Source organism: Salvia miltiorrhiza, chromosome 4 (assembly GCF_028751815.1).
Source record: "Salvia miltiorrhiza cultivar Shanhuang (shh) chromosome 4, IMPLAD_Smil_shh, whole genome shotgun sequence".
Lineage (NCBI taxonomy): Eukaryota > Viridiplantae > Streptophyta > Magnoliopsida > Lamiales > Lamiaceae > Salvia > Salvia miltiorrhiza.
The window spans coordinates 19,549,550-19,620,682 of record NC_080390.1 but is presented as its reverse complement, the minus strand read 5'-3'; the positions used below and the strand labels follow the sequence as shown (position 1 = coordinate 19,620,682).

The following is a 71,133-nucleotide window of genomic DNA, read 5'->3' as shown; positions in this document are numbered from 1 at the left end:
TAATCCCGAGCAACCCTGTCCGGGTTCGTCTGCTGCTAGCACTCCACCTCTTCGACTCCTCGACGAAGGTGATGCGAGTTCCGCTGAGGGTATTCGTAAGCGTCGCAAGACTCGACAGGTAGTCTCGTCCAAGAAGAGAATGGTCCCTGCTCCTGGTGCCGGGGATAAGGATTCTTTTGAAGCTTTACTCGATGATGCGCCTCATCAAGCTGCGCAGGCAAGGGAGGGATCTGACTCCGTTGTGGAGATTCCAGGCCCTCGTGCTTTGAAGGATTTGACCGGTCAGGAGTGCCGGTCCCAAATGGAATCGCAGATCGCCTCTGTCGACCTGCGCAGGTACGATGCTATGGACATGGGGGACCTAGCTTTCAACATGTGCCTGGGTGTGGAGCAGGTAAGTTACGTGTGTTCTTGTTTTTATGATAATTTTTTATGTGCGGATTTTTGGTTTTATGCCATGAACTGTAATTGTGTCTGTGCAGTTGCGAGTAAAATGTTTGTCAGCCTCCCGCCATATGACCCGGGCTGCTTCTGGTCTTCGTGAGAAGGAGGAAGAACTCATGGCCTCTTTGGCTGATAACTCTGAGCTACAAGAGCAGCTGCGTCAAGCCCAAGCTGAGCTAGCAAAGGTGAAGGTGGAGAAGGAGTCCATCGAGACTGAGTTTGCTCGTGTAACCAGGGAGAAGGCGAAAGAGCTTGAGGCTGTCAAGCATGAGATGTCGGAGGAATGCCGGGTGAAGTTGAATCAAGTGAAGGCGCAGGTTGCCGATCAGGAGAATCAAGCTTTCATGCGAGGGATAAAAGAGTACCGCCAACAGTTCTTCCTCACTGCGCGTGGTCAATTATTCCTGCGCTACATGTTAGAGGATTCTCTTCAAGCCTTCCGTCGTTCCCCTGACATGCTCCGCTTGATGGGGCCCGCTATGCAGTTCTTGGTGAAGGAAGGCAGTCGACTCGCCCTCGATCCGGTGGAAGTGACGCCTGAACAACGCAGCAAATTTGACTTTGAGGCTGTGCTGAATCAAGTGGATGATGACAGTTTAAATGGGCTGTTAGGCGTCGATCCTTCCTCTCCTTCGACTCCTGGTTGGTGGCTTCCAGTTTTGGATAAAGCCCTTCGGCTCTTTGCTAAAGGTGAAACGAAGGACACCTTACCTGCGGCGCCGGTGATTCGATCTCCCTATCTGGATGAGCTGCGCAGTCGTATGCATTCCTCTCGCGGTAATTATCCCGGGGGGGACCCTGGTCTACCCTCCTCCAACTTCCTCCCAATCCGTGCCTATCTCTCCAGGCCGAAAGGGGTCCGCCCCAGAAGTGGCGCAGGCAGGGGCGAAAGTAGTGGTATCAGGGGCTGCGCAGGAAGAGGTTGTGTTTCAGCTGCCAGTGGTGTCGGATCCGGTGATCGAAGAGGTTGCGCAGCCTGCTTTTGTTGAGGAGCCCATTGTCGAAGAGTTCATCGTGGATCATCCTTCATCCCCCCAACACCTTGACTAGACGAATCCCTCTTATGTCTCTTTTGTTTGTACAAGATTGTCTTTTTTTTTTCATGGAGACTATTCCTGTTGTAAAATTTCCTTTGGACCTATTTTATATAATCGTGTGATTTGATCCTCTTGAATGTTCTAGATGGTGTTATTTTATTTTTATTGTTATCGTGTAATATTCCCATATTTTATGTTTGTCTACATGACCTCCTACTTCTTTGTGAAAGGTTCGTTGTTAAAATCTGACTGATTATGAATATGATCGGAATTTCGTTGAGTGTTCATGTGTTGGGAAGGGTGTATGTAAGCAACCATGAAGAATTTAGCTCTCTATATTTCTGTCATTTGTGCAGCCATTGTGTAGCCCCCTTTTAAGCATCCGTTGTCCCGTTTTCTACGCAGTCATATCTGCGCATCCACTATCCCCTTGGTCTACGCAGTCATATCTGCGCGTCCACTATCCCCTTGGTCTGCGCAGTCATATTTGCGCATCCACTATCCCCTTGTTCTGCGTAGTCATTTCTGCACTTATGCAATCCATTATCTTTTTTTTTTCCTTGAATAGTTTCCCTTGAATAGTTTCCCTCAAGATGGTACATTTCCGCAGCGCGGCCCTTAAGATGGTACATCCCCGCAGCGCAGCCCTTAAGATGGTACATTTCCGCAGCGCGGCCCTTAAGATGGTACATTTCCGCAGCGCGGCCCTTAAGATGGTACATTTCCGCAGCGCGGCCCTTAATGAAATATAGATGCAGTGTGAGTGTATGTCCAGATGTCATGCAAGTAAGAATATGTTTCCCTAAACCATGAAATCCATTTTATTAAGATATCCATGGCCCAAACCTCATTAAAACCCAGTGGGAAAAAGAGTGTTTGGTCTACATGATAGTGACTGACCTAGCACTTACACGTAAAATTTCTTGAGGTTACTTATGTTCCATGGCCTGATGAGAGGCCGCCCTTCTTGGTCTGCTAGGTGATAAGCTCCTCCTCCCAAGACTTCCGTGATGACAAAAGGACCTTCCCAGTTAGCTTCAAATTTCCCTACGGGCTTCAAGGCGTCTGCCCGTTTGAGTACCAAGTCTCCCTTCCCAAGTCTGCGCAGCTTTACTTTCTTGTCGTAACCAGCCTTAATAATGCTCTTGTATTTTGCCGCTCTCACTTGTGCTTCCTCTCTATGTAACTCAATCAAATCCAAGTCCAGTCGGTGCAATTCCTCATTCTGTGCAGTGTCATAGGTAGTAACCCGATGAGATTCCAGCCTTACCTCAGCAGGTACCACAGCGTTCGACCCGTATACCAAAGTAAAAGGAGCCTCTCCGGTTGCGGTTTTCGGGCTGGTTCTAAGTGCCCATAACACTGTGTCTAGCTCCTCAACCCATCGTCCCCTACTTCGTTCAAGTCTCTTCTTGATCCCTTCACATATGGTGCGGTTTGCCAGCTCTACCTGTCCGTTGGCTTGAGGGTGGGCTACTGACACAAATTTCTGTGTGATGTCCATCCGAGAACAAAAATCTTCGATCTTCTTGCTCGTGAACTGGGTTCCGTTGTCCGAAACCAAAATCCTTGGCACCCCATATCGACAACAGATGTTCTTCCATATGAACTTTTCCACTGTGTTATCATCGATTTTGGTGACAGCTTCCGCCTCGATCCACTTAGAGAAGTAGTCTACGGCAACTATGAGGAAGCACTTGCCTCCCGGAGCAGTTGGTAATTTACCCACAATGTCGATTCCCCATTTATCGAAAGGATGCGCAGCGTGCATGATCCCCATTCCCTCCCCAGGTATGTTGATTTTGGGAGCGTGTTTCTGACAAGCCTCACATTTTTGCACGAAGGCCTTCGATTCTTTGCTGATTCCGGGCCAGTAGAATCCTGCTCTGATTATCTTCCTTGTCAAATCCCTGTATCCACCGTGATTACCGCAGCACCCTTGGTGGATCTCCTTTAAAGCAAACTGTGCTTCTTCTGGGGCCAAGCATTTCAAGAATGGATATGTGAAGGACCTCTTGTAGAGCTGATCGCCGATGAGGCAGTAATTCTCGTATTTGGCATACCTTGAGGTATCTTCTTTCATTCGTTGACCATTTTTCAGATAGTATATGATGGGCGTTCTCCAGTCATCCTTGGTTTCAATGTTATATACCTGCGCCACCACTTCCCTTTTAGGTTCGAACACCAAGGTAATGTCCTCGCTCCAAGTTTGTTCGACTGCGCTGGCTACCCTGGCTAGGAGGTCTGCTCGTTGGTTTTCTTCCCTCGGCACTTGTTGTATTTCGAATTTCTCAAACTTCTTCCCAATCTCCTGGACTTTATCGAAGTAATGTTTCATTCTTTCTTCCTTTACCCCGCAACCTCCTGTTAACTGTTGTGCCACCAATTGAGAGTCGGTTTTAATCAACGCATTATCGGCTCTGAGTTCTCTGAGTATGTGGGCTGCCCTTAACACTACTTCATATTCGGCTTCGTTGTTGGATAACTTATCTTCAAACTTGATAGCGAATTGATAGACTTCCCCTTCGGGCGAGGTGATGTAGATTCCCACCCCGCATCCTTCTTTAGTGACCGACCCATCAACCTGTGCTGCCCACGGTCCCCTCATAGGCCACCTTGTTGCTTCTTGAATGAAATCTGCTAATGCTTGGGCTCTAATGGTAGTGCGCGGCTCAAACTCGACCTCGTATTCTCCCAGCTCTATGGCCCATTTCACCATCTTCCCTGCTAGATCCGGTCGCCCTAGGATTTGTCTGAATAGGTATTATTGTTCTCACAATGACCTTGTGTGATAAGAAGTATGGCCTCAACTTTCTGGCCGTGATCATGATTGTGTACGCGGTCTTTTCAACCTCAGTATAGCGTAGCTCTGCACCCTGGATGACCTTGCTTACAAAGTATATCGGTTTTTGTTGCCGGTTCTCCTCTCGGACCAGCACTGAGCTCAGAGATTCAATTCCCACAGAGATGTATAGGTACAATGGTTCTCCTGAAGAAGGCTTTGTTAGTATTGGTAGTTTGGTTAGGTAGGCCTTTAGATCTTCAAAAGCTCTCTGGCACTCGCTACTCCATTCAAATCGACTTCCTTTCCGTAGGACTTTGAAAAACGGGAGACTCCGCTCAGCTGAGCGTGAGATGAATCGACTTAGTGCGGTAATCCGACCATTGAGTGTTTGAATTTCTTTGACATTCCTGGGTGGTGTCATGTTCAGGATGGCTTTGACTTTGTCAACATTAACTTCAATTCCCTCTGGTGTTACCCTGTAACCCAAGAACTTTCCTGATTGCACTCCAAAGGTGCATTTGGCGGGGTTGAGCATTAGTCTGTTCTTGCGGACTACCGAGAAGGTTTCCTCCAGATCAGCCACGTGGGAACTGGCTTTGATGCTGCGCACCAGCATATCGTCAACATACACCGATATATTTCTCCTTAGCTGTGTCCTGAAAATTTTGTCCATCATACGCTGGTATGTGGCCCCTGCATTCTTGAGGCCGAAGGGCATGCTTTCCCATCCGAACACCCCTGTGCACACTGCGAAGGCAGTTTTGGCGACATCCCCCAGGTGCATCTTCACTTGATGGTATCCTTGGTAGGCGTCCATCATGGACAGGAGTTCACACCCCGAAGTAGCGTCCACTAGCTGATCTATCCGAGGGAGTGGGTAACAATCCTTAGGACAAGCTGCGTTAAGATCTCTATATAGTCCACACACATTCTCCATACTTTGGCTTTCTTCTCTACCATGACTGCATTAGATATCCACTCGGGATATTGGACTTCTGTAATGTGTCCTGCTTCTAGGAGGGCCTGGACCTGTTCCCGAATTGCGGCGTCCTTCTCCGCGCCGAAGTGTCTTGTTTTCTGTTTGACGGGTTTGACCATCGGGTCCACATTAAGACGATGTTCAGCTAGGTCTCTGTCTATCCCTTTGAGGTCGGAAGTATTGAATGCAAATATATCCGCATTCCTGCGCAGGCATGCAGTGACTTCCCTTTGGAGGACGGGTGTCATTCCTGCTCCAATCTTGGTGGTGTATCCCTCCTTGTCAGGAAAAAGTTCGATGAGCAGGCACGCGTCACTCGTGGATACAAGGGGTTGTTTATCAATTCCGTCTCTAAGTTCCATGATTTCTCTGCGTTCAGGGTTTGATGCGGTGACTATCCCCACCTTCTCATTTCCTTGATCATTGGGTTCCCCCGGAATTTTTGTTTGCTTTCGTTTCTGCTTTCGAGTGTTGGGGTCGTCTCCCATATTATCTTTTTGTTGCTGGGTTAAAGTTTGTACATGACATTGCTTCGATGTAGCTTGATCCCCCCACACTTCCCCAATCCTTCCACCGTCTATCGGAAACTTCATTTTGAGGTAGAATGTGGAAACTACTGCGTTGAAGGTGTTTAGAGCGGGCCGCCCCAAGATGATGTTGTACGTGGGTTTCAGAGCGTCTATGATCAAGAATCTGATTGTTCTGGTTTTATAACTCTGTGATCGTCCCAAGGTGACTGGCAGTTCTACCATTCCGATTGGTACTACTGATTCTCCTGAGAATCCATAGAGTGGTGCATTCGTTGGTTTAACGTTGACATCCGAGCCAAGGGCCTTCCAGCAGTTCCAGTACACAATATTCACCGCGCTGCCCGAGTCCACGAAAACTCGGTGGACCAGGCATCCAGCCACGTCTGTTGAGAAGACTAAGGCGTCATCGTGGGGGTACATTAACGATCTGGCATCTTCCTGGCCAAAGGATATGGTGGGTTCGCTGGCTGCGCTGGTAATAGCCATGACCTTAGAGTTAAAGTGTCCTGTTCTTACAGCCCTGACAAGTTGTTTCTTCGCTCTGTTTGATGTGGGCGTACCATTTTCTCCTACGATCATATGAATCTCCCTCTGGAAAGGTGGCCGCTCTGGTATCTCATTCCTTAGTTCTCCTTCACGTCCGTCGTTCGCGCCATCTCTCATCTCCCTCCCCTCGCGCCTGTGATTATCATGATTACGGTTGTGCAGTTCTCTGTTCGCTTTCTTCGGAGGTCCAGCAACGAACCTGTCCAACCAACCTTGTCTCACCAATATCTCCAGCTGGTTCATCAAGTGTCCACAATTCGCGGTCGTGTGTCCATAAGCGTTATGGTACTCGCATAACAAATCATTTTTCCCTGGTTTGGGATTACCACGGGTGTAGTTCCACGGGGCTCGGAACCAAGTTTCATCTTTAACAAGATGGAAAATTTCGTCAGCAGGCCTATTCAACAGATGGCGCTCCCGTATATCACCACCACCCTTGTTGTGTCGATCAGTCTGCGCAGGTCCTGGAGAAGGGGGCCTGGTCTCTACTGCCATGGCCGGTATTCTTGGCGGTAGACCTTTGTATGGTATTCTCTGAGAGTGTTTATCACTGGGATGCATCCCGTTGTCACCTTTCTTCATGCGGAGTTTATCGGCATCGGCCCTTCGTGCAGCCTTAGCATCCTCCAATTGCAGATATCCTGGTAATATAGCCATGATGTTGTCGAATTCCTTAGGCGGTGTTATTTGTAATGCGTCGAAAAGGGGCCCTTGCTTTAATCCTCGAACGAACGCGTAACATTTGATCTGTGATTCTGCCTCTGGTGTGTCTAGCACGGCCATGTTGAACCTGGCCACGTACTCCCTTAGCGATTCCTGTGGTTCCTATTTGACATCCATCAAAGATATAGCGGTCTTTCCCATTCTCTTGGAACTAGCAAACTGTCGCATAAACATGAGGTATAAGTCCCCATAAGAGTAGATGGAGCTGCTTTTCAAGTTGTGGAACCATCTCTGGGCCATTCCTGATAAGGTGGTGGCAAAAATTCAGCATTTTATGCCTTCTCCATACTGGTGTAACGATGCCAGGCCCTCGAACCGTGCCATATGTGCCTCTGGGTCAGTCGTTCCATCATAATCGAGAGAGATTGGGCGATAATTCACTGGTAAGGGTTCCAGTAAGATCTCATCTGAGAATGGACTATTGCTTAGTCTCGGCACCTATCGGTGAGGTGCGTTCCTCCTTCTTCCCCCAGATGTGCCCATGGCCCTGCGCTTGTGTGGAATTTCCCTTCGAGGTTCTTCCTCCTGTTCCTCCGATGAATATGCTTCCTCGTCGGAGACTTCATTCCTTACGGTCTCTTGGGGATGCTCTCTCAGTTCCGTTTCTAGGCTCTTCAGCTGACTTTTAAGGAATGATACTCTCTCTTTGAGTCTGGTGTTCTCCCTTTGGGTGCCCCGACTGCGCTGTGGAGTAGTGCCACTTGTAGAGTCGCCTACATCCTCGATTTGGACACTGTTAGTGACAAACTTCCTCTTGTTCTTCCCTTGTCCTTCCCCGGTATTCCCCATTCCCTTTTGCGTGATCGGGTGTGATATGTTAGGTAATTCGCGGTCCCTGTCCTTGGGCTGGTACTGTGGTGGTTTTCTTATGTGTTACGGGCTCGACTTCTCCCAATGCTGTCGGGGTAACGAGAGGGGGCTGCACCCCTGCCAGTTGTCGGATTGTGGCATAGTTGAGCATCGCTAGCATTTGCTCAGTGATCGTGACATTGAGGAGCCCTTGTGTGGAAGTAGGCACCGTACCCCCTGGTGCTGAAGTTCCGATCAGAGACTGTGTTGTTCCCGGAGTAGTCCCAGTAGGCCCCGAGGCCGGGTTGTTGAAAGTGGTGAAACCTGGTGGTGTGAGTTCAGACAAGTTAATCCCTTGGGTCGAAGGGATCCCAGCCTTCCCGGTTCCTGACTCCCCCGCGACTGTGTCAAAATCCTTAGCCAGATTCCTGTACGGGTCATCGGATCCCATGGTTGGTACCTAAGGGAGATAGAGATGTTAGCATAAGGACATATGAATAATTATCGCTGCGCAGGCGGCCTGCGCAGCCCTATTTTCGTAACCCCTAGAATTATTGACTGCCCTGGTGGGGCCCGTAAAACCCTAGAAAAACCCTGAAAAGATTCAAAGAAGTCCACAAACTTCGGCCCATAAAGCCATTCAGGATCAAATATACGGATTCCTTAAAGAGAAAAGTTGCGTAGGAAAATCTCCCTCGTAGACGTTCATGAAGAACACCGAGTCTTCTGGGAAATAAACCCAGAAAAGGTATCGCTACATCTCATCCCCAGAGTAAAAGAAAACCCACTACGGCAATAAGGAGCTCAGTTACATAGTGACCATTACCAAAGAAAACAAGCGTTAGTAAGCGTTGATACCAACAAGAAGGTTTAGGCAGCCTTTAATCACACACCAACACTGCTTAACAGAGGTGCTAAACATGTAAACAGAGATAGAAATGAGTGAACATAGGTTTATGGACATCAATGTAAGGACAGAGTATACATGTAAGGTTTCTCCCAGATCGCACACAATGTATCAATTTCAACAAGAATTTCACGCTATCCACGACCAAGAATTTTCTCATGCAAGAAAGAAAAAATTTCGAATGAGGTTCAGATCTGTGCACATACTGGAGGATCCACAATAAAACCATGTTTACTCACCACAGATCCACGTTGAGAGCAAGCAAGAGTCAAACAGATAGAAAAATCGGAACTCTTAAACCAGCTAAAACTCACGCCCTAACTCAGATGTTCCCATATGCATACAAATGATAAGTGAACCTCTACAAACGAAAAAAACTCATCTAAGGAACGAACACCACCTCTCAAAGCTACGATTTATAACAGACACATTAAGAATCACACGAACTCAGTAGGCATCAAGAAAAATTTTCATGACTTTTCCTAAGATTTTTCATGCATAACACGCAAAGAACTCAGATCGGAATACACGTTTGAAGATTTACCCCACAACATATTCAAACACCCTGGATCTCCACTTATAACGGGCAAGAATCATGAAGAACAGAACCCCTGAACACACCCAAAAACTCACGCCTTAACTAGCAATTCCCACAGACGGCGCCAGTTGGTAATGCACTGAATCACCAACACCTAAACTAGAAAGTTGATGGGAGATCGGAACCTGAGAGAGATAGACGGACGGATGTTTCTTTCACTCTTCAATAGAATAGTTCTTTACAAATATCAGAGCATACATGTAAAACTTGGGAGAATTGCTTAATTTTATCCTGTCTCATTTTTTTGTTTATTTCTGTGCAGCTGTATATTTCTCAACCCCAACTGAACTCAGCTTCAGGAGGTACTCTTCACTCTGCGGTCGCGAGCAGCTCAACAGTATATAGTTGAAGGATAAGATACAAGATTATAGAGCTTATAGAGGTGCAGGTTTTAGAAGGCAACGGAAGCCCTAGTTTTTTTTTTTTAGTTGGGCTCAAAACATTATGTATGAATGTTTTGTGATATATATAATATATGTTATTGATGGTTTTATCATTTTGTTGTTTTAAGTTCATTTATTCATTTTTTTAGATAAATAACAGAAAAATTGAGAAAAAATATTAAAAATATGCTAAAAGCTATAGTTGGCATACATAACGGTAAAGAACTGTTATGTATTATGATAAAGATAACAGTTAAAACCGTTATGTATAATAGTATAGATAACGGATATAAAACGTTACTTATGTATAAACAACCGTTATGTATATGTGTATACATAACGGTGAAGTTTAACTTTCTTGACGGGTTGGAACCGTTATGTATAATTATTTAGATAATGGATTATCAAGCGTTATATATTTATGAAAAATCGTTATGTATAATAGAATAGATAACGCTTAAATCTCCGTTAAGTATGAACTTCACATACATTTCACCATTATACATTACGGCAGTTTTCACACATAGATAACGGATTTTATCCGTTATCTATGAGCGAATTTGGCGTAGTGTCATCAGAAACATCATCACCATCATCTAAATAAAAATCAATATCGTCAATGTTTTCATACAGATTATCATTGACAAAGCCATCTCCAACAACAGGTCCAGCCAACAAACGAGGTGAAACAGTCACAAACACTTTCGGAACCTCAGAAATATCAATAACATACTGCAAATCCAAATCATTCATAACATTCATTACAATGTTATCTCCATCAGGTGCCACAACAACAAAACTTAATAGATAACACACAGAGCTCGTATCAGCTGCAACTAGCAAATGAATATGACTAATCAAGCTCGAATACTTCAATCCATCAGGAAGAATTAAGTGAAACCTTCTTTGTCCTCCAAGATACTTGTCATTCACCAATTCACCACCATAATGTATAATAATCCCAGGTCGACTCATCTGTATAATAAAATATAATTAATAAAAAAATTGTAAATTAAAACATAAAATCCGAAAATTAGCAACTGAAACAGGGAATTCACAACCAAAGATACTAATTCACAACAGAATACATTAAACTGTTGTCAATTCACAACTGAAGACACTAATTCACAACAGATCTAAAACTATAATTCAGAACTGAAACACGAAATTCACAACTAAAATTAATATGGTTGTGAATTATAGGTTTATACCTATAATTCACAACCAGCCCTAGTTCCAGTTCATGTAAACGAATCTAAGGCACAAAGCAGTTGTGAATTTAAAAAACTAGTTGTGAATTCAACGAATTAGTTGAGAATTGAAGAACATTCATAACAACTACAGAAACCAAAGCTCTAAGCTTTAACCTAGAAATTCCACGGTGATAAAATCGACAGCAATGAACTTCACAAACACACCTTTAACCGCCGGTGAACCGCGACAAACTATCAAAAACAACAAAACAACAACAAAATTAAAGATTGAAGATTATCGAACCAAAAAAAATTGAATATTTAAAATCACGCACATCGACGACAAATTCAAGTGGCGCAGCAACGGAGATGACAATTGGAGCACCGCACGACGCCGAAAGACGATGAAGATTTGTAGTTGGAGGCTTGAAGATTTGAAGGATTGAAAGAGAAAAAAAGCAAAATTCACGCTTCAGCCTTCAAATTGCCACAATTCACTATTTATACAAGGGCATTTCCGGCATTTCATGAAAAAACTGGCTAAAGTTTTAAATTTTTATCCTATAGGCTAAATTTTAAGTTTACAATATGAAATAGGCTAGATTCATATATTGACACTTAATTAAATGTATTTTATTCCTGCTTTATATTGTGAATATTTTTAACTTTAATTTTAAATTAATTAAATTTGATAATTTTAAGTTAATTACATACTCCCTCCGTCCCATTGTATGTGACACATTTTTCTTGGACACGAAAATTAAGAAAAGTGTATTTTTGTTTGTAGGTGAAAAAGTAAAAATGTGTTTAAAGGGTAAAATCTTTATCAAAAAAAGAAAAAGTCTCACTTACAATGTGCCCTAAATAGAAAGAGTCTCAGATACAGTGGGACGAAGGGAGTATTAATTAAGTGAATTTAACTCAATTTTTATTACAATTCATTTTTTATAAATGATTCGACTAAATTCAGTGAATTGAAATAATGAAACCAATTCATTTTTAGTGCACTCATTTAATTAAGGGAAAATGTGCAGATTGGCCCCCGAAGTAGTAGCCCCTATAGCGTATAACCCCTCTTACTCACTGTGTGTGCAACTAAACCCCTGAACTCCGAGAAGAGGGTGCAAATTCCCCCCTCAGACCTAACGCCGTTAAGTGTCCGTTAACGTTTGGGTTTAATTGTACCATCTACTTCAGGGGTGGATCTGCACCTTAATTTTTTTTTTTTTTATAATTTCAGCAACCCACCTCCGGCATCAACTTAACTGCCCCCGTACTCATCGATTCTGACTTGCACCTTGTCAGCTCGCACACGCCCAATCTCTTGGTTGTCGACTGCCCACCGCTTACATGCAGCAACGCCACCAGCTTCTTCACCGCCCCGCACAACAGCATCTCCTCCAACACCTTAACCTTTTAGATTTATCTTATGATATTAATTGTGTATATATTTATCTATATAATATATATTTAAATTTTATTTATTTATTTTTGAATAATTATAAAACTCTAGATAATAATTATGATTTTATTTTTGGTTAATTTAATATTTGTAAATTTATTTTAAAAGAGAAAAAAGAATGGATCCGGGTCAGGATTGGAGACCCTGTGAATCTAATGGATCTGGACATGAATCTCATTTTTTTTGACCTAATGGATTTGGACCGGATCCTGACCTAAGTAAAAAAAATACGGATATGGATTTGGACCAAGCAGGATTTGATCCAGGTCCACATCTGGAGTTGGTGATGTTGCTGCATGTTGGCGGTAAGCAGTCGACGATCAAGAGATTGAGCGCGTGCGAGCTGACAAAGTGTAAGTTGGAGCCGATGAGTACGGGGGCGGTTAAGTTGATGCCGGAGGTGGGTTGTTGAAATTATAAAAATAAAAAATAAAAAAATTAAGGTGCAGATCCACCCCTGAAGTAGAGGGTGCAGTAAAACTCAAACATTAACGGATACTTAACGGCGTTAGGTCAGATGGGGGAATTTGCATCCTTTTCTCGGAGTTTAGGGGTTTAGTTGCACACACAGTGAGTAAAAGGGGTTATACGCTATAGGGGCTACTACTTCGAGGGCCAATCTGCACCTTTTCCCTTTAATTAATTCTCAAAAAATGCTTTGTTTAATTAAGTGAATTGCCAGCATATTCTGGAACCAAAAATTTCGTGAAATGAAAATAAGAACTTTACACTGAAAATTCATCTCTCTCACGCAACTTCTCTCCTCTCTGAAGTCTCAACGTCTTCTTCTTCTCAGTTTTTCTTCCTTTTGCTACGCCGCTGCCTCACTTCCTCGGCGAAATCGCCGCCGGCCATCACCACCAACGTCCTTCTATCTCCCTCATAAACCTATTATTCATCTCCCAAAGTTGAACCCAAAAGAAAATCCAGAAAATCTCCCTTCCCTTCTCGATTTACCACCGACCGACGGCCGGCGAAGGCCGCCACTCAGCGTCACCAGATGCCATTCCCGCTCCGACGAGCTCGAGCAGCGGTGCTTCTCTGATTTTTCTCCTGATTTTCTTTGATTTCATTTTCCTGATTTTCTCTCTCTACAATCTTTGGCGGCGCGTGAAGTGAGGAAGCGAGGGAAGAAGGAATCAAGGGAGATTCTAAGGCAGACGGGGGAGGTGGCGCCTGTGGCGGAGGTGGCGCACCTGATGGGGTTTGCAGCGGAGTATGGAGAAGGTTCCTATGGTGGGTAGAATCAGGAGAGAGAGAGAGAGAAAGGAGAAGGGTGCGCCAAGATTATGTCACAATTATTATATTGGGCGTCCGCCAAGATTATGTCACTTTCCTTTTATGGCAATGGTCCCACCATCCTCTTTAATATTTTATCCTTACTAACACTCTTTATTTACAAAAAAAACTCAAAATTCAATCTCAACCACTCATTTCATAAAGTGGTGGGCCACTACATCAAATCATCACAAATTTTATTAAATCCTGTGTCCAAACAAATTGTCATAATCTTGGCGGACGGAGGGAGTATTAAATTAATGTTAAAGTAAAAGGAAAGTTAAATTAGTTTTGGGCCGGTGGTATAGAGTTTCACAAAAACCGGTCTAATTCGCCAAACTAATTGAACCGCTTAAAGTGGAAGGGAAACACGTGTCTATTAAATCATAAGGGTGAAGCTCGTTGAGTTGTGCGCCTAAATATGGGGGACGAGATTATTAAAACCAGCTTTCCTTCCAGCCCAATTGCATATTCTCCATTCCCGATATACCCCTAAAAAAGTCCCAAAATAACCCTGACTGATTCTCGACGGCAAACGTTTCGAATATAAAGAGTCTCACACTCTGATAACTCGGAGGATTTCAGTCGCTGTCCACAGTGAGAAAATGAGGTTCACTGTGTTGGGGCGAATTGCTGTTCAAATTATGAAAAGTTACTTTCACGATCGGGATTGGAATGGTGATATGTTCAAGTTGGGAGATGTAAATGAATTTCACATGAGAGAGGTATATATTCTTATTTTCTTACTAGTTGTCCAATTATATGCTAGGAAGTTTCGATGGTGACTGGTGAGTGATCGAAAGCAGATTATTATTTTTCTTTTTCTTTTTGTGGATTAATTTCTGTGAGTGTTATGCCGTTTGTTGATTAATTTGAAAAACATGAAGTATATTGAGAATATATAAAAGGAAATAAGTGCATGTGCATGATGGTGTACGTGCATGCTGATTAGTTTGTTGCTACTTTTCTTTTTTCTTTTTCTGTTTTGCTGATGTGTCTTCACGCTTTGTGCGTGTGTGTGATTGTTACTGCAGCAACTCTATATAAGTTGCTTCTGTTTGTATTTTCTTTTCAGCACTCACAATAATAAAGTTTTCTTCTCCATCAAGTTTTCGTCTTCTCTCTGCAAATATCTTTTCTGTTAAAGTAAGTGTGTGTGTACATGAATGTATGAGAATCGCAAGTCACTTCTTCTTCCTTTCTGTTTGAAGAAATCGGGAAGTCGTTCTTGATTGCTCTTCTTTTGCTCGTTTTTTGAATTCTATATTATTATTAATCACTGGGACTGACTCTCATGATTTTCATTTCTTTTGTTCCGATTCTTTCTCTTTTCCTCTTTTCTGTAATTGGCTACTATGAAACTATTCTACTATTAATTTATCGAATATTTAGTAGAAAAATTAAATTTATATTGAAATTTGTAACCAATGTTTTTGGCCTTTTATATGATTTGTTACGGTTTCATTTTAAATTTATTATCTTGCAATTTCACATTTTACCTCTATCTGTTCAGTAATTCATAACATATGCTTTGATATACAGTTCTACGTTATACTGTTATCGGCTTCGATATTTTCTGGTATTGGATTGTTCGCAAATCCTACTGGGAAGGTCGAAAGCCTTTTCACTGCATGTGGTGCTGTTTTGAGTTTTATTATCGCCCACTGCACAAAGGCAGCGACAAAGGTATTAACATCTTTAACTATTATTCACAAAATTTTACATGCTAAACCTGCTCATTTTTTTTTTAAAAAAACAGATAGAGAGGCTTTTATTTTTTATGTTGGCTGTATTACTTGGCTGGGCTACTGCTACTCCTTGGTTAAGCCAGTTGCTTGACGTCGACATGGGGTAATTGATTTATATAGTCAAGAAATTAAATTTCAAACATAAGATAATTAGTGACTGAATACAAGTTATGACTCTGAAGTTTTGTAGCCGCCATAATCTTGGCTCATTGCGTTGGGTTTTTGGCATTTTACACTTCATCTTCGACTATGTATTACCATTTCCAATTTCTCTACATTGAAGCTCTGGCTAACTGCACTTATACGATTTTCATAACCTTGTCTGTTACCACGGCTTTCTTTGGCGGCAACTCTGATCATCTCCAGGTATTTTTTTTTTTGAGGGAATCATCTCCAGGTATTTGCTCATTATTAGTAAATTTTTAAATTTCGCTGGCATTGTGAGAGTGTAATATTAATGTGGACATAGGCGTTTCGCTATCTTATGTGGTGTATGGTGTACGTGGTGGCGTATAGCCAGGAGGTGGTGGTGAGATCTCGTAGGGAAGTGGGGGATTATTTGATGGATGCCATTTGGCTATATCCTTCTCTTCCTGCGTTTGTTGTTCAAGTAAGCATTAATTTCTTATGTTACTAATTAGTTAGAATTCGAAAAAAATAATTTGATTATGTGTTGTTGTAGCTGATGAAGGAGCTTTGGAGAATATTGAGGTGGTTGGTTGTAATTCTGTATAAAGCTCTGGAGAAAATGAGTTTCACTGTGTTGGGTCGGATTGCAGTTCAACAACTCAAAAGTTATTTTCGTGATTGGAATTGGAACTGTAAGATGTTCAGTATATATGCGGAACGTCACCTGAAAGTGGTATAATCTAGATTCTTATTTTCTTACTTTGTTGTCCAATTTATGCTAGGAAGTTTCAGAGATGGTGAGTGCTCGAAAGCAAATTGTTTGTGAATTGATTTCTGTGTGTTATGCCGTTTGTTGAGTAATTTGAAAAACATGAATAGATAGTATATGTGTATATGAATGTATGAGAACCGGAAGTCGCTTCTTCTTCCTTTCTGTTTGAAGAAATTGGAAGTCGTTCCTTGATTGCTCTTCTTTTACTCGTTTTTTGAAGTCTATATTATTATTAATCATTGATATGGGACTGACTCATGATTTTCATTTCTTTTGTTCCGTTTCTTTCTCTTTCTTATTTTAATTTGGCTACTACGAAACTATTCTACTAGTAATTTAAATTTTCTATGGGAAAAATTAAATAGATTGAAATTTGAAACCAGTGTTTGTGCCGTTTTATATTATTGTTATGGTTTCAGTTTAAACTTAGTGTCTTGCAAGTAAGTAATAGTAAACGGCATGTGATTCTTTGATTCAATTTAGATTTTAGCCTATGGTCTCACCAAATTTTCTTTGCAACCTTCTATCAGTTTAACATATGCTTTGATATACAGGTCTACTTTACAATGTTTTGTGTTTCAATGAGTTCTGCTGTCGGATCTTTATCATATCCTACTGGGAACTTTGGATGCCTTTTCACTGCATGTGGTGCTGTTCTGAGTTTTATTATCTTCTACCGCACTGTCCAATGGAGAAAGGTATCAAGTTCTTTAACTTTTATTCACAAAATTTTACATGCTAAACCTGCTGTTTTTTTTAACAGAATAAGAGGTTTTTGTTTCTGATGTTGAGTTCATTACTTGGCTGGGGTACTGCTACTCCTTGGTTAAGCTGGTTGCTTGATGTCAACACGGGGTGATTGATTTATGTAGTCATGAAATTAAATTTCAAACATAAGATAATTAGTGAGTCATAGTGACTGAATACTAGTTATGACTATGAAGTTTTGTAGCCGTCATAATCTTGGCTCTCTGTGTTGGGTTTGCGGCATTTTACACTTCATCTTCGACTATGTATTACCATTTCCAATTCGTCTACATTGAAGCTCTAGCTAACTGCACTTATATGATTTTCATAACCTTGTTTGTTACCACGGCTTTCATTGGCGGCAACTCTGATCATCTCCAGGTGTTTGCTCATTATTAAATTCTTGAATTATGCTGGCATTGTGACTGTGAGAGTCTATTATTAATGTGGACATAGGCGTTTCACTATCTTATGTGGTGTATGGTGTATGTGGTGGCGTATAGCCAGGAGATGGTGGTGAAATCTCGTAGGGGAGTGGGGGATTCTTTGATGGATGCCATTTGGCTATATCCTTCTCTTCCTCTTCCTGCGTTTGTTGTTCAAGTAAACATTAATTTCTTATGTTACTAATTAATTAGAAACCGAAAAAAATAATTTGATTATGTATTGTTGTTGTACCTGATGAAGGAGCTTTGGAGAATATTGAGGAGGTTGGTAGTAATTCTGTATAAAGCTCTGGAGAAAATGAGTCTCACGGTGTTTGGTCAGATTGCATTTCAACTCAAAAGTTATTTTCGTGATCGGAATTGGAACTGTAAGATGTTCAGCGTATATACGGAAAGTCACCTGAAAGAGGTATAATCTAGATTCTTATTTTCTTACTTTGTTGTTCAATTTATGCTAGGAAGATTCGGAGATGGTGAGTGCTCGAAAGCATATTGTTTGTGGATTGATTTCTGTGTATATGTGTATATGAATGTATGAGAACCGGAAGTCACTTCTTCTTCCTTTCTGTTCGAAGAAATTGCTCTTCTTTTACTCGTTCTTTGAAGTCTATATTATTATTAATCATTGATATGGGACTGACTCATGATTTTCATTTCTTTTGTTCCATTTCTTTCTCTTTCTTCTTTTAATTTGGCTACTACGAAACTATTCTACTAGTAATTTATCGAATATTTAGTAAATTTTCTATGGGAAAAATTAAATTGATTGAAATTTGAAACCAGTGTTTGTGCCGTTTTATATTATTGTTATGGTTTCAGTTTAAACTTAGTGTCTTGCAAGTAAGTAATAGTAAACGGCATGTGATTCTTTGATTCAATTTAGATTTTAGCCTATGGACTCACTAAATTTTCTTTGCGACCTCCTATCAGTTTAACATATGCTTTGATATACAGGTCTACTTTACAATGTTTTGTGTTTCAATGAGTTCTGCTGTTGGATCTTTATCATATCCTACTGGGAACTTTGGATGCCTTTTCACTGCATGTGGTGCTGTTCTGAGTTTTATTATCTTCTACCGCACTGTCCCATGGAGAAAGGTATCAAGTTCTTTAACTTTTATTCACAAAATTTTACATGCTAAACCTGCTGTTTTTTTTAACAGAATAAGAGGTTTTTGTTTTTGATGTTGAGTTCATTACTTGGCTGGGCTACTGCTACTCCTTGGTTAAGCTGGTTGCTTGACGTCGACACCGGGTAACTGATTTATGTAGTCAAGAAATTAAATTTCAAACATAAGATAATTAGTGAGTCATAGTGACTGAATACAAGTTATGACTATGAAGTTTTGTAGCCGCCCTAATCTTGGCTCACTGCATTGGATTTGCTTCATTTTATATTTCAACTCACTCGAGGTGGTACTATTACCAATTCATCCCCTTGGATGCTCTGGTTCGCTGCTCTTATAGGATTTTCATAACCTTGTATGTTACAAGGGCTACCTTTGGGGGCAACTCTGATCATCTCCAGGTATTTGGAAGGTTTCTGATCATTAAATTCTTAAATTTTGCCGGCATTGTGAGAGTCTAATGCAATGTGGACATAGGCGTTTCGTTATCTTATGTGGTGTATGGTGTACGTGGCGGCGTATAGCCTGGATGTGGCGATCAAACTTAATAGGGGAGATTTCAATTATATGATGCATGCCATTTGGCTGTATCCTTCCTTACCTGCATTTGTTGTTCAAGTAAGCATTAATTTCTCATGTTACTAATTCATTAGAATTCAACAAAAATAATTTGATTATGTGCTGTTGTTGTAGCTGATCAGGGAGCTCTGGAGAATATTGAGGAGGTTGGTTGAGATTGAGTATATGTTGTTATTGCTAGTGTTGTTGTCTATTATGTTCAGTAAGTGATAGCTCTGCTTAGGGATGTCAATCGGGTCAATCCATCGGTAACCCATCGGGTTTCGGGCTTGCCCTATCGATTTACGGGTTATTTAGGTGCGTGTTAATCGGGCTGATGATAAGATTTTTTCGGGTTTGAAATTTTCAACCCTAATCCTAAATGTTCGGGTTTCAAGCTAGATAGATTATCAGGTAATCGGGCTAAAAAAATCATTTTAAAAAAATTAACTAACATATTTCTCTTAATAATATTATATTTCTAATAAATAAATGCACGCATATAATAAGTAAGTATCGACTTAATTTTAAATTTTTTTACTATTATTTTGTTAGAATCTAATTAATGAGATTAATTTTAATTAATTTATAGTTTGATTAATTATGAAGCATGATTAATTTTAATTAATTAGATTACTTTGTTAGTTTATAAAGTATGAATTTGTTAGATTAATTTATTTATGTTAGATAATTTTTTTAAATTAAGAATGATTAAGTGAATTTTAAGTATGCTAGTATGTGTTTATGATGAAATGATATGTTATTATATATTGTGGCCCTACATAATAACTGGGGCAAATTGCATGAAAATACTCCCACTTTATACCAAAATCTGATTTTTTGACAATCTTTTTTTTTTGTTGCAAAAATTTCAACTACCTTTCAATTTGTTGCAATGTCCGTCCCGTTAAATTTTTCCTGCCAAATTAAATTTGAGTTGGCAGCCGGAATGCCAACGTGGCATCAGAAATGCCAAATCACACCCACCATCCCCCTTCCCACGTCCTCCCCCCCCCCTCTCTCCAGTCTCCCCCCATCCCCCTTCCTCTCTCCCCGTCGTCTCTCACCCTCTCTCTCACTTCCTCCACCGCCACCACAACTGCCAAAAATCTGGAGTCCGCCGGCGTGAGGGCCGACGTTCTCTGGGACCTCTGTCGGCTCTCACCCTCTCTCTCACTTTCTCCACCGCCACCACAATCGCCCAGATCTGCCCAGAATCTCAAGTTTCCCTAATTTCGCATACACATCCAGAACAACAGAATAAGTGACCTCATCAGACATCAAACCAGTTTTATACATCGTCTCAAACCACTCCACGGCTCTATCGAAGAAACGTGTTTCGGGCTTTCACCCAATCGAAGAAAATTAGGGTTTTTTTACCATGGGCGCAAGTTGTTGAGCAGCAATAGCGTGTTTTCTATGGTGGGCGGGTGGGGGATTTTCTCAATTGCATCTGAGAATGCGGATTCTTCGCAATCGTTCAATTTCTTGGCAAAATTCTGGAAGTCCTTGATTTGGGGATTGTGGGAGTAAGGATATGAGTGTTTCTGGCGCTGGAGGGAGAGCACAAAGGGTGGTGGTGGATAAGGGTTTCAGATGCTCGGCGAGAGATGGGCTATGCTGCTCTTCTAGAGCCAACTTCAGCGGCTTCATAGGGGTGGAGGAGGGGGAGGGTTCGCCGACCGGAGAAGACGCGGCGGCGCCGGGGTGGTGGAAGAGGGGAAAGGGTCTGCGCAGGGGGAAGAGGACAGACGTTTTTGGGGGAAAGAGAGAGAGAGCCGACGGGGAGATGGGGAAGCAGGATGGGGGAAGAGAGAGAGAGAGAGAGAGGGCGACGTGGGAGGGGAGGGTGACGTGGGAGGGGGGATGGCGGGTGTGATTTGGCATTTCTAATGCCACGTTGGCATTCCGGCTGCCAACTCAGATTTAATTTGGCCGAAAAATTTAACGGGACGAACATTGCAACAAATTGAAAGGTAGTTGAAATTTTTGCAACAAAAATTTTTTTTTGTCAAAAAACCAGATATTGGTATAAAGTGGGGTATTTTCATGCAATTTGCCCTAATAACTGATATGTAAGTCTTAGAGATATAAAGATGCAATATTTTTATTAAATACTTATTATTATAATTAAATATTTTATGTTTAAGTATTAGATTAAAAATAAAGAGAAGTGGAATGATGAGTATAACTTTTTAATATTGAATTTCTAGTATTGAATAAAAATACATTTCACAAATTTTTGAAAAAAAAATATCTTATTATACTAATTCTCATAAGTAATGAAGTTGAAAATTAAATAACCAGAAAATTTTCATATAATCAAGCGAATACATTATTTTTGGGTTAGCCCTATAGGGTTTTGGGTTAATTTCGGGCTGACCCTATTAAGTGTTGTGTTATTCAGTTACGAGTTAATGGGGTTGTAATTTTTATCAGGTTGAAAATTTTTAGTCCTAACTGATGTGATACTCATCGGTGCAGGGCTGAACTCAGCCGAGCAGGGCTGAACTTGGCCGGGCAGAGCTGAAATTGGCCGGGCTGATTGAGCTCTGTCGATAACTTCAAAGAACCAGCTATGCGGAAGATTTGAGTACGGGAATTAATATAAAGATAGAAGTGTGGATATCCCAAAACCCCTGAATCTAACCTACGAAGTTATCTAGAGAACGGATCCCTAAACCCCAACGATGTGATTGATGCAGCAACTCGGGGATGCTGAATGACACACGACGAGGGATGGTGAACTCGTCGTTACGTTGATAAATTTGAATTTGCTTGGGCAAAATTCAGGAAGAACTCGAAGTCCTTGAGAAAGAATAAACTCACAAATTTGATTGATAAAAGATAGGTTAAAAGATCTGTTTATGTTCTCACGCACAAGCCTTATATATAGGCAAACTAAACCCTAATCTAATGAAGGAAACAAACATAAAACAAGGAAACTTAAAAACAAGGAAATAAAAAGAAACTTGTTCAGCAAGTTTAAACAAAACTAGCGAGAAAGTCAGCTCCTTAATCGACAGGTCTAGAATACGCCAGCTCTGGGATGCGCCAGCTCTGGAATCGCCAACTCTGGAATCGCCAGCTCTGAAGACACCAGCTCTGGAAAATTCCAGTTCTGAAAAGGTCCAGCTCTGAAACGCCAACTCTGGAATGCCAGCTCTGAAAAATCCAGCTCTCAATACTCCAGCTCTGAAAAGTCCAGCTCTGAATCCAGCTCTGAAAACTCCAGCTTTGGATACTTGTCAGTTCTTGAGCTTAGCTCTGCCTTGGACTCGAGCCAGCTCTGCCCTGGACTTTCGTCAAACTCCAGCTCTGGAACGCCAGCTCTGCTCCGAACTTCAGCCAGCTTTGCTTTGAAAGTCTGTTCTGCTCTGCTCTGAAGACCTTCTGCTCTGCTCTGGCACAACGGATTCAACTCTAGCGAGCTTGGCTCTGGTCTGGCACGGGATTCAGCTCTGCTCTGGCGCGAGCTTGGCTCTGTTTTGGCTGCATCATTCCCCTCTTCTTGAAGAGGATTTGTCCTCAAATCCAAGTTGTCAATGCCAATGCCGGGATCAAAAATCAGATCTTCGTTTGTTGCTAGAAACGATTGATGGACCGTAGTTGTTCTCTCTTGTCTATCATTCATCTTGCCGGGATCAAAAACCAAATGCTTCGGCGCTAACTCTAGATTTTTCTTGGACCTTGAACATGACGAAGTTGTTGTTGTAAAGTCCGTTGTCCAAACAGCCATGGTTGCTTCCGCACAGCCAGGATTGCTTTAGCCATGGTTGCTTCAACCATCAGCGCTGCATCACAAAAGACTGCACTGTTATAATTGTTGATCTGCGTCAAAACCTTTGCTTCCAAAGAAGTGGGAACAGATTCCTCAAGCAGCACGTCCTCATGTGGCTCCAACTTAAGATTAGACTCATCAACTTTGACAGCAACCTCGACTTCCACGTCACCCTTCTTCTCCTGTTTCTCCACCGGCTGTTCCTGAGTGTTAACCTTCTCCACCGCCTGTTCGTCGACATCGCCTTGCTGCTCTTTTTCAACGCCCTGAACTTTTGTCAAAGCCTGTGCTGCCAAGGTAGATTTCTCACGCACTTCCTCACGTGAATCCTTCAATATCAGCAACTTAAGATTGGACTCCTCATCTTCGACAACAACTACCTCTCTATCGATTTCCACTGCTACCTTCATCTCTTTTTGCTCGACCGGCTGCTCCGTAGATGTCACCTTATCTGCCTCTTTGTGCCGTTGCTGCAATTGCACATGATCCTCATAAATTTGTTTAGGACTAAGGGAAACAAGTGCCACCTTCCTTTGCTTATACGCGAAGGAGTACTTGTTGGTGACTTCATCATGAGTAGCTCGTCTATCAACCTGCCACGGTCTACCCAACAAAATGTGGGTCGCCTGCATGGGAATAACATCGCACAAAACCTCATCTTCATACTTCCCAATGCGAAAAGGCACTTTCACTTGCGTGGTAACCTCCACGACGCCGGTCTCATTCAGCCATTGCAAACGATACGGCTTGGGGTGTTGCACCTCGGTTAGCCCCGATTTCTCCACCATGTACTTACTCGCCACATTCGTGCAACTTTCTCCATCAATGATCACACTACACAACTTGTCATGGACAAGACATCTCGTGTGAAAGAAATTCTCCCACTGCTCGCTTTCATTAGATCCGAACCCTTGATACGTACGACACTTCTTATTTCGATTGCAACCATAAAAAATTGTCGGAGTGCCCTGATGTGCTGAACTCACACCCTCTGTTCGATGCTTCTTGTCTACACTTGGCGGCGCATCCTTTTTCCTGGAATCCATAAGCTTTTCAATTGTCAACTGCAAAGCCGCCATTGTGAAGGTCGTGTTTGGATGCGAACCCTGTTCATCTTTTTTTGACATTGTGACACCCTAAAATTTCGTTTTCTTGCTCATAGGAAGGTATATGGAAACAAACGTATATGGAAAAAGATAAGGACTGAAAGCTTAGAAATTTCGACCTTTACGCAACTTAGAAAACTGATACTAGATGATGTGATCCTCGCTGGTGCAGGGCTGAACTCAGCCGAGCAGGGCTGAACTTGGCCGGGCAGAGCTGGAGTTTGACGGAAGTCCAGGGCAGAGCTGGCTCGAACTTCAGCCAGCTCTGCTTTGAAAGTATGTTCTGCTCTGCTCTGGCACAACGGATTCAGCTCTGGCGAGCTTGGCTCTGGTCTGGCGCGGGATTCAGCTCTGCTCTGGCGCGAGCTTAGCCCTGGTCTGGCGCGGGATTCAGCTCTGTTCTGGCTGCATCACTAACCCTCTTAGATTGGCGGGGACTAGCCCACCGATTTCAGGCTGGATTGACATCCCTAGCTCTGCTGTTATAAGTTGTTAATGACTTTGAAAGCTTAGTCAAAATTGTAATGTTGCTACTGATGTTGTGTTCTTGTTGAGATCATTGCAAAGAAGCTATGAAGATTCTTTTTAATAAAACTGTAATGTCATGTTATGAGTTACAATATACTATGTTTTTTAAAATAACCAACGATATATCATCTATCTATTATATAAAAAGTAACATATTGGAGAGCTCTCCACTATTTTCTATGATATATGGTACTCTCACAATTTAGTAGTTGCTTCACTCTCAATTCTACACTATATGACATTTTTACATTTATTTTCATTTATTTCATATTGAATTTATACTAAACTTCATCAATTCATAGCCTAAATAAAAGGCTCAATCTCCATAAATAAATAAGCTCATCTATCTTTCTCTTGTTGATATATTAAATATAATCATGAAAAAATCTAGAAAAAGAAATGCTAAAAATATGTATTTCAAATAAATAGTTTTTTCACATTTTTTTATAGTTGCACTAGTTAAATTTATATTAAACTTCATAATTTAATATCTAAAAAATTTATAATTAGATTTCAATATTTGGAAACTTAAATAAAAGTATAGATGTCTTTGAAATAATTAGATTTTTTAATTGAATTTGGTCATATAAAATAAATAAAATACTCCCTCCGTCCCATTAAAGTTGGTCACATTCTTTTCGGCACGGAGATTAAGAAAGAAATTGTTATGTATTAATTAAGTGTGTTTCAATAAAATTAAAGAGTTAATTAGATATGGTCCAAATTCCACTTCTCACTACACCTTCTGGCTGTCGGTAACGGCAGCGCCGCCGACGGTGATGGCGACACCGACGGTCTTCAAAAAAATAAAAAAACCCCTTGTCGCTGAGAATCGCATCGGCAACAATCAAAAACCAAAAAATCAATCCAATTTTTCTCAATCAAACCAGGAAATCAATTTTCCCCAATTTTCCTCAATCAAACCACAAAATCAATCCAATCAAAAATCAAAAGAACTAGAAAATTAAACCCCTTGTCACTGAGAATCGCATGACCGACGGCTAGCCTCACCACCGCCGGCAGAGATGAAAGATCGAGAGAGAGGGGTAAGACAGCGACTGGTTGCTGTGACAGAAGGGCGGCGCCGTGGCTGGGAAAAGGGCGCCGCCGTGGCTGGGGAAAGGTAATCAAGTGAGCCGGCGTCCCCAATCACCACTGTCCCCAAATCGCGACACCTCAGATCTGGGCGAACCACCCCCAAATCGCGCGATCCGGAACCCTAAGGTAAGCGATTCTTGCCTTGCTCACTGGAGACGAAGGCAGATTCAGACGAGGAAGTCGGCGATCAGTCGAGAGAGAAGAGAAAAGGCGTCCGACGGAAAGAGAGAGAGCAGAGGCAACATTTTCAGTGTGCGCGCGCGCAACGAGAAAGATAGAGGGAGAGAACAGAGGCGAGGGAGGTCGGGGGCGGGGCGAGGGCCAATGGCCGACGACGGTGTCGTCCGTCGGAGAAGAAGAAAGAAGGAGAGCTTAGAAAGTGGCGGCTAGGTTATGTGCAAATGATGGAAAAATATATTTAAGTAGGTTAAATTAGGGTTTTCTTAATAACTTAATTAGTGGCTTTAATTAAGTTAATTTTTTGCCATTTTTAGAAAGTGGCCAACTTTAGTGGGACAACCAAAATGGAAATGTAGCCAACTTTAATGGGACGGAGGGAGTAATACTTAAATATTTTTAAATAAATAGGTTATTCAATTTAATTTGGTCATATAAAATAAAGAAAATAATACTAAGATATATATGAAATAAATAAATTCCTCAATTTAATTTAATACAATCATATAAAATAATTTGAAATAAATCTTCATTTCCACATTAATATCATAATGATATATCTAAATAAAAGGCTTAATCTACATTCATATATTAGGTGGTGTCTCAGTCCCAGTGTGGCTGATCGTCCGATATTTCGTCCGATATTTATTGAACTTCACCATGAAAAAAAATGTAAATAAAAGGAATCAACCTGCAGGGTTTAAAGAAATAAACCTTATTGAGCTCCTTAAGGGGTTGTCATTATCCTATACCGAATACGGGTACTAATACAGATAACCAAATATCATATATTGACCGCTATCACCCAAGATACAGAGTACTCAAGTTAATATATAACTCCCACCCATAGTAAATCAAAGTGATACACGAATCAACATATATATCTGAAATCTTATTAGTATTAAGATTTTATTAAGTCACCGAGATCTTGATTCTTCACTTATGTCAGATAGAAGAACACAACTCACTGTGATCCTATCAATACGTTATGACGTACCAGTATAGACAAAATAGTCAAGACAAACTATTTCCATCTATACTGCAGCCTAGACCAACGACTCGTCCTAGAGTCATCTCGACTGTGATCTATTTATATCTCTTAAGTTTATTCCAATTATATGATTTTTAGTGATCCGTTAATCACCATATAATCTACTTATATAGAGATAAAGGACATACATATGCAATCATGAACACGATCAGATAGGAGATAAAATAGTGAACACAATAATCATTGTATACAAGCTTAAAACATTCTCGCTTTCAGTATACAAATCCAACAGAATCTAACCCACGGAATGATATAGGCGATGAAATCCCTATACCCCAACGTGATGTTGACGCAGCAACTCGGGGACTATGAATAACACCCGACGAGGATTGGTTGACTCGCCGTTACGTCGATAGATGAATTCGACTTGGAATTTCAAGAAGAATTCGAAAAGCTCTCAAGAGAGAATAAAACTCACAGTTTTTTATAAATAATAGGTGTAATTTTCGTCCACTACATAGCAGCCATATATATAGGCAAAAACTAAACCTAGTCTAATAAGGAAAAAACTTAAAACAAACCCTAGTAAGCCAAACAAGGCCCTTAAACCCTAATTTTCATGCATAACAAGCCCTATACAAAGGGAATGCGAAAACCTAACCAAACTAGGAGAATAAGCATGGAAAATAACTCCTAATATAATAAGGAAACAATTCCTTAGTCAAAACAACGTATAAAACTTAAAACTGACTCAACTAAGGCCCAATTTCAACAACCCTAATATAACCCACGAAAATAATAAAATAAAAACAAATAAAGAACTTGATTAAATTAGCCCACATATGCAACGTAACTTGAACCTCCATGGCATGCATCATTCCCCTCATCTTGAAAGGGATTTGTCCTTAAATCCATGTCGTCAATTCAAATGTCGGGATCAAAAACCATATCTTCATTTCTTGCAAGAAACGACTGTTGGACTATAGCTTTTCTCCCTTGTCCATCATTCTTCTTCTTCGGCTCTAACTCTGACTTCTCTTGAACCTTGAACATAAAGGAGATCTTGTTGAAAATAATGCCATGCTTCACTTCTCTTCCGAACAGCCTTATTGCTCCAACCATTTATATGTAGCTTGTATCGGCGCTTCATCACAAAAGACTTCACTTTCATACTTGTCGATTTGAAACGGAACCTTCACCAACTTCATCAGTTTGGTATCTCCAGTATCATTCATCCATTGCAGCTTAGGTTGCTTTAACAAGATCATCTCTAACTTATTTCCAACATCGCATCTGATTAGATTGATGTTATTTCGTTGCTCCTTTTCAACGCCCTTAGCTTGCATCAAAGCCTTTGCTTCCAAAGTAGTTGGAGTAGATTCCTCAAGCACTTCCTCACATGAATCCTTCAATTCTAGCAACTTAGGATTAGACTTATCATCCTTGACATCAACCTCTCTATAAACTTCCACCAACTCCTTTAGATTCAAACATGCCTCGTCTTTGATATCCACCACGACTTCCACTTCAACCTTCATCTCCTTTGGATTCAAACGGTGGCTTGTCTGGTTGATAGGGACAGTGTATTCTAGTTGTTGCATTGGCAATGACTGATTTTCATAGATCCAATTATCCCACTCCCCTCCAAGATACGATTTATAATGGTGTTTCTTTTGGATTGATGGAATAGTTTGCAACTTGATATCCTCACGATCCCTTGCTCCACCTCGCCTTTTCTTGCTGCCATAAAATTGTCGATGAGCATTCTCGAAGTCTTTCTCGCAAGATTTTCTTTTTTTATAAAACCCCTTCGAGGACACCTAATTAATTGAAGAAAATTCTGAGCCGGTCTCTGTTGAGATTGCTCAATTCAATATAACCTCTCATGGAAAGGCTTAAACTCATTCTTTACAATTCTCCGCATCTCTTCCACCATATACATCAAATCGGCTCCAGTCATATTCAAGTCAGATTGAATCTAAACAGAGCTAAAAACCAATCTAATGAAAAGAAAATAGTTTTTTTTTAGTAAAACGATCTGATTATAGACAGATCTGATCTGATGTGAACAAAAAAAAAAACAAATTAAAATAGAAAGAACCTGGTCGAAAAGACTGGCTCTGAATACCAAATGATACGATCCTTGCCAGACCGTTCAAACGAACACGCAAGCGGAAGACATGAAACGAACGATAGATGGAACAGATAATGGAAATTCCAAAACATCTGAATCTAACCCACGGAATGATATAGGCGATGGAATCCATATACCCCAACGTGATGTTGATGCAGCAACTCGGGGACGGTGAATGACACCCGATGAGGGTTGGTTGACTCGCCGTTACGTCGATAGATGAATTCGACATGAAATTTCAAGAAGAATTCGAAAAGCTCTCAAGAGAGAATAAAACTCACAGTTTTTGATAAATAATAGGTGCAGTTTTCGTCCACTACATAGCAGCCATATATATATAGGCAAAAACTAAACCTAGTCTAATAAGGAAACAACTTAAAACAAACCCTAATAAGCCAAACAAGGCCCTTAAACCCTAATTTTCGTGCATAACAAGCCCTATACATAGGGAATGCGGCAAATTACAATAAATTGTAAATTACATCATAAGTTGACTAACCAATAATGATTTAATTGATTCAAGTATTGTAGCTCAGTAATATTCTTTTATTTGTAATAATGGGTGATTCAGTTATGAATTTGAAACCCTTCATACCCCAATTAAAAAAATAATTTAATCAAACACATATGAATAAACAATAGTACAATCTAATGGAGCCGTACTATTGAACAATAGACCAAAATGAATAATGAAAATATAAATGTGTATCAATGTATTAGACAATAATAATATCTTATAAAATTTATTGTGTATAATGAAAATATATATATATGATAAGTTCAAATATTATAAGATAAATGTAAAACAATAAGGCAAAATCGAAAAAAACACAGCACACAACAATTACGTGGTTCGGCAATTTCTTGCCTACATCCACGGCAGAAGGATAGATCACGCTTTTATTGATGACAATCAAACAGTACAAAGTGTTATGTTTCGAGCTCCTTAACCATGGCTACGCTTAGCATCTCTCAACTCTATACAACAGTGTATTTTCACTCTCTCTTTTTGAATGACTAACACACCACCCACAAGAATGTAACTGCTGAGTATTTATACTCCTAAAGGAAATACACAGATTTAAACTAGATGCATGATCAACGGCTGTAGAAAGCTAACTCAAATAACCAATCTGTTATAAGAGCTCTGCTCGTGTAAATGCAGTCTATGCAGCTAATCATATGCACCTCCAATATTGTGAGCATACTCAACAATCTCCACCTTGCTCACATGAATGGTGACCCACCCCTGTGCACAACTCCAACTTACTTCACATTCACTAGTTCGAGGCAGTGCTCGAACTTGACCTTCGGAAATGCTTTGGTTAGGCAATCCGTAGCATTATCCTCTGTTGGAACCTTTGATACTTGAACAACTCCTTTGTTCACAAGATCACGAACAAAATGAAACCGCACATCAATATGCTTTGTTCGTTCGTGAAATACTTGATGTTTTGCCAAATGAAGGGTGCTCTGGTTATCACACAGAATTTCAACATACTTCTGAAAAATACCAAAATCACCAAGTAAGCCTCTAAGCCAAACTCCCTCTTTAATGGCTTCTGTCATGGCCATGTATTCGGCCTCTGTGGTGGACAAGGCTACAACTGATTGTTGCATTGATCTCCATGAGATGGTAGTTCCATACATAGTAAAAATGTATCCAGTTTGAGATCTGCGAGTATCAGTGTTTGCAGCATAATCTGCATCAACAAAACCCATTAGAGGATTCCCATTATATTTGGCCTTTCTTTCAAATATAATGCCACATCCAGCTGTATCTCTAGCATATCTCAAAACCTGTTTTAAAGCTTCCCAGTGAGCCTTCCCAGGATTCCCCATATATCTGCTCAATATGCTAATGGCATAAGCTAAATCGGGCCTTGTACAAATCATCATATACATGATGCTTCCAATAGCATTCGAGTAAGGCACTGTCATCTTCTTCTCATCTGAAATGTCTGGACATTGAGAAATTGACAACTTTACATGCTGAGACATAGGTATAGAGGCTGCTCTAGACTCTTCCATTTTGAACCTTTTAACAACCTTCTTGATATAATCCTTTTGAAATAGACAGAGACTCCCTTTACTCTCATTTCTAATTATATCCATACCTAAAATTCTGCTAGCCTTCCCCAGTTCTTTCATCTCAAACACTTCCTTTAGTTTTCTCTTCAATATCTGAATTTTTGCCATGCTTTTGCTAGCCACTAGCATGTCATCAACATAGAGCAACAAACTGGCTTTCTACCATCCTTCTTTAGATACACACAATTATCATATTGAGACTTTACAAAACCAATGCTCCTCATAAAACTGTCAAACCTGATATACCATTGCCTTGAACTTTGTTTTAATCCATACAATGACCTTTTCAGTAGACAAACCTTTCCCTCATCTCCAGTTTTAATGAAACCCTCTGGTTGCTCCATGAAAATTATTTCTTCAAGACTGCCATTCAAGAATGCTGTCTTGACATCAAGTTGTTCAAGATACATTTCTTGCTGAGCTACCAAGGATAATAATAGCCTTAGGGAGCAGTGTTTGACAACAGGTGAAAAAAATTAATTGAAGTCAACACCCTTCTTTTGAGTACATCCTTTGGCCACCAATCTAGCTTTGTATCTTACTGTTTCCTTTCCATTCAGCAACTCAAATTTCTTTTTGAAGATCCATTTACATCCAACTGGCCTTTGATGAGTTGGCCTATCCACCAGAACCCAAATGCAATTTTTGTGTAAAGAATTCAACTCCTCATTCATTGCTTGAATCCAGTGCTCCTTTTATTTTCCACTCACTGCCTCCTTGTAGGTACTTGGCTCTTGATATTCAATATTCTCAGCAATTCTTAGAGCGTAAGCTATTAAATCTGCATGACCATATCTTATTGGTGGTTTTATCTGCCTTCTTTCTCTATCTCTGGTAAGTTGGTAGTCATTTAAGCTCGAACTACCTCCTTCTTGAGTGTTAGAGTCTGACTCATCTTGTGAGTCCGAATCAGTGTCTTTATCAGTCTCTTCTTGAGGCTCCAGCTCAAGTTCTGCATTTATCTCAACAACTGATTCCTTCTGATTTTCAGCTGCATCCTTCTTATAAGGCATAACATCCACCATAAATCTTACATCTCTACTTATTATGATTTTGTTGACACCTTTCTCAGTGCACCACAATCTATAGCCCTTCACTCGTTGCTGATAGCCTAACATAATACATCTGTATGCTCTTGGGGCTAATTTGCTTTGCTTCACATGAGCAAAAGCTTGACATCCAAACACCTTCATCTTTGAATAATCTAATACATGGCCTGTCCAAACTTCATCAGGAGTCTTAAAATCTATAACGGATGAAAGACTCTTGTTGATGATAAAAGTGGCGGTTGAAAGCCAGAACTTTTCTGGTAAACCAGAAGATATGAGCATACATCTCATCCTATCTAGAAGTGTCCTATTCATTCTTTCAACAACCCCATTTTGCTGTGGATTAGCAGCAACAGTCCGGTGTCTTTTTATCCCTTTTGCCTTGCAGAAACTATCAAACTCCTTTGATAGAAACTCTAAACCATTATCAGTCCTTAAACACTTGAGAGTTACCCTCTTTTGATTTTCCATTTCTGCACACCAATGCTGAAAATTCTTGAAAGTATCTGATTTCTGCTTTAGCAAATATATCCACACCATTCTGTTGCAATCATCAATTATACTAAGAAAATACTTTGCTCCTCCCATTGTGGGAGTGTTGGAGGGCCCCCACAAATCAGCATGAGCATAGTCTAGGGGCATATTTGATACATGTTTACCCTTTGGAAAAGGCAGCTTAGTGTTCTTCCCTAGTAAACATGTTTCACAGTGATTAATTTTGAAACTAGTGGGATTGCTTAGGATCTTCTGCTTCATAAGCTCATTTAAAGCTCTCTCACCAATATGTCCTAATCTAACATGCCATTTCATAGTTTCATCCACTTGACTAGCATCACTATGTCCTATCAGAATTTGAGCATCTAAATAGTAAAGGCTATGTCTCCTTTTAGCTTTCATAACAACTTTAATACCCCTTTTAACATGCAATTCCCCACTCTTTGATTTCCAACTACAGCCCTTAGATTCAAGAGTTCTGAGTGAAATAAGATTTCTCTTCAAATCAGGTATATATCTGACATCAGAAACTATTCTAACATTGTCATCATGCATTCTGAATTTAACTCTACCAATTCCTTTAACGTGACATACCTGGTTGTTACCAAGCAAAACGGAACCTCCATCTTTCATCTCTAGGTCTAAGAACCAGTCCTTCCTTGGGCACATATGAAAAGTACAAGCTGAATCAAGAATCCAGTGGTTTTCTGCCTTTCCCTGAACTACATTCAAAACCTCAGCATCTTCCTTTTCTTGAATGTTGTCAGCTGCATTTGGTTGCTTCCTTTTCTGTTCCTGCATCTTTTTCTTCCAAATGTAGCAATTTTTCTTGAGATGCCCAGATTTCCCACACTCAAAAAATTTTCTGACTTCCTTTGTATTGGAGTCCTTCCCCTTTGACTGATTTTTATTCTTTGTATCATCATATGGTTTATTCCCCTTTCCCTTTGCTTTCTTGATGTGCAGACTTTCAGAAATGGCATCAGTCTTGCCTTCGTTTTGCCTCTGCAACTCCTTAGCTTGAAGGGTAGTTTGAACCTCATCGAGCGAGATAGGGGTTTCTCTCCCAAAGATGATGGCATCTTTCATATGCTCGTAACTCTTTGGAAGGGCATTTAGAAGTAGGATAGCCTTATCCTCATCTTCGATCTTTGAATCAATGTTTTCAAGATCGTCGATCGATTTGCAGAACTCATCAATCTGATCCTCAAGTCCCTTATCCTCAGAGAACTTCATAGAGTAAAGTCTCTGTTTCATGTAAAGTCTATTAGCGAGAGACTTAGTCATGTATAAGGCCTCCAACTTTACCCAAACTCCAGCGGCAGTTCTTTCCTTCGCCACTTCCCTGAGAACTTTATCACCCAAACACAAAATTATAGTGTTATGGGCTTTACGATCAATCTGATCCATCTTTTGCTTCTCCTCTAAGCTGAGTTCTTCCCCATTTTTCAAGATTCGTGGTGATGCTAAAGCATCATCAAGCCCTTGTTGCACTAGCAGAGCGTGCATCTTGATTTGCCAAAGAGATAAGTCGTTCTTTCCATTAAACTTCTCAGCATCAAACCTTGCCGAACTCATTTCTCCAGATTTAGGCTTTCCCGATCATAAATCCGCGCAGAACTCCGATTGAAAAAAAAAATAATAGCCGTGAGATCGATTCCCCTTTGATTGAACTCCGCTTCCCACAGACGGCACCAGAATGTAAAACAATAAGGCGAAATTGAAAAAAACACAGCACACAGCAATTACGTGGTTCGGCAATTTTTTTGCCTACATCCACAGCAGAAGGATAGATCACGCTCTTATTGATGACAATCAAACAGTACGAAGTGTTATGCTTCGAGCTCCTTAACCATGGCTACGCTTAGCATCTCTCAACTCTATACAACAGTGTATTTTCACTCTCTCTTTTTGAATGACTAACACACCACCCACAAGAATGTAACTGCTGAGTATTTATACTCCTAATGGAAATACACAGATTAAAACTAGATGCATGATCAACGGCTGTAGAAAGCTTACTCAAATAACCAATCTGTTATAAGAGCTCTGCTCGTGTACATGCAGTCCATGCAGCTAATCATATGCACCTCCAATATTGTGAGCATACTCAACAATAAATATTAAAATATATATTAAAATTGTACAAAATATATTGATTTGTTCATTAATTAATTATAGGAACCAACAATATATATTTTAAAATATAAACAATACTATAAATATAAATTATGAGTGTTTTATGCTTGTATTTTATTTCAAATTAACTATTTTAATATTAGGTCAATGCCCATTTTATTTAACAAATAAACTCATCACTAAATCATATAAAGTGATTTTTATAAATATTTTTATTTCTTTGTTGATAAAGTATTTGATGGATCTCAATCATGACTCATTAACCAATAGTTTAAAACATAAATCTAATATCCTTTGGATAAATTAATTATAGTTTTGGAGGGAAATTTTTGCAACCCAAAACCTTGCTTATATATCTATATATATATATATATATATATATATATATATATATTGGGATTTATATTTTTATTTTTATTCATTTTCTTTAACTTCTTATTATTTGTTTTATTTCTTTTCAATCAATTACTTATAAAATAATTAATACACATATCATATCAAAGATCACAATAATAGTTTTAATTTGAAATATTTTATTTAAATATATGATTTAAAATATAAAAATTGTTTTTTTTTCAATATTCAAATTTTCAAAAATTCTCTCTACTCTCTCATCTTTTTTGGATAAATTTATTTTTAATTCTTTTTAATTAGTATTTTTTCAACTTAGTTTTTTTTAATATTTAATTCAAATATATTAAATTAAAATTAATTTCTACAAATATAAAGAGTTAAAATAATACTCCCTCCGTCCACGAAATAAACTCCCAGTTGGGGTTCGGCACGAAGACTAAGAAAAGCTGAAAAAGGTGTTATGAGTGGGATAAAAGGGTAGTGTTAATGACTTTTGATTACTTTTCTTAATCTTTAATTAGCATAAAGGTGTTTACACCCTTTGCATTCTTTTCCTTTTGATTTACTTAAATTATTTACATTCTTTTTATTCCTTATTTATTTTAGAATCCACTGATTTTCTGCAGTTAAATAAACTTTATTAAATAAATTGAACATTGTTTTTATTCCTTTATTTACCCTTTACAGATTAAGTGAACAACAATAAACTTGCATTAAATGAACAAGTACAAGTACCGAAAATTAAGTGAACAAAAATAAACTTGCATTAAATAAACTTGCATTAAATGAACAAGTGTTATACTCCCAACACATTAAAACTGGCACCAACACAAGTACCGAAATTTTTTGGAGGGAATTTAAGAGCCCTCACCTACACTTGAAAACAACAATAAATAGGGGAACTTAAGGCTGCTGCCCACATTCTTCATTACAAAAAATGAGCAACTTAAGAGCTAGGCCTAAGTTAACTAATGATGATAGGAATTCTTTGGCTCAATGCTGCTCCAACACAGCACGCAAGGTAAGCTCCATTATGGTGCGAAGAAGCAAGCTGCCGAGAAGTTCCACGTCGACTTGAGGACCGTTTGGATGATCTGGAAATCTGCCAGTATCAATGTTCAATTATCAGTTCACAGCCACATTTAGAGTATAACAGCACCCTCAGAAAAGACTCAGAAAATACTCATCACATGAGAGCATACCAATTACCACATAACCAATATGATCACAAATCCTCAGAAAAACTTCATCATCGGGTTCACAGCCCCCACACACAATCAGTTAACAAATCCTCAAGAAAACTCATCATAGGGTTCACAATAAGCAAGAAATGGCATCACCAGCCCCCACACACAATCAGTTCACAAATCCTCAGAAAAAATCATCATAGGGTTCACAATAAGCACGAAATGGCATCACCAGCCCCCAATCAGTCCACAAATCCTCATAAAAACTCATCATAGGAGGAAATAAGCACGAAATGGCATCACCAGCCCCCAAAAAGCAGTAAAACAAACGATTTCACCTAGCTTCAAGAGTTCGCTTCGCCGGGACCCGATCCATAGTAGATCTAGTCGCCGGGAGCAAATGGAGCGTAGATGGAGGCGGCGGAACCCTAGATTCAGTAGCAATTAACGGCTGTTGGGACTCATCAAAATAATCGAGCTGCATGGACAGGAACTGTGTTTTCGGCACCATGGACTCCGTTTCCGACACCATGGACTCTGTTTCCGGCACCATGGACCCAAGGTAGGCGGCATATGATTTTGCCACCGATTCCATGGACGGGAACTCTTTGGATTCAGAATCGATCTCCCAATCAAGGTTATTAGCCATCAGTGAATGGAGAAGAGAGACGAAGGTGAATGGAGAAGAAAATCGGTGGAGAAGATATGTGAATGAAGAAGAAGAGCGGCGGATGAGACGATAGAAATTCCCAAATGAGGAATGAAGTAGAGTAAGAATAGGGAACCCTAGTGCCGATTAGGTAAATGAAATGGGTTGGGAAGATTTATTTTAATTAATATTGGGAAGATTTAATTAAGGTTGGTTAAAATTAATTAAGGGTAAAGGGTAGTAAAACTAAAAAAGAAGGGAGGGTATAATTGTCCAAAAAGCAGAGTAGGAGTTTATTTCGTGGACAAAAATTTAAGGGCAAGTAGTAGTTTATTTCGTGGACGGAGGGAGTACATTATTGAGCCCAATATCTTCATGATTTATAATTTTATATAGACCAAAAATTATGCCAAATAGATTAAATAATGAAATAGAATAATAAAGTAAGAAAAATGGTTTAATTACTCACGAGATTTGTAGAATTGGCTCTATAACTTCATGATTTATCTTAAGATCATAAACTCCTACACAAAGAAATTATACATTAATTATAAATCACACTATAAAGATCAATTGGACCGCCCACATGGGCCACATGCTAAAAGCCCATTTAAATAATAATCATATTATAAATACACATCTCTACTCAAATTAGGGTTTACACACAAAAGATTAGTTGTGCGGCTGCGCCACATCTCCAGCCGTAAATCTCCTCTTTTCCCAGACGATAGAAATTACCTCTAATTCACCTACACCGTCGTTTGCACCTCAATTATTGGAGCAAATTTGAATAATAAAAATAATAATAATGATGATGATGATGATGATGATGATGATGATGATGATGATGATGATGATGATGATGATGATGGTGTGCAGAGCAGAGAAGTGGTATAAGCCAGAGGAGCGGGCTTCATCAAAGAAACGGACTTCTGCAGAGAAGTCAGAGGGATGGGCCTTGTCAGAGGAACGGTTTGCACCAGAGAAGCCATTCTCGCCAGAGAAATGGTCTTCGCCAGAGGAATCACCAAAAGAGCGGGAAAATCTCCCGCTTGAGGGCAGAATTACTATTATGCCCCCGACCACGCAAGACGCATGTTCCAGCCATGAAATTACCATTTTACCCTTAACGTGTAATCTATAAATAGCCATGAGCATGTACCTTGTAGATTTACGATTACTTCATTTGCAATACAACAGCAATCGGATTCTCGTGCTCTCAACTTTGCTTTTCTCTCCCGTTCTTCCAAACAACACTAGGCATAATTCAAAATCCAACAATAATATACCGATCAAATCGATACCCGTTCAATCATACTTCACCATCTGGCGCCGTCTGTGGGAAATCTGGGCTAAGACGTGAGGTTCGACCACCTGCGCATGTAGATCCGTAATTGTGGTCGGGTTTGCGTGCGCAGGTCCCAATTAAGCTGATAATCTGATTACCCAACCGAATCCAGACCGATACTCGCGTTTTTCATGATGATCCACCTCCGGTCTTTTAAGATCGGTGGTTTTTTTATGTTTTCCTTGCATGTGCATGTGGGGGAGGGTGTGGAAAATGAAGATCGAAGGTTGTTTTATGGTTATTTTGCACGCGACCATGATAAGTGTGTGCGGTTATACTGTTTTTTCGTTTAATTCTTATTTTTCTTACGAATCTAACGTATCTCGCTAACGATCTGTTGATTGGTGCTCTGTTTTGTGTTTTTGGGGGTTTTGTGGTTAATTTACCGAGTAATACGTCTTCGCTTCCGAATTTGACTCCGAATCTAAGGGAAAATCTCCACCATTCTCTCTACTTACGTTTTAAACCGTGCTCTGGGTTTATTTCCTAGTGCGCGGGGGTGTTTTCTTATGGGATCTCTTAATGGCTTTCGTGCCAGAGTTCGCGATACTCCACATTTCGTATTTCTCCGATAGCGGACAGGCCGATCTGCTTTTACTTGAAATATCTTCTCACATTTTTCATGTGTAGGTACTATGGGTTCTTCGGACGCTCACCGCACTCTGGAGAAGGAATTTGACAACGTTGGGCTTAACTCCGCTGCTCACACCACTGAGGTTCCGACTTCGCTGTTCAACGGTATGCAGGCTAGCACCGTCTTCACCGCGCCGCCAGGCTTTCACACTGTCTCAACTACCCCGCTGACGGGGCAGAATGCTAATACCCAGAGATCTGCTCTGGTGATCCCGGGTTCCGACATGCCAAGCTTGATCCCCACGTCTGGTGGACCGCTAAACTTTGGGCTGGCAGAGCAGATGATGGCTCTGCTCAACTACGCTGCTGTGCGCTAGGCGTTGGGGACTCCTCTGCTGTCTACCGTCCCCGCTGCAACTCCCTTGATGGGTGCGATTAATCCACAGGGCACTGAAGTCCCGCCTCCTGCTGCTCTGGAGGTGAACGACCCGCTTGCCAACAAACAGGCTATGATGCCTAGGGAGACACAGAAGGTCCCGGCTGAGAGGGAATTGGAGAGAAGACCAGAGGGGAACCGAGTTAGGCTCAATAGCATCGTCAGGAAGGAGGGGGTTGACGAGTCTGATAGTCAATCCATCACTCCCATGTTCGAGGAGGGAAGGCCAGGGGAGAACATGAGACTGAAAAACCAAGTATCACAACAGAAGAACCAGCTGAAGGACTTGGAGGATTCGCTGAGGGAGAAGTCACAAAGGGACGATAGGGCACAGAGGTCAGAGAAGTCCCATCGGGCAGAGAAGTCGTACCGGTCAGAGAGATCGCACCGGTCAGAGAAATCACTACAGACAAGGAGGTCAGAGGGGCGGGAGCAGGAGTACTCCTTTGGAAAGCAGGACAACAGGGTTCACAAGCGTCATGCTCATGACCCACCAAGGGACAGAAGGGAGCACGGGAGGAACAAGGATGATAAGCGAGCTAGAACATCGAGGGTCCCCACCACCAGTAAAAGCCCTTTCTTCGCTGACATCTTGGCGGACACTCTGCCAAGGAGTTACAAGCCCATTTATCTGGATTATGATGGTACCACCGACCCGGAGGTACACCTCAACCGATTTGAGGGATTAGTCACTCTTCACATGTATACTGAGGGCATCAAGTGCCGCATATTCTCCACAACATTGATTGGACCTGCCCAGCTGTGGTTTGGGACGCTCGCCCCAAATTCCATCCATTCTTTTGAGGATTTACAGACACGTTTCTTAAGGCAGTTCGCGAGTTCGCGAAGGGTTGGTAAGTCAGCTCTTTCCTTGATGGATATCAAACAAGATCAAAATGAAACACTCCGGGAATACACTGCCCGGTTCAACCTCGCTGCTCTGGAGGTGCCAGAGGCAGAGTCGCAGATCAAAAATTGCGCCTACGTCAGAGGGCTCAAGCCGGGGCTCTTTTTCGATGAGCTGCAAATCAGACCGACCAGGGATTTTGATGATATCATGGCTTGGCTGCCAGGGTATTTACAGCTGGAGGATGTCAGGATGGCAAAGAAGGCTGAAAATGACAAATATAAGGCCAAAATGGGTGAAGAAGCGTCAGAGCGAAGCAGACACCAGGACCGGGCTCCTTTCAGAGGGTTGCCCCCAAATGTGCCCCCTCTCCAAGCAGAAGTGCCACCTCGCCAGCAGCGCACTGTAAACGAAGTAACTCGTTTTGACGAGTACACTCCACTGAACAAACCACAGGAGGAGATTTTCCATCTGATAAAAAAACCAGCCATTCTTCAGGGCACCCGGGACTTACAGAGATGGGCAGCCGCAACAAGGGCCTAATAACAAGCTATGTGAATACCATAACTCTTACGGGCATTATACCAAGCATTGCGGGCACCTTAAGCATCCGTTGGAGTTTTTGGTGCGTCAGGGTAATCTGGATCAATTTATTGCCAGAGGGAATGAAGGCCGAGATCAGAGGCCAGAGCAGAGAAATGAACGAAGACAGGATCAGGGGAACAACAGGGACCGCAGACCCAAAGAAAACCGGGATAACCACAGAGAGGGGGCAGAAAGGCAGGCCCCTCCCTTCCCATATAGGAGGGAAGTCCATATGATCTGTGGGGAAAATGGGACACCCACATCCAACAGGGCCAAAAAACAAGTTGTACGTGCAGTGAAATCAGGGTATTACCATAAACAGGTCATGGATATTACAAGCGCGGCAGAGGAGTCGCCTATTACGTTTGGATCCGAGGATCTGAGGACACTTATGTACCCCCACGACGATGCGTTGGTCATTTCAGCGGATATAGCAACTTGCATTGTACATCGCGTCTTTATAGACTCGGGAAGCGCGGTGAACATTCTGTACTTAGAATGCCTTCAGAAAATAGGAATTGAAGCCAACATCGAACCCACGAACTCCCCTCTGTTCGGGTTTGGGGGAGAGATTGTCATGCCGGTCGGGTTTGTGAAATTGCCGGTCACACTGGGCAGAGCGGATGCGTGTAAAAACAGGATGATACGATTCCTGGTAGTAGATATGCCCCAACCATCCTACAATGTGATACTTGGGCGCCCTGCTCTGACGGCTTTCAGAGCGATTATTTCGATGTTTCACTTAAAAATGAAGTTCCCCATCGGAGGGGGGAGAGTGGGAGAAATATGGGGTGATAAAAAAATATCAAAAGAATATCATGTGCGGATGCTCACAAACTCTTTAGGGCAGAAAAGAGAAAGAATAACGGAGGGGCCAGACACCCGAAAAAAGGGGAAAGTGAGCGAGGCGACTGCCTCGGCAGAGGAACGACAAGAGTTTGCGGGATTACTGAAAGATCGGGATAGTACAGAGAAGTTCGCCCTGGTTTCCACTAGTGACGTGTGCAACATGATAGAATTATTCCCTGGGCGAGAGGGTTTTCAGACCAAGATTGGGTCTTCCATGAATGAACAAACTACAGAGGAGCTAATTAGCTACCTCCGAAGAAACGCGGATGTGTTCGCCTTCAGCACAGCCAACTTAAAGGGAATAGACATAGGATTGGCAGAGCATTGCCTCAATGTGGATCTTAAGGTCAAACCAGTGAAGCAAAGAATGAGACATTTTGGGGCCGAGAAAGACGCCGCAATTAGGGAACAGGTCCAAGGGCTGCTGGACGCAGGGCATATTGAGGAAGTACAATACCCAGAGTGGATTTCGAACGTCGTGATGGTGGCCAAGAAGACAAACACCTGGCGGATGTGCGTGGACTATAGAGACTTGAACGCTGCCTGCCCAAAAGACCACTATCATTTGCCGAAGATTGATCAACTAGTAGACTCTACCTCTGGTTGCGCGCTTCTATCAATGATGGATGCGTACCAGGGCTATCACCAGGTGAAAATGCATAGAGGGGACATTGCTAAAACGGCTTTCGCCGTCTGCCGTGGGGTTTACGGCTGGAAGAGTATGCCGTTTGGATTGAAAAACGCAGGGGCTACATACCAAAGGATGATGGAAAAAACCTTCAAAGAACAACTTTCAAGGAACATATCAGTGTATGTCGACGACATGTTGGTACGCAACGTCAAAACGGAGGACCATGTCTCTGATCTGGAGGAAGTTTTTACGGTCAAAAGAAACCACCGACTTATGCTCAACCCGGCGAAGTGCACCTTTGGGGTCACCACGGGAAAATTCTTGGGATACGAAGTCACTCCCGCAGGGATTGAGGTCAATACAGAAAAAGTCAAGGCTATCATGGAAATGACACTGCCCAGAGGAATCAAGGAAGTGCAAACTCTGAACGGGCGTATCACTGCTTTGAGCAGGTTCATCTCACGATCAGCGGAGCGCAGCATGCCGTTCTTTAAAATCCTGAGGATCAAATAACCAAGTTTCAATGGACAGCGAAATGTCGGACGGCGTTTGAGGATCTCAAAGCCTATCTAGCAGAGCTCCCAACTCTGACCAAGCCAATCCCGGGAGAAATATTGTATTTATACATAGCAGTGGGTGAAGAATTAGTCAGCTCTGTGCTTATCAGAGAGGAGGGAAATCACCAGAGGCCGATCTACTTTGTCAGCAGAATCATTCAGGGCCCTGAGTTAAATTACACGGAAATCGAAAAGGCTGCTCTGGCGGTCATGGTCACGGCACGGAAACTGAGGCCTTATTTCTTATCACATCAGGTAGTGGTGCGAACTGCTTTACCTTTCAGGCAGGTGCTGGGGCGACCGAATTTGTCAGGAAGAATGGTCAAGTGGGCTGCGGAATTGGGGGAGTATGACGTCGAATATGAGCCAAGAACGACAATCAAAGCGCAAGCTCTTGCGGACTTCATCCAAGAAACCACTCGACGACCTGTGCAAGAATTTTGGATTGCTTTCGTTGATGGATCGGTAACAAAGGAAGGGTGCAGAATTGGGGTGTACATCATCTCCCCAAGCTATGGGATATACCAGTTTGCCATCAAATTCACTTGCTGGATGTCCAACAACGAGGCCGAGTAAGAGGCCGTGGTCAGAGGGGCGCATATCTTGTCAGAGCTGAGGGCTGAATGTGTTATCATCAGAACCAATTCCCAATTAGTGGCTCAACAATTGTCGGGGGCGTATCATGTCAAAGACCATCGAATGAAAGCATATCACTGCAAAATCAATGAAATGAAACAAAAATTCATGGAGTTTAAAATCGAGTAAATTTTCTGGGAAGAAAATACAAAGGCAGACTTGTTGGTGCGGATGGCCAGCGCGGTAGAACAGACGTGGAATGATGAGATCATATTGCTCTGCGATACCAGAGAGATGGGGACTTCACAGGTCTTTTCAGTGGAAATCAGGGATGATTGGCGGGCCCCAATTATACACTTTCTCAAGACAGGGGAACGGTTGAGCAAAGAATCTAATTAGAGGGCTCGATACGAGAATTATTGCTTGATCAATGATCAACTCTACAAGCAATCCTTTACTCAGCCTTTATTAAAATGTTTATCGCCCGAAGAAGCTAATTTTGCTTTAAAAGAAATTCATGCAGGTTGCTGTGGTGGGCATACGGGATTCAGGGATCTCGTACGAAAAATAATTCGTGCAGGGTTTTATTGGCCTAACGTCAACAAGGACGCCAGGAAATTCGTCCGCAAATGCGAGGCTTGCTAGAGACATGCGGGGAGAATCAATGTGCCAGGGGAAACCATGGGAGTTATGTTGCCAGTTCGACGAAGTAACGGTGGAGCGATTCATCTGGCGAAACATATGTTGCCGGTTTGGCGTTCCAAGGATCATTGTATCAGACAATGGAACCCAATTCACAAGGCAGAGGATTGCTGACTTCTGTGACCGAATGACATCACTCAGTGGTTCGTGTCCGTGGCTCATCCTCAAGCAAATGGATAGGTGGAGCTAGCAAATAGATCAATCTGCGAGGGGATCAAAAAGCGGCTGAATCAGAGCAGAGGGAAATGGATCGAGGAGTTAGACACTGTCCTTTGGGCCTACCGAACTAGCCCAAATACAGCAATCGGAGAGGCGCCTTTCACCCTGGTATACGGGTCCAATGCAGTAATACCAGTGGAGGCCAGACTGGAGTCATATCGCATTACTACCTACGACACGGAGCAAAATTCCGAACTCCGAAGAACAGAGCTTGATCTTGTCGAAGCGCAGAGGGAGGAAGCTCAAGTCAGAGCAGCGAAGTACAAAAGCATCATCAAGGCGGGATACGACAAGAGGGTCAGAGCAAGGAAGCTAGCCAAGGGCGACCTAGTCCTCAAGAGATCCAATGCATTGAAGCCAGTGGGCAAGTTCGAACCTAATTGGGAGGGTCCCTTCATCATCACCGAGGTCCTGGGCGGCGAAGCGTACACTTTGTTGGATCCAGACGTCAGAGCTCTCCCCAGACCGTGGAACATAAATACTCTGAAAAAGTTCTATGTGTAATGTTGATTCGATGACATGACAAATTATAGACCGAATACTCTTTTTCCCCACAAGGATTTTAACGAGATTCGGGGCCATGATATCAATAAAATCGGATACGTGGTTCTAGGGAATTCCCTGGTGTTGACTCATTTACTTTAAATTATTGCTTTCCAAATTACATATTTCAGTTAACATGTTCATGCAGAGCATTGTACATGTCACCAGAGGGGGGAGTAGGGTATATACCCATAATCCACAATTTACAAATTCAAATTGCTGCTTAGCAAGTCAAGGGATAAATAAACACCAAAGGCAGGGCCGAGGGAAGAGCAGAGAAATCACTTGAATCGTAAGCCGCGAAAGTTGGTTGCACCCCCAGGGTCTTCTATTCTCCGCGCAGAGGGTTACTGTTGAATCGTAAGCCGCGAAAGTTGGCTGCACCCACCGGGTCCTCCATGCTCCGCGCAGAGGGTTATTGTTGAATCGTGAGCCGCCAAAGTTGGTTGCACCCCCAGGGTCTTCCATGCTCCGCGTAGAGGGTTACTGTTGAATCGTAAGCCGCGAAAGTTGGTTGCACCCCCCGGGTCCTCCATGCTCCGCGCAGAGGGTTACTGTTGAATTGTAAGCCGCGAAAGTTGGTTGCACCCCCCGGGTCTTCCATTCTCCGCGCAGAGGGTTACTGTTGAATCGTAAGCTGCGAAAGTTGGTTGCACCCCCCGGGTCCTCCATGCTCCGCGCAGAGGGCTACTGTTGAATCGTAAGCCGCGAAAGTTGGTTGCACCCCCAGGGTCTTCCATGCTCCGCGCAGAGGGTTACTGTTGAATCGTAAGTCGCGAAAGTTGGTTGCACTCCCCGGGTCCTCCATGCTCCGCGCAGAGGGTTACTGTTGAATCGTAAGCCGCGAAAGTTGGTTGTACCCCCCGGGTCCTCCATGCTCCGCGCAGAGAGTTACTATTTAACCGTAAGCCACGAAAGTTGGTTGCACCCCCGGGTCTTCTAGGCTCCGTGCAGGGTGTTTCTTTAATCGTAAGCCGCGAAAGTTGGTTGCACCCTCCGGGTCTTCCATGCTCCGCGCAGAGTGTTCCAACTAAGCAAGAAGAGAAGCAGCGAGGGGAAGCAGCGAAGGAAAGCAGCAAATGGAGCAGCGAAGGGATGATTCAGAAGGAGGAGTCAGAGAAATCCTCGAAACAGGATTCAGAGAAATTCCCGAATGAGGAGTCAGAGCAATCCCAGAAGGAGGAGTCAGAGAGATATCCAGAGAAATGAGACAGAGTAACCACAGAGGGACGAACCAAAGATATCCCCGGAAAGGGGACTCAGAAGGATCATTTAGAGGGATCATCCAGAGGTGTCAGACAGAAAGCATAACCAGGAAAGCTGCTCAGAAGAAAGCCGACCAGAAGAACCACGAACACTTCAACAAAAAATAAGAATTCTACTCACAACAAAAACATGCATCACATCTCGAGGTCCTGGAATGCAAGCTCACATCAACTACAACAAACAATAAAACAATACGAAGGACAAGTGAATGTAGAACCAGCATAGAAATTAAAGGAATAAAAGAGTCATGAGGTAATTCCATTTATAATGCCAAAACGGCAGGATTGTACATTAAGATCAAAATAGATACTAAATATTTACAAGTCTGTGATTACAAAAAAAAAATGCTGATAAGGCCAGAGGAAGGGATAGCAGGGCAGTCAGGAGGGAGGAGCAGGGACAGTGGACTCATGAGCGGCAGAGACGGGAGGATTCGCAGCAACCGGAATAACGGCATCAACAACAGCCTCAAAAGCCTCGCCAGAGCGCCCCCCTGCCTCAAACACTAGCAACGTGCCAGAGTCTTTTATCGCGGGGAGACGGGCCTCCACGTCCAACAACTTCAATGCCTCCTACGCATAATTTGTTTCATCTTTATACAGGGCATAGAGTTGATCCACCGCAGCAGAGAGGGAGGCCAGATCTTCAAAGGCTGAGGCCTGGAAACCGGAGGGAAGAGGAGGCTCCATGCTGAAGCGGGAGAACCCCAAAGAGCTATCACCAGTCTGACCCCTCAGCTGGTTCACGAACTTCACCAGAGAGGGGCAGAAGGGAGGCCGGTATATGGGAGCAGCAGGTGCCGGTTCAGAGCAGACCCCAAAGGTAAATTGGGGGAGGGCCTTCTCCAAAACAAGGTACCACCACTCGAGCTTCTTTGGGGACTCAGCAGTGATCCCCAGTAGCCTGTTCAGGTCCTCATCCTTGATATTGTCCATCAGGACCTCCATGTCCAGAGCAGCGACTTGTTCCGGGGACGCACCCACCATCTCCGCCGCCTTCGTCGCCGTTTGCTTTATCACGTGGGCGAAGATGGAGCCGAATCCCTTAAGGTAATCCGGAGTCCGCTGAAAGGTCGCCAAGGTACCCTCCAGCATCATACCTAGGAATTGTTGGCCTTGGGGAGACAGGAAGAACTCCAAGCGTTGGTCCCGGGCCCCCAGAGCGTAGCCACGGTTCTGAGCACCTGTACAGGCTCTCCTCCAGCCACGCTTGGCCTCCTTATACTCCTCGTCGTACCTCGCCCGGAACTTGGCGAGGTTATCGTAGCCCTCCTTCTTGGCCCTCTCTAGCTTAGAGGCTAGAGAGGCCTTCTTCACCTCCGCCTGAGCAAGTTGGGCCCGCAGCTCGGCCACGTCTGCCTCGGCTTTGCTGTACCGCTCCACGGTACCGGCGACCTCCTCGTCGTGTTGCGCCGTCCGCTGCTTCTCTGCCTCCAAGTCATTCTCCAGTGCACCATAGTCATCGATGCACTGGATCACTTCCCCGACCCGGGACTCCAGCTGCAGAGAAATGATGGAAAAAATGTCAGGGCAGAGAAATCGAGAGGTTAGTAGTAAAATCATTTAAACATGGTAAATAATGCAGGGCACCTGAAGAACCAACTGGCTAAGTTGGTTATCCAACGCCGTCTTCTTTATCTTCTGCGTGGATGTGGGAAAGCAGAGCGTGGACAAAATCTCGCCCCTTCAGAGCCGAGATTGGTTTGGAGCTAGAGGCCTCTGACTCCCCTGCGGGCGAGGCCAATGCCTTGCCCCCTTCAGCATCCACGGAGACCGCCTCCGCTTCACCTGCCGACCCAGCCTCAGGGTCCACAAACTTGCTGGCCTTTTGCAGGCTCTCCTTGCGTCTCTTTGCTGCAAGGGCCAGCGTGGCAGTTTTTCTCTTCTTTTGGACTAAGCGGGAATCGGGAGTTGGGATGTTGTGGAGTATTTGAGATATGGGCACATCGTCCTCAATATCCACCACTGGAATGGCGGATTTCTCTCGGGTTTGGCCAGAGCCAGAGCCCCCTGCCCTCTGGCTGGCTGGACTAAACGTGGACAACACCTCCATGTCCTTCCCCTTGCCTGGAGGGAAATGCTGCACAGGAGTGGTCTCCCCAGGAACCACAGGTATCAGTTGGGAGACGTCTACCCCGAGGTCCACGGGCTGCCCAGAGCCCTGGCCTTCCTCGCCAGAGGGACGGTCAGATGCGAGATCGGCTCTGCATTTACTTCTCCACGACATCCCTGCAAACAAATATGGCTTTATCAACAAAGGCAAGGTAATAAATAATTTTCACATATCTGCTAACGCCTATTTTTACCTATAGATCCAGAAGGATACAAGGGAAACAGTCCGGTGGCAGCTAAGGCTGAGTTATCTTCAGTTAACTTCTTACAAGGGAAGGGAGCATCTTTATTGAGGGAATTAAGGAAATCTATTATACTCAAGTTAACAGCGGAGGGCTTCCCCATAGCAGGAGGCTTATAAGCAGTCAGAGATTCATGTCATTGCAGCTCTTGGGCATCGTATTGACGCCAGGAGCCACGGTTGGTTTTCACATAGCAGTAAAAGGACACGAAGCCCTTGTCGTGGGAGTTGAGGGAGTTGAGGAAGCTGGTGGGGTAGGATTTGCGGGCGGCAAAACTATACAGAGGGTGGCCCTGAAATCTGAGGGTTTGGGTTTGAAGGAACAACTCGGCGGTGTCTCCGTCCGCGTGGTTGACGTCATCCGCATTAAATGAATAGTTGAGAGAAAATCGCGAAGAGTAAAAAAGAAGAAGATGAATAGTAAGGATTTGAATCGCCTAAGTATAACGTACGCGGGCAACCACCAACTAGCGGGATGGGCGACACGTGGCACAAAGGAAATAATCAACAGTCAAGGATTTCTACGGAGAGACGAAAAGACGCGAAGGTTAAAAGGTAACCTCGAAAAGCGGAAAAGTACACTGTAAAATGGGCGGTCATTTAATGCGGATGACGTCAACCACGCGGATGAACACTCTGACTAGATTACTCTGCTCCAGAGCAAACTAGTCAGACCAGAGGGGGGAGTAGCTGATGAGGAGTAATATGTGCAGAGCAGAGAAGTGTTATAAGCCAGAGGAGCGGGCTTCATCAGAGAAACGGACTTCCGCAGAGAAGTCAGAGGGATGGGCCTTGTCAGAGAAACGGTTTGCACCAGAGAAGCCATTCTCGCCAGAGAAATGGTCTTCGCCAGAGGAATCACCAAAAGAGCGGGAAAATCTCCCGCTTGAGGGCAGAATTACTATTATGCCCCCGACCACGCAAGACGCATGTTCCAGCCATGAAATTACCATTTTACCCTTAACGTGTAATCTATAAATAGCCATGAGCATGTACCTTGTAGATTTACGCTTACTTCACTTGCAATACAACAACAATCGGATTCTCGTGCTCTCAACTTTGCTTTTCTCTCCCGTTCTTCCAAACAACACTAGGTATAATTCAAAATCCAACAATAATATACCGATCAAATCTATACCCGTTCAATCATACTTCACCAAATAATAATAATAATAATAATAATAATAATAATAATAATAATAATAATAATAATAATAATAATAATAAATTGTTTACTCAGTAATTTAATTGTTTAATGTCACAAGTTGGTTAATGTTTCAGAGTAAATCTATTTTTTAGTATAAAATAGTTACGCAAATTTAAAGTATATATAAAAAAAATACCTACATTCATATTAATCTGCGAATGAATGAATGCGAAATTCTCTTATGTTCTAATTTTTCTTCTCTGCGTCTGGTGATATAAAAGTTTTGACGAATTGATTCATACACTGACGAAACATCAATTACTCAAAATAAAAGGAATAAAATAATAAGATATTGAATCATGGTTACTTTTCGAGAATGATGTGATATGATTCAGTTTTATTAAAACCCGTGCCACTCCCTCCTAGGAAGTTCTTTCATGGACGGAGGGAGTATGTAATTACATAATTAACCTTCTATATTTTAAATTTTAAAAAAAAGGGGCATTATTTAAACAGTTAGATCATAAAGTGCTCTAGGCCTCAACTATTTATTTCCTCCGTAGAAAACTTTTGGGCCTCAAAATATTAAACCCATGAGCAAAATCCAATTATTAATTAGTTACATAATAAGAATATACCCCCTTCATCCACGATTCAATGCCCCACTTTGGTGTGGACACGGAGACTAAGAAAGCTGAAAAATGTGATCCGGATGAAATATAAGGATAGTTGACTAAAATGATAAAGATGGTTGACTAAAATAATAATTGTGAGTGAGTCCACTAGTGATAAAGTATACTCCCTCCGTCCCGCTATTCAAGTCTCATTACTTTCCGGCACGGAGATTAAGAAGAAGCAAATTAGATTAATAAAGAGTGTGGTTCACATGATTTAATTTGTGATTAAGGAAGAACTAATTATTTCTATTTTATTAATATCAAAAAGACTTAATTTTTTTTATTAATTTTATTTTTAATAATCTATAATTAAATTAAGTAATCACTAAAATTCGAAATGAAACCTAAAGCTGCCTAATACACTTATTCAAATAACACATGAATTGAAATCTGAAATTGAAGGCTGACACATAGCAAAAAAAAAAATGGCGCCAGAAAATGTAAATGAAATCTGCTTCCCTTATGAAATCTGAAATTTTCAAAGTTCCCACATTTTTTCACTCGTTCAAAAGCTACTCCCTTTATAAATAGGGCAGAAACAACTTTTCAGAATCTACACAACTCCTACAAATCAAAAAAAAGCTCCAAGATGGCTAGAAGGAAGGATCTTTAATTTCTTCCTTTGAGAGGGCTGCCATCATCCAATTTCTTCTTGAAGGAAGCCAAAGTGGAAAACCAGCTAAAGGCAAGATCAATGTTGCGGTGCAAAGTGGAGCTGTTACCGACGAACGATTAGTCGTATTTGGGCAGCTGCAAATAAACAAAGAGCAAGTGGTGAGGTAATTAGTTCATTGAGTAAAAAAAAGCTAAGGCTAAGGAGAAAACTTGTAGAACTTGATTTACATTTGATTGCTAGCTTAGAATTGTCAAAAAGATCTATCATTAGAAGGCTAGCATGTGGGATTAAATGCAGTAAAAGCACTATTGGTAGATGGATAAAATCAGGACTGATCAGACCTCATTCAAGTGTAATAAAACCTGATCTTACACTCCAAAAAAGTTGTTTAGGCTACGTTTTTCCTTAGAAGCTCTAGAATATGACAGGATTCTTAGGAGTTTGACATTTAAAAGTATGCACAACACAGTCCACATTGATGAGAAATGGTTCTATATCACAAAAAGTGCCCAGAAGTTCTATTTGACTCCTGAAGAGATAGAACCTCACAGGACATGCAAGAACAAGAAGTTCTTCACCAAGGTGATGTTCATGTGTGCTGTATGTAGGCCATTTTTTGGGGCTGATGGTGTATGCTTGTTTGATGGAAAAATTGGAATTTTTCCATTCACTGAATTGGTGCCAGCCAAAAGAAACAGTAAGAACAGGGCTGCAGGTACAATGGAGTGGAAACTAATTCAAAGCATCACCAAACAAAGTAGTGAAAGATTGCCTAATCTACAAGGTACATAGAGTGAATGAAATCTGCTCTAAATGTAACAATAGCATGTATCATGTGCAATTCATTTCAGTTTATGCAATGTAGAAAGGAAATGTACGGATTTTTTTTTAAACTGGCCACCATACACCTTTGATATTCATTTGGTGCATCAACCACCAAACTTCCCATATACAAACATCAATGATCTGGGGTGGTTTAGGGCAATACAAAGCCTCCAAACTAAATCAGTGTCTACAAATGTGAATGGTCTAGTGAATGTTGTCATTAACTCATTCAATGAGTTAAGCCCAACAACTTTGAATAAAGTGTTTTTAAGCTTGCAAAGCTGTATGGTTGAAATTCTGAAAGATAAGGGGATGAATAGCTACAAGATCCCTCATTTAAGGAAGGATGCTTTGGTTATGCAGGATATGCTTCCCTTGAATCTCCAAGTTCCAAGTGAACTTGTTAGGGAGTGCATATCCCATTTAATTGACAATGGAGCATTGTCAATTAGTGATACACTAATGAAGGATTAGGGAGTGCATGCAAGATGCACATATGAGGTTGAGATGATGGTGCATCAACTTCAAATTCAAGGAACTGAAGTTATGTGAAGTAGAATGAGACATTTTGAAGAAAGAATCCTTTTGTGAATGCAGAAATGAATGAAGGAATTGATTGGAGGCTGTAGAAGTTATGAAGGAATTTTTGTGAAGTTATGTAAAGGAAGGAATGCAGAAGCTGTGTAGAAGTAATTTTGTGAAGTTATGAATGATTTTTTGTAAATGAATGAATGAATTTCTTTTGTAAAGTTATGAATGAATTTTTGGAAATGAATGAATGAATGCAGAAAACCATGAATGAATGCAGTCAACCAACAACACCATCAAACAGCAGCCAACCAACAACACCATCAAACAACACCCAACCAACAACATCACATAAACAACACCCAACCAACAACATCACATAAACAGCAGCCAACCAACAACTCAAAAAACCCAATCATGCTAGAACAACGGAAACCAAACCATAAGAACTGGGGAACATGGACGAATCAGGTTCTTTTCATCTCATATTAATTCGAAATAAATCACAGTTCAACCAGTTACACGGGGACATAAAAAATGAGGATCAATCATCATTTCAGACCACATTTACACACATACCACATATTACTAACACTGCATATCCCACATCCAATTGTCTAAACCAAACCATAAGCACAAGAGATCGCCAACAACCAATACCAGAATAGAGATTAAGGTAGATCTCACCAGAAAAAATGCAGGAAGCAGGGTTTTCATCATCAAAAACACGCTGTCGTTTATATCACTGTGTTGTCAATTTTCCTCGCACAGAAAAAATGAATTAGGGTAAGAACTAGGGTTTGAATCACAAATCGGTTCTTCATCGAAGAGTGTTATTCGACGAAAGGCGTAAGAGAGAGAGTGAGGGCTTCAGATTTGAAATGGATCTACATCACAGGGATCGGGAATGGGTGATGGTGGAGGAATAGGAGGTGAGAGATGAATGCAGAGAGGCGGCGGCTTACACCCAAGAAAGTCGACGGTGGAGAGGCGGAGGATGAATGCAGAGGGGCGATCGGGAATCGAGAGAGAGATAGAGAAGCTTTAGGATTTTCTTTATGCGGCGGAATCAAGAATGGCAAATAGAGGTGCAATGAATTAGGGGGTGGAGTCCGAGTAATTAGGGATTAATTAGTATTATAATTAGTCAGTTAATTTAATCTAAGTATGCCCTTATTATTTCCTAAAAAAGAAATGAGACATCATCGGTGGGACAACCCAAAAAGGAATACGAGACATGAATAGCAGGACGGAGAGAGTAGTAAATATAGAATATAAAAATGATAAAGGTGTTTTAAGGTGGATCCATTAGTGGCAAAGGGTAGTAATATAGGAAAAGAAGAAGAATAAAAAAATATAAAAAATAGAATATTACATTAAATTGTTGACAAATTTTTAAAGGCAAGTAGGACATTAAATTGTGGACGGAGAGAGTATTTTTTTTTTATAGACATAATAAGAATATTATAAATACTTATCTGATCTCATTTTAGGGTATGAGGTGCCGTTACACGCCTAAATGTGTAGACGTTCTTAGTTTACACTATTTCCCCTACTTGTTTCTCTTCTCCCTCGTTCAATTCTAGCTTTCCCATCTTCACCTCCCCCTCGTCTGTATCTTCAACTCCAGCTTTCTCCGTATAGAAAGTCTGTATCTTCAATTCCAGCTTTCTCCATATGGAAATTTCTCTGCTTGTTTATGGGATATTTCTTGTCAGTGTGTGCTTTTTTGGCATATTTGTGAATATCTTCACAAAGTGTTGCTTCAAAAAAAATATCTTCATTTTTTTGCAGAGTAGTTTTTAATCTTTTTATGTTTATGTCATTATTTTTGGTAGATCTGTAACGATCTACCCAATGTTCTTAAGACAGATCTTTATTTTTATTTTTCGCATATTAGTTTTTCGTTTTTTGTTTTTTTATTTTTTTGTTTTTTTGTTTTTTGTGCTTATGCTATCATTTTGATAGATTTATTAATATCTACACAAATTGGTTTTTTTTTTTAATCAGAAAAAGAGGGAAATATATTAAACCACAAAACATTGGTACCAAAAGTACCAACACAATACAGACGAAGAGATTAAGGTGCCCAAAACAGGGGCCAAAGTCTCCAGGATTCAAAGAACAAAAACTAAGAAAGAGCTAAGCAGACCATTACACCCAATCAAAACAGCAAAACACAGCTACTAGGCTAGAAGGTTTGTGCTTGAGAACCAAGCTCTAAACTCCAAAGAGTGTTACGTCAAGGCATACGCCGCATTCCATCCCCAAACTCTCGACTTAATCTCCGCCAACATTTTAACTATATTCCATTTGTCTTGATTGAATCTACAGTCGTTCCTACCTTTCCACAAATACCAAGTGGTGCAAATCCAGATCCCTGTGAGTAAATGGATGTCCTTTTTATCTCCAATATTGCTAAATGCCACAAAATGCTCACTGGCCTTGTGGTGCAGAGCTGTATATTTTCCAATCCAAAGAAGAATGGCATCCCACAATTCACATGATCTTTTACACACGAAAAAGAAGTGCTCAACCGATTCATTTTCCTCTTCACATGCCGTGCACAGGATATTCGAAGCCGAAAGATGTACTTGTCTTCTAAGAAGGTTGTCGCAGGTTGGAAGCCTTCCTTTAAATAGTCTCCACGTCATAGTTTTTGCTTTGAACGACACTCGGGCTTTCCTGATCGGTGGGAGCTCAAGGCAGACCTCGCGCTGGGAGGAGGTAGTTGCTGCCGCACTTAACACTTTATGCACCGATTTGACCGAGTGAGCTCCGTTCCTGTCTGCCATCCAATTCCATCCACTCTACACAAATTGGTTCATAAAATAACAATTTTTTTCTTGCAGATTAGATTTTTTTTTATACCGAGTAAGATCTATATTTTTTTCGCTTATTAGTATTTTGTTTTTTAGTTTTTTAGTTTTTTATTTGTTTTTATAGTACCATTTTGGTAGATCTGTTAATATTTACATAAATGGCTTCTCAAATAGATTTTTTTTTTTTGCAGATTAGTCGAGGAAGTTCTATCCATAATAGTTTCTCTGCATGTTAGATCGCAAGGTCTCAATTGATTCTTGGTATTTTATTTTTTTCTCCAGATTAGTATTTAAATGATCAAAATTAGTTTTGTGCAGATATTTTTCTAAAATGTGTTAAAGTGACTCAGCTTCCATGAGCCAGAAAAGCCCAAAACACCACATTGCATATAAAAAGAAATTCCACAACAGATGTGAGAAGACTGAAATTGGCCTCCATGTATGTTCTTGAGTTGGCCTCCTTGAACTCTAGAGAAATACCCAACTTCTTTTTGTTGTTATGATTATGCATCTTGCTCCTCATACTTTTCCTTGACTGATAATCACAGGACTATGGCCGAGAATTCCTCAGCTTCATTTCCCTTGCCACTTAGAGTGGAACTCAAGCTAAAAAGTGGAATCAGGTATCGACAGATTCTCTGTCTGTGCCTTTCCATTTATACATATACATATTAAAAAAATAAAAATGTTTGTTTGTGTTTCCATCTTAAATCAAGTTTCTTTTTCCTCGGAAAAAAGTAAATATTCTACTAAACTGAAATTCTTTAATTTAAATCGATAACTTTACTAAACCTAACAAAAAGGAACAACCACGAACAATGCTTACAATGCTTTTGATAGTTCAACATCTCTGCATATACATCTCATAAATGGATAATTGTTATTAGAATTCAATTATGATGTGTTTTCATTGAACAAATCTCTATTTTCATTGAACAAACTATAGAGATTGAGAACTTGTAGCTCAACCTTCGTTTGTTGTAAAATGATTTTTTTTTTGCCATATGCACATATTACTTCTTCGACTGCCAATTTATTCCAAAAGTAGATGCACAATTTTATCTATTTTTCCTATAAATCTTGGTTATTTGCAATCCACTTTTTTTTGTGGCTTTTGATTCTTGAAAATTTTTATTTTCGTAAGGACTTTCAGATTTCAATTGTTTCTTGGTATTTTTATTTTCGTTTAATGATGATGCTTGGAAATTTGAAAGTATTTTTTTTAGCAAAAAACCACTTTTTTCGCAGCTAGGTACCTCATCCTGATGTCTTTTCAGAAGCTTAAGAAATAGAACCAAAAAAAATAATTAAAATGTTTTGATAAGCTTAAGAAAATGGTTATCAGTTATATGGTAGAAAATAGTTTAGCTTATATAAAACATTGCACTAACTTCATTTTGTTTTTGTGGCTTTTCCAGGATTGTAGAGGTAACACGTCTATGCTGCAGATTGAAGTCTTCATCTGTGGAGAAAATTCCTAAGTATTAGTATCACAATTTTAGAGTATACGTATAAAGTAGAAAAAATATTGTAATAATTGGTTAGTATCTGGATTGTAATTGACAAAAATAGTAAATAGCCAAAAAAAGTACTACTAAACAAAATAAAAATGACATAAAAACATGAAAACCATAAAAATTAAAAAACAACATAAGACAGAATTAAATTAAACAAAAATAGAGAGAGAAAGTTTGTACTGCAAATTGTATCCAAGTTGGTCTTAAATCATTTGATATTTATAGGCTAATTGAGCAACAAATTGGCTCCAAGATTAGCTGTATTCAAATTCAAATTTTGGCTCCAAAATTTGCTGGGTAAACTGCATCTGTGCTCAATATTGAAGCAATTACACACTGGATAAAAAGAGGCTGCAATTGGCGGGAAACACAGTCTCCCACAAAACTGTGCTTTAATATTAGTATAGATTACGATCTCAACCGTTATGTAAAAGGCTTATACATAATGGATTTTCATGCGTTAGTTATTTACGGATAACCGTTATGTATAATAGTATAGATAACGTACAAATATCCAATATATATGCGCGCCAAATACATAACACCACTATACTTAACGCAAGTTTTTCCACATAGATAATGGATAAAATTGGTTATGTATGCGCGTTTTTGGCGTAATGGAAGTAGAATCATTTACAAATTTGTGCAAGCCAACATGTGTACAACGCACGACACGGCTCGTCCCTGTCGACCTGCCTCTACGACACAGTATAAATAGAGAACCTGTCGACCTGCCTCTGCGACACAGTATAAATAGAGAACCTTCTTAATTTCAGCCATTCCATCCTCTAAGATAAGGTAACACAATCACGACTGATACTGCTTATGATCGAGGGGTCAGAAACGGCACCATTTCTTCCCTTAAACGGTGTTTCTTCATTCACCACCTCAAGCGACGGTATTCTTAAACGGCCCAGATTCATGCAACACTTTCATAACATATTCAAGCTATAAAGAACTCAACAGAATGAGTATAAGCAGATCGCCCTATGCGTTTGTTGCAAACAAACACAAACAAATGGAGAATTGAAAATGTTCGGTTCTACAAGAAATTACCTGAGCTTGTTCTCGTATCAAGAAATCCGAAATCGATTTCCTGAAGCCCTCATCCAAGATATAGTGACAGCTGTAGGTCGTGACTGGCATATAACCTCTCTGAATCTTGTGCTCACCTTGGGCTCCCGCCTCTACCTTGTCAAGATTAAGTTCAATCGCTGCTTCTATGGCCTACCATATTAGGAACAGTTATGAAAAATAAGTATTTCGATTTTATTTTGATGCCGTCACCAGAGCAAAACTACATAACCACAATAGATCCTAGAATGTGATCATCATTTATGAATTCAAGGTTTACGCGAACACAAATTTTGGCACGAATAGTTTCCGTCTAATTTAATGTTAACAAACACATCAACAATACAACAATCACACATGAGTGAAGTAGAAGAGCAGGGAAAACCTGATAATAGCAGGCTTCAAAATGTAGATTTGGGTAGTATGCTCGAGGAAGGCATCCCCATAGGCGTCCATATAATGTGTCTCCTCCAATAAGATTAAGAGCTCCAGCAACGAGTTCATCCCCTTCTTCTGCAGTAACAAGTAACACCCCGTCACCCAGCTTTGAAGCCATATTGTGGAAGAAATCTCTTGTTAGATATGCACTTCCCCACCTGAGGACATTTTAAAACCAAGGATTACGAGGATTTCTGTGTCTTTTTGTTTTTTTATGAAATGATGTATTTGATTTATATGTTCGACCAGAAAACTAGAGTTCAGTGAACAAACTTATTGTCTGTGGTGTTCCTGTAAAACTTATAGAATGTATCCCAGTGTTTAGCCTGCCAACGTAATGGACATAGAAAGTTAGAATTTAGGAGAAGGAGAATGCTGTTGAAAATCAGTAGCATAATGTTAATAACGATTCTTCATAATACTTTTCCAATATACAACTATGATAAAATTCAGATTATCAATTTATTTTAGAAAGAGAAAGCCGCGAAGATGAAAAGCTCTAACTTTATATGAAAACAGTGTATGCTGATAATAAAAAGTACCTTAATCTCATCTCCTCGTAGGCGTTTCATGGTCAAATTCTGGACAGAAATCTGCAGGAAGGAACAATTTACGAGATTAGCAGCAAATTCTTCTGCTGATCTCATGATACGACAATAGAACAAGCAACATTTATTTGTTTGAACCCAAGATTCGTATGAACTGACCAACAAAAGACAAGATCAGAAGATGAAGAGAGACAGAAACTTCAGAACTGCATACGAATCAAAATGAAATATTTTGCAGTTTATACGCAAAAATACCAATTTCAGTCTCCAGATACGCATGCGCTCGAAGTCACGGGCGGATAAGATGCAAGGACATAACAATTTAAATTTCAATAGCAGAAAAAGTTCAGATATTTAAAAAAAAATTACTTTATTTTGATAGATGAAGATATTATTTTTTATCAAATTTTGGAATGAGGAAAAATAAATAAATAAATGGGTGGTATCACATCAAAATGTTACTCCCTCCGTCCCATTACAAATATCCCACTTTCCATAATGGAATGTCCCATTACAAATCTCTCATTCCTTTTTTTTGGCAATATATTCTCTCTCTATACCTAATACTAGTATTTAAATAATTTCCACCAACCCACTTTATCTACTTTCTACACATTTCTTATCCCTGTGCCCAAAAGTAATGGGACATTTGTAATGGAACGGAGGGAGTACCTCTTAACTAAGAAAGTAAGATTAAAAAAATCCGTTGAAACAACGTTGGTTTACTAAAATGCCTTTAATAATATAAATTAAGCGAAAAGGTTGAAATATAGTCATCTTTTTCTTTATTATTCTCTCGCAGCCGCATAACTGTCGTTATACACAACCTCCCCTAATGAAAATTCCTAGCTCCATCCTTACTCGTAGCAGTTAGCCAAGCCTCATATAGTAGAACTAAAAACGTACAACCTTGAATATGAGAAACTACATACTTCCTCTATTTCATTTGACTTGGTCTTAACTAAGAAAGTAAGATTAAAAAAATCCGTCGAAACAACGTTGGTTTACTAAAATGCCTTTAATAATACTCCCTTCATCCCACTCTAATAGGCTCGTTTTTTCGGATTTCCAACGCTAATAGGTTCATTTTCCATTTTGAGTAAAAAATGTGTACTTAATTGGTGTGGACCACACCACTTTCCTATCACTTTTTTACTAAAAAGTAAGTTTTCTTAATCTCCGTGGCCAAAAGAAGTGAGCCTATTGAAGTGGGACGAAGGGAGTATAAATTAAGCGAAAAGGTTGAAATATAGTCATCTTTTTCTTTATTATTCTCTCGCAGCCGCATAACTGTCGTTGTTATACTCAGCCTCCCCTAATGAAAATTCCTAGCTCCGCCCCTACTCGTAGTAGTTAGCCAAGCCTCATATAGCAAAACTAAAAACGTACAACCTTGAATATGAGAAACTACATACTTCCTCTATTCCATTTGACTTGGTCTGTATTCTTTTTCGAGTTGTCCCATTTGAATTGGCCTATTTCCGTTTTGGATAATCACTTTACACTACATTAAATACGAGCCCACACACTTTTATACTACAATCTTACCCTCCTAAATAACCATGCCGAAAAGAAATTGGCGAAGTGAAGTGGGATGTAGGGAATAAATGTTTTACTATCAAGGACAAGTTGGCCAATGTTACCTCTGACATGCTAATAATCACGATGTCCCTAATTTTCCGTTCGAAGATATGATTAGTGAGAGAGACATCTCACAGCCTTTAACCTCTACTAGGACTGTATCCTTACATTCCTTATAAGATGCCAATCACACTTAATTCATTCTCGAGAAATTATGTACTCCCTCCGTCCCACTTGAAATGTCCTGTTTCTTTTCGGCACGGTTATTTAGGAACATGTTAATTAGATTATTAAATAGTGTGCTGTAGAGTTAAAAAGGTGATGTGGGCCCCAAAATTCCTACTTTTTGAGAATAACTTTTTCTATAAAAGGATACAAGACATTTGAAGTGGGACAACCCAAAAAGGAAAACAAGACATTTGAAGTGGGACGGATGGAGTATAAGGCAAGGAGATTCAATTCAAAACAAACCTTGCCACAGCCAAAAAGACATGACCATGACTTGGAAAGCAGATGACATATGCAAGTACCATAGTTGGCGACAAGTGGTATTCCTATATGTTTATCATCAAACAATTACCAATTCAGCCATTTTTATCTATATACCTGTATTTTAAGTTATCACTTCACCCAGCATTCATTTTTTCTATTTTTATTATAGTTTTGCATGTTTCCGGATAAAGTAAATTAGCCATGATAAAGGACAAATTCTGAAGTACAAATTTGTATGGTGAAGCTCTAATTCTGTAATTCGGAATTGGTAGCTTTTAGAACCGGAAATAGAATATGAATAAGGAATCTATGATATGATAAACTAATGAATGCCCTGCAAATCTTTTACACAATAATGAGCTTAAGCTTATAAAGATGGTTGGGGCTCTTGAATTTCCAAATCAAAGGTGCACATCAGATTGAATTGTGTTCACTCTCACTTTCTATCCCATGTTAATGTAATATTGCCTTTAATGGAAGTAGCGACAAGCAGATTCTGGTTAAATGAATGAGATAGTCCAAAAATACAACTAAATTGTAAGATTAGCTAGTTAGTCCATAAGCCTGATGATTAGTTTAAAGCTTCCTTTTCCTTTCATTTCATGAAATGATTTCACGGTCCACATGGAACTTGATGTATACTCGCATTAATGCTCTCCACTAATCTTTCCATCAATTGTCAAATTCAGCAAAAGAAAGACTGAGAAAATAGCATAACAACAAGAAGAAGGCTCCAACAGTACCTTCTTCCGCTCTTGACGAATAGTTTTCCTTTTACTTTGCTTCATGTCCATCAAAAAGTCATCAAAACTGTACATGAAATCAAAACTCAACTAGAGATTCAAGTCCTTCAAGTTCAAGAGTCATTTCTTAAATATCGGTTCACTTATAGCAAAGTTCTATGATAAGGTCAATCTCTATAATTCAAGGACAATGGTTTTTCATATGAGGCAATAGATTCTAGCAATCATGCCTAGTAGCAAACATAAAGCCCACCCCACACTCCAAAGAAAACTAACCGTGAAACACTAGAAACAGCCCCCAAGAGATACCCCTCAATGGCCCTTTTTGGGGAAACTTTTAGGGTTTTGAAAGTCATTCCCATTCTACAAATAGGCCAAACATTAGCGGGGAATATTCTAGTTACCAGAATTAAACATATTGTTTGCACAACTGCCCAGGAGAACCGGATTGTGCTTAAACATTATAGTTGATTTTCTTCATCTATGCAGCTCATAGCATATGGTTTAAGAGAATTTACAATTCTGACTCAAGGGGATTTTTCGCTTTTCTGACGTAACTTCTTTTCTTTTTCAGGAATCTATTTCTCTTCTCTTGTAAACCACTCACCAATATTAGCCAAGGTAATGCAAATGGAAAATGTTCTACACAATTGAAACTGCCTGCATAATTTTTTCTATTTACCCATTCAGCCATTTCACGGAGAAAATGAAGTACCAAATGCGGTTACCTTTTATAATTATGATTTTTCCAGTGATACTGCATTCCGACTCTCTGCAGAAAACCCTTCTCCTTTAACTTCCCCACCTCATCTGCAGAGGGGAAAGTTATGTGTAGTGATGAAACCTGAAACTGGGAAGACACCAATATGTTAATATAAACAATGGGGAAACAGAAAAATAAATCATTTCAGTCTGTGAAAGAAAATACAAATATATGAAATTTCAATTTTTTCTGAGAAGCTTGTCTCACATAGTGACCGCGGTACATGAGAACAGAGAAAAACAAGAGAATGAAGTCTCATGAATTACACCTTCAATATATTTGTCGTTAATTAGGATACAAGCACAAATATACGCCCACTCATAATGTTTTTGAGAAATAGACGACAAATTTTTCTATGAAAAATAGAAGAAATAAATTCAAAATTAATCCAAGTAAAAGTGAAATGGAAAAGGTATACTAAAGAAGGAGAATGTGATCCTGATGTATCCCTGAACAATTAAAACATTGCATAAATCTGAACTGAAATTAAGGCTGCAGTAAGAAAGATAAGTTAGATTCAGTAGCCACCTTAATTGTCAGCGCCACCAATGCAGAGACTAAAATATCAAAAACCTGATCCCTATAACTTGTGTTACGAACTAAGATCCTTGGGCCAGTAACAGGAGTGAAAGGCACACAACATTGCAGCTTCGGATAATATCTTGATCCATAACTGTAATAGGCATCTGCCCATGAATGGTCGAAGACATACTCACCGTAAGAATGGCTGCAGCGTTGGACAAAACCACACTCAAAACATAAAACATGTAAGAGAAAACACAGTTACGAAAACTGTTTGCAGAGTGCATCTAGCATGTGCGTGTGAATAGTTTTACTTTTCATAAAGAAGAAAAAAACAGTAAAATAAACAAACCTTTTAAGATACAGAGGAATGACCCCAAGTACATTATCAGAGTCATCCTGTGCAACAATATGCTGGGGAACCCATCCCGTTTCCTGGAAGGGGTGGCAAACTATTAATAATATAATGATGAGGACAACATTATCCGAAAATGGCAAGCCAATGCCACAGAAGTTGAACTCGCTAACCTTCACTGCACAGCCTGTCTCCTCTAGGCTCGAAAGAAAACCATGGGTAAGAAATGGATTAAATTTTTCTGGGCCTGCAGCATCAACACTGCAAGCATCCCACTCATGTGGTAAAATCTCTGAGATGGATGAAACCACTCGAACTGATAGCTTTCTGTCCTTGTCAACATTACTTCTATCTCCCTATCATAGAATAACATAACATAATGAACATTATCATCACAAATTTGGCAGACTAAACACTAAAATATTGAAGGAACACAAAAGCAAACACCTCCACCCTTAATTCTGGCAAACTGAAGTCTCCAAGGGATAGCTCTTGTTTGGTGGGCTCAACAGACTTCCTTGGTCCCCAAAATATGGCTTTTATGCTAAACCCAACATCTGAATTTGGGGCACACCTTCTACATAAAGTTTTCCTCTGGGTAACGAGAGAATTAGATATGCAATATACCAAGCAGAAAAAACCTAAACACTAAAACATGATCAGTCTATATTATGATGAAAGAGCATATAAATATAACACCAATTACAGGACATAGTTTAGTTTACTAGAATAAGTAAGTGTCGCTTCATATTGTAATTTGTAAGCCACAAGCAAGTCAGTAAAAACTGCATGCTTGTTTTCCTAATTCCTAGTAAGCGAAATATTTTCATGACAAGATGAACATTTCTTAAGATCATGACATTCCAACGCTCCAGACTTTGGGAATGTTGAGTGGGATTCCAGAGATTAGGAACTCATCGAAGGATTGAAAAAGGAAGGAACGTTAAGGTCAACAAGGCAACACCTCAATTACTCACTAAACTTTTTCGACGGTATTTGCTTCTCTAAAACTAGAAGGAAAATACGGAGAGTGTATGAGAAATTCATATGGGAAACATTTTTACTGTTACAAATTTTTAAGGGAAATAATTATGGAAGGATTAAGAAAAATATAGTATTTGGCAAAATGTAACTCAAGCATGCCCAAAATTACAAAAAGCAGATAGGAAACTTCGAGAGAACAACTACAGTCGAATAAATTACTCTTTTACTTATGAGACAGAACAAGGAGCTAATCAACTGGAAGCAATCAATATTTTTACGATCGTGGAATTGGATAACAATAGTATCCTGATATAACCATGCAAAAGTAACTCCCATTCAAGAAAACTTCATAAATGCAGTACTGATTGGTAATCAAATATTGAGATGGGAAAAACAAGTTGATTGGATTGGCATAACGAAATGCAACTTTGCATACAGGCCAACAAATACATTATTCGATGCTTATCCCAGCAACATGATTAATTAATTATTACTCCTAAGAATGAAAATATCTGGTAATTAGAGCTGCCTGTGTACAACCTTTTCTACTGACTTCATACTCAACATTACTTTTTCCATTACATGGTTGAAGCTGAATTTTCAAATTTACAACTTAACATTATTTTCTGGAAGTCCATTGAAACAACTGGAGACGGCTGCGAGCATAAAATCTATTCCCCCTCCCACTCACCCTAAAAAATACAAATAACAATTCTATGTTTCAGGAACAAAAACGTTGTCTGAGTGATACAATCAAAACCCTCTAAGCTTTAGGTGGTTAGAAATTGGTGGGGGGGCGGGGGGGGCGACAGCTAGTAATAAATTCGAAGTGAGAAAAAGTCGAGTTGTGAGCAGCTTACGAGGGTGTGGCCCAGAAATGGAGAAGAAGCAGCCACGGCGACAGCCATGGCAACTGGCATCACAAAAAGATCAGGCTTTTTGTGTTTCTGTTTGGCTCTTTCTCTTTCTCCTCAATTTTTTATTCTTCCGTTACTCCTAGTCCTATCAGACGAATGCCACTTCAAATCAATACATCACCTCTTCAATTTGCGCCTTGCGATTTGCGAACAACTTTCGTTTTTTTTTTCTTTTAAATTAGGGTTAATTGCCCATAAAATATTAAACTTTCGTCCAATTCTGATTTTGCACACAAACTTTGAATTGTAGCGTGAAAATTACTAAAATTTAGATTTTATCTGATTTTGCTACTAATCCAAATTTCAGTCAAATATCAGGTTAATATGACGTGTCAATATTTGACGCGACATATCTATTATTAATTTCTTATTAATAAAAAGAAAAACACAATGCAAATAACCCAAATTGTCAATAACTTAATATATCAAATCAAATAATAGTATTTTTTTTAATTCTCAAGTTTAAATCAATTTTTTTCTAGTTCACTATTACACAACTAATTAATCCAATATATAAAATAGAAGTCATTCAAATAGTATAAATATGTATAGCTTATAAAAAAATTAATCTTTAGTTAATGAAAATTTAATAAACTTTATTAAATATATTTTTTATATATTAAATTATTGATAATTAAAATGTTCTTTGGCTGAGACACCTAAATTAAAAGAATCCCTATACTATTATTGAATTAATTCAATTAATTAATTCAATTAAAAAAATACTATTATTTGATTTGATATATTAGATTATTTATAATTTGAGTTATTTGCTTTGTGTTCTTTTTTTATTGATAAGAAATTAAATTCAAAATAATATTTTGCCAACTAATTGTCACGCAAGAATAAATACGCCACGTCAAAACTGGCACTCCATATTATATATTAGCTTGGTATTTGGCCGGAATTTGGATTAGTAGAAAAATCAGATAAAATCAAAAGTTTAGTAATTATCACGGCACAGTTCAAAGTTTGTGTGCAAAATCAGAATTGGATGAAAGTTCAGTATTTTATGGGTGATCACTATTTTTATAGCAACAATAACTGCAACTAAACAGTGTAATTGTAGTACGCAAATAGCAAGCAGAGTATCGTATCCACAGAGACTGTAAAACGAAATCACTCTATCTACTTCCTAAACAGACTCTAACAGTATGCAAGTGAAACAAATTTGAAGGTGATTTACGAACTAAGATTAACTAAATAAAAACTAAAGAGCATATAAATAACGATTACTTAACTCAAATGTAAGGAAAACTCTGACCATAGGGATGTACTTTCACTAATCAACTACATACATTTAACCTATTGATTCAATTACCAATTTTAATCCAACCCTGATGAAAGATCACTATATTATTCACAAGCGTCTCTAACGACCACCTATGAACGTAGATTAATAAATCCCTTTTCGCATTCAAGACTCCAAGGAATAAATTAACTCCAAATAGCACATAAAGAATAGCTTCCTATAGCTTCACCTATCGCATTCAAGACTCAAGGCTAACACTATATCATGCATTCCTGAATCGACTGAACAATTATCGCATTCAAGACTCAAACTGAACAGCTAGACATGTAAATCATTGATCAGATAATTCACAAGAGAACAAGCACCAGGAATCATGAATCACAAGTTGGAAGGCAAATTGATATCAATAAATCAAAAACACATAATCAATCAGCTATGTACAAACCCTATGTTCAGATTAAAAGACTAGCCAGACATAATAAAATCAAATATAAACATAATTAAATTGAACGCAATTGTAAAAACAAATTGTATAAAAACTGAATTAAAACGATTGTAGCGGCTTGAATCTTCAATCTTGATCCAAGCCTTGAAAACTGGAAAGCTAAAATATTCTAAAGCTATAAAACTGAAATATGAATGTTGGGAACTGAAAAACTAAAGCTGGGAACCCTAGATAGGTCTAAAGAGGACCTATTTATAGTCTTAGGGTGAAAAACCAAGTTCTAAACCGAAAATAACTTGAAAAATCGTAAAAACGCGGAAGAAAATAAAACACGCGGTCAATTCGGCAAGCCGTTCGGCGGTCGCCGAACCGATCGCCGAAATCAGGCCATTTAACACACGAAAACGGCGACCGCCGTTTTTCCAGCTCCAGGCCAAAATTCAGTCAGGGTTTTCGGCGACCTGGCCGGCGATCGCCGTTATGGTCGCCGTTTTCACTCCTTAAAACGCTGAAATTCGGCGGTCAACTCCCTTTGACCGCCGAACTGCTCCTTTTCCGTCCCGACTCCAGAATCTTCGTCTTTTCTCAATTTTTGGGCTCGATTATCTCAAAACTCTTCTCTTCAACATGTTCCTTACACTCCATGCTCCAATATCACTCAATTCTGCATCCAAACAGTCGTCAAAACTACACCCAACCGTGAAATCACGAAATAATAGTAAATGAACTCCAAACTATAATGAAACGGGTGTAAAATCGACTTAAACTACAGAATATAAACCATAAAAACCATGCAAAATGAGTGTTTATCAACTCCCCCAAACTTAAGATGTTGCTCGTCCTCGAACAACGAGAAGAACAAAACAATAAACACGAATGGGTAAGATGATTGGATCATCGATGCCTCAGAAAAATAAAACCTTTCGAATTCCCTCAAATTCTCAACACATGAACACAATAATCACCAACAAGCATAATCAATGGCAAATTCAACCTTGACATTCCAACAATTGACTCTCAAGATAAAAGTGTTTCGCTCAACTCTCAATTGATGGAAAAAGGACGTGTATCACTCATCGAAACTCATGAAATGCAGATTACTTACCATATGCTTGCCAATTGTCTCAAAATCTCCATCGCTAAAAGTGTGTCAAGGGTAAGATCAAATAGGTCTTAAGTTTGGGTTCTAATGTAGGGACATTGGATTAGGTAGGGAAATTTGGCTAAGTGACTCAAATTAAATTGCTCTCACCAACCTTATGACTTCACCATTCAAGCATGGAATAAATTCCATCTTCCACCTAACAACATCTCCATAATCATCACAAACCAAGGGATATAATCATCATAAATCAAACTAGACATTCTTTTATGCTCTCGTTTTTCTCATAACAACAAAGTCGACTATCCATGAATTTTTCAATCATCACTCGACTTTCTCAAACAACTTCCATCAATTTTTTTTCTTTTTCTCTTTTTTTTTTCTTTTTCTAAAGCTTATAAGAATGACTAGAATTATGTTTCACCCTTATTTCAATCAACCCACAGTCAATATCACACGATGATCCCCATATACTCCATCACCCCCTATCATCCGGTTAATGAATCAAAGCTTAAAAAGGCTCAAACACGGCTAACAAGGGAATAATATTTTCAGGACAGTGTTTGGGATATAACGTGGATTACGAAAAATGGCCTAAGATCATCTCAAACTCTTGAACACAACAAGCAACCTCGACCAAGACTCATGGCAAGTTCTAGAAGTGCACTACATGCATGACAACACTAAAAAACAAAGAACAAACTGCAAATATGGGCAGTTAAGGCTCAATTCCTCACTAGCTTGTTCAACGTCAAAAGTCAAGGCAAAATAAACTCATCAATCACACACATTGGTTCAAATCATGTCACCTTATCAAGAAAATTGGGAATTACCTTCTTTTTCGCAGAAATCGTCATAAGCACCTTACCAATCAACTAAATGGAGCAACAAACATTCAAATAGCAAAGAAACTATGGAGTGTATCTGAGAGAATATATCAATTTTAGTTACAGGCCCACGAATGAAAAACTAAGAAAAACTCCTCAAAACATCAAAAAGATCAAAAATATGCTAGGCTAAAAATGCAAACCATAACTAATTTCCATCCCCCTCCCCCAAACTTATTAAGGAGCGTATGCTCGAAAATAAGTTTGGAGGGAAAAATAGATAAAAGTTATGGTGAGCATACTTACAAATCCTCAAGATCGCGGTCCTCCCTGTCTCCTCTGGAACTCCTGAAACTGTCATAGGAGTTCCTCCTGCATAGCCATCTGCCTCGCATATTCTTGCTGCTGTCTCGCCATCTCAGCCCGCTGCCACGCCCCAAAGGTCGCCTGCCGGTTGAACTCCTCCCGGGCGTATGTCTCAAAAGCGCCATAATGAGCGAACTGCTCGCGCTGATATGCATCCATCGCTTGTTGCTGCAGGCGAACCGCTGTGACGTCAGTGCGCATCACCGTGAGCTGCGCCTCCTGTTGCTCGGTGAACGGCGCCAAAAAGTTGATCACTATTTTTATAGCAACAATAACTGCAACTAAACAGTGTAATTGTAGTACGCAAATAGCAAGCAGAGTATCGTATCCACAGAGACTGTAAAACGAAATCACTCTATCTACTTCCTAAACAGACTCTAACAGTATGCAAGTGAAACAAATTTGAAGGTGATTTACGAACTAAGATTAACTAAATAAAAACTAAAAAGCATATAAATAACGATTACTTAACTCAAATGTAAGGAAAACTCTGACCATAGGGATGTACTTTCACTAATCAACTACATGCATTTAACCTATTGATTCAATTACCAATTTTAATCCAACCCTGATGAAAGATCACTATATTATTCACAAGCGTCTCTAACGACCACCTATGAACGTAGATTAATAAATCCCTTTTCGCATTCAAGACTCCAAGGAATAAATTAACTCCAAATAGCACATAAAGAATAGCTTCCTATAGCTTCACCTATCGCATTCAAGACTCAAGGCTAACACTATATCATGCATTCCTGAATCGGCTGAACAATTATCGCATTCAAGACTCAAACTGAACAGCTAGACATGTAAATCATTGATCAGATAATTCACAAGAGAACAAGCACCAGGAATCATGAATCACAAGTTGGAAGACAAATTGATATCAATAAATCAAAAACACATAATCAATCAGCTATGTACAAACCCTAGGTTCAGATTAAAAGACTAGCCAGACATAATAAAATCAAACATAAACATAATTAAATTGAACGCAATTGTAAAAACAAATTGTATAAAAACCGAATTAAAACGATTGTAGCGGCTTGAATCTTCAATCTTGATCCAAGCCTTGAAAACTGGAAAGCTAAAATATTCTAAAGCTATAAAACTGAAATATGAATGTTGGGAACTGAAAAGCTAAAGCTGGGAACCCTAGATAGGTCTAAAGAGGACCTATTTATAGTCTTAGGGTGAAAAACCAAGTTCTAAACCGAAAATAACTTGAAAAATCGTAAAAACGCGGAAGAAAATAAAACACGCGGTCAATTCGGCGAGCCGTTCGGCGGTCGCCGAACTGATCGCCGAAATCAGGCCATTTAACACACGAAAACGGCGACCGCCATTTTTCCAGCTCCAGGCCAAAATTCAGTCAGGGTTTTCGGCGACCTGGCCGGCGATCGCCGTTATGGTCGCCGTTTTCACTCCTTAAAACGCTGAAATTCGGCGGTCAACTCCCTTTGACCGCCGAACTGCTCCTTTTCCGTCCCGACTCCAGAATCTTCGTCTTTTCTTGATTTTTGGGCTCGATTCTCTCAAAACTCTTCTCTTCAACATGTTCCTTACACTCCATGTGTCGCAGCCCGACATCTAGCCAGTGATAGCGTAGATTGGGTATCGATACGACTAATAAAATGATAGGGTAGAACAAGGAAATCTGAAAGACTTATCAAGCGGAAGCTACTAATAATTCAAGTTGAAACAATTAAAATATCATCAAACTTAATAGAAACATTATCGGCTTCACTTATTCAAATGTATCAAGGTTCTAGTCAACAAAAACAAAGGGAGTATAGCTAAATATTTACAATGATTCATATTGCTCAGAGTAGCACAACATAGCGTGATCAGACTATATGTATGAAGACATATAGCTGAGAGTAACAATCCTAATTAAGTTTCAAGAACATAGTCTTCAACTATTCGCACAACCGTATAGAAGTAAAATACGGTACTCAAAAGGGTCGTCTATGAACAACAGCCCTCCAGCGATCCCCCAATCTCTCTCCTTGCTCATCCTGCACATTTAGAAATACATGCAGGGCTGAGTATAAATACTCAGTGGACATAAGCCGAAAATAAACAAACTCGCTCTTAGAGCTATACATTTAACTTGCCATTTAAACATCACACAGGGGTTTTTCCTTA

The 71,133-nt window shown here is 40.2% G+C and overlaps 4 protein-coding genes across 15 annotated transcripts; 2 read left to right on the top strand and 2 right to left on the bottom strand.

Annotated features, from left to right (window-relative positions):
- The first annotated feature begins 13,015 nt into the window (after nucleotides 1-13,015).
- On the top strand, nucleotides 13,016-22,053 carry LOC131023678 (uncharacterized). Of its 5 annotated transcripts, XM_057953231.1 has the most exons (16): nucleotides 13,016-13,652; nucleotides 13,901-14,379; nucleotides 15,197-15,340; nucleotides 15,414-15,505; nucleotides 15,585-15,768; nucleotides 15,872-16,012; nucleotides 16,085-16,264; nucleotides 16,858-17,001; nucleotides 17,738-17,905; nucleotides 18,451-18,594; nucleotides 18,660-18,751; nucleotides 18,841-19,024; nucleotides 19,101-19,241; nucleotides 19,317-19,348; nucleotides 19,426-19,499; nucleotides 21,666-22,053. In XM_057953231.1, the coding sequence occupies exons 2-16, from the start codon at nucleotides 14,260-14,262 to the stop codon at nucleotides 21,689-21,691; spliced, it is 1,866 nt and encodes a 621-aa protein (XP_057809214.1). In that variant the 5' UTR covers nucleotides 13,016-13,652; nucleotides 13,901-14,259; the 3' UTR covers nucleotides 21,692-22,053. The 5 variants fall into 5 exon arrangements, with proteins under 5 accessions (XP_057809214.1, XP_057809217.1, XP_057809218.1 ...); XM_057953234.1 differs by lacking the exons at nucleotides 13,016-13,652; nucleotides 18,451-18,594 and having other exon boundaries at nucleotides 13,967-14,379; XM_057953235.1 differs by lacking the exons at nucleotides 13,016-13,652; nucleotides 15,585-15,768 and having other exon boundaries at nucleotides 13,982-14,379; nucleotides 15,919-16,012.
- Nucleotides 22,054-35,905: 13,852 nt separating this feature from the next.
- On the bottom strand, nucleotides 35,906-37,114 carry LOC131023700 (uncharacterized). Of its 2 annotated transcripts, none has more exons than XR_009101482.1 (2): nucleotides 36,327-37,114; nucleotides 35,906-36,226 (listed from the first exon to the last, which is right to left on the bottom strand). XR_009101482.1 is itself a non-coding variant. In XM_057953271.1 (2 exons), the coding sequence occupies exons 1-2, from the start codon at nucleotides 36,958-36,960 to the stop codon at nucleotides 36,118-36,120; spliced, it is 420 nt and encodes a 139-aa protein (XP_057809254.1). In that variant the 5' UTR covers nucleotides 36,961-37,114; the 3' UTR covers nucleotides 35,906-36,117. The 2 variants fall into 2 exon arrangements, 1 of the variants encoding a protein (XP_057809254.1); XM_057953271.1 differs by having other exon boundaries at nucleotides 36,650-37,114.
- Nucleotides 37,115-43,593: 6,479 nt separating this feature from the next.
- LOC131023117 (uncharacterized) lies at nucleotides 43,594-46,035 on the top strand. Its single transcript, XM_057952660.1, has 3 exons — nucleotides 43,594-43,671; nucleotides 44,245-44,691; nucleotides 45,847-46,035. Exons 1-3 carry the CDS (start codon nucleotides 43,594-43,596, stop codon nucleotides 46,033-46,035), a joined length of 714 nt encoding a protein of 237 aa, XP_057808643.1.
- Nucleotides 46,036-57,076: 11,041 nt separating this feature from the next.
- On the bottom strand, nucleotides 57,077-65,097 carry LOC131023686 (uncharacterized). Of its 7 annotated transcripts, none has more exons than XR_009101478.1 (13): nucleotides 64,937-65,097; nucleotides 63,540-63,686; nucleotides 63,266-63,448; nucleotides 63,090-63,172; nucleotides 62,744-62,942; nucleotides 62,181-62,302; nucleotides 61,453-61,519; nucleotides 58,631-58,681; nucleotides 58,362-58,414; nucleotides 58,036-58,246; nucleotides 57,633-57,803; nucleotides 57,308-57,524; nucleotides 57,077-57,268 (listed from the first exon to the last, which is right to left on the bottom strand). XR_009101478.1 is itself a non-coding variant. In XM_057953251.1 (13 exons), the coding sequence occupies exons 1-12, from the start codon at nucleotides 64,994-64,996 to the stop codon at nucleotides 57,465-57,467; spliced, it is 1,407 nt and encodes a 468-aa protein (XP_057809234.1). In that variant the 5' UTR covers nucleotides 64,997-65,097; the 3' UTR covers nucleotides 57,077-57,313; nucleotides 57,427-57,464. The 7 variants fall into 7 exon arrangements, 5 of the variants coding, with proteins under 5 accessions (XP_057809234.1, XP_057809233.1, XP_057809231.1 ...); XR_009101479.1 differs by having other exon boundaries at nucleotides 63,546-63,686; XM_057953251.1 differs by having other exon boundaries at nucleotides 57,077-57,313; nucleotides 57,427-57,524.
- Between the last annotated feature and the right edge of the window lie 6,036 nt (nucleotides 65,098-71,133).

Excerpts from the sequence above, each read along its gene's own strand:
- LOC131023678 (XM_057953231.1), top strand. The coding sequence starts at position 14,260 with ATGAGGTTCACTGTGTTGGGGCGAATTGCTGTTCAAATTATGAAAAGT. Across the intron at positions 16,013-16,084 it reads TTCCTGCGTTTGTTGTTCAA|CTGATGAAGGAGCTTTGGAG; the intron begins GTAAGCATTAAT and ends GTGTTGTTGTAG. Across the intron at positions 19,500-21,665 it reads TCGATTTACGGGTTATTTAG|GGCTGAACTCAGCCGAGCAG; the intron begins GTGCGTGTTAAT and ends TCATCGGTGCAG.
- LOC131023700 (XM_057953271.1), bottom strand. The coding sequence starts at position 36,960 with ATGGCTAATAACCTTGATTGGGAGATCGATTCTGAATCCAAAGAGTTC. Across the intron at positions 36,227-36,649 it reads AAGCGAACTCTTGAAGCTAG|ATTTCCAGATCATCCAAACG; the intron begins GTGAAATCGTTT and ends TGATACTGGCAG.
- LOC131023117 (XM_057952660.1), top strand. The coding sequence starts at position 43,594 with ATGGCCAGCGCGGTAGAACAGACGTGGAATGATGAGATCATATTGCTC. Across the intron at positions 43,672-44,244 it reads GAGAGATGGGGACTTCACAG|GTGGAGCTAGCAAATAGATC; the intron begins GTCTTTTCAGTG and ends GCAAATGGATAG. Across the intron at positions 44,692-45,846 it reads GTCCCTTCATCATCACCGAG|AGTGTTCCAACTAAGCAAGA; the intron begins GTCCTGGGCGGC and ends TGCTCCGCGCAG.
- LOC131023686 (XM_057953246.1), bottom strand. The coding sequence starts at position 64,996 with ATGCCAGTTGCCATGGCTGTCGCCGTGGCTGCTTCTTCTCCATTTCTG. Across the intron at positions 63,687-64,936 it reads CATTTCTGGGCCACACCCTC|AGGAAAACTTTATGTAGAAG; the intron begins GTAAGCTGCTCA and ends CTCGTTACCCAG. Across the intron at positions 58,247-58,361 it reads AGGAACACCACAGACAATAA|GTGGGGAAGTGCATATCTAA; the intron begins GTTTGTTCACTG and ends AAATGTCCTCAG.